General features: G+C 33.6%; 1 protein-coding gene across 1 annotated transcript; it reads left to right on the top strand.

The window, feature by feature from the left end:
• Window positions 1-13,083: 13,083 nt before the first annotated feature.
• On the top strand, window positions 13,084-30,854 carry LOC133187954 (uncharacterized). Its single transcript, XM_061323350.1, has 4 exons — window positions 13,084-13,420; window positions 29,503-29,582; window positions 30,592-30,688; window positions 30,798-30,854. Exons 1-4 carry the CDS (start codon window positions 13,084-13,086, stop codon window positions 30,812-30,814), a joined length of 531 nt encoding a protein of 176 aa, XP_061179334.1. The 3' UTR covers window positions 30,815-30,854.
• The last annotated feature ends 41,235 nt before the right edge of the window (window positions 30,855-72,089 follow it).

Below are 72,089 nucleotides of genomic sequence, written 5' to 3' on the forward strand. Positions count from 1 at the left end.
GCTGCATCTACCTTTTTTTTTTTTTTTTTTACGTTTTCATAAACTATTATTTTGTTATTTATACTTGTAGAGGAAAAAGTATTACGCAAGTACCATGAACATGTGCTGGTTTAATGTACAATGTATTGTTTTTCTCTTAATCACAATATAAGTCTTCCATCATCGATTTCTACTTCCACACTAACGCGCTCCAACGATTATTGACATTGTTTATTGATAATCTCACTGACTACTAAGCTCCGCCCATAAATTATTTTAACCCCGCCTACTGGGACTGCTGGGACCGCTGGGACTGCTTTCTGGGACCGCTGGGACTGCTTTTCAGTCTGTTTTCTGGGACTGCTGTGGGACTGCTCTGGAACTGCTGTGGGACTGCTCTGGGACCCCTGTGGGACTGCTCTGGGACTGCTTTAGCAGTCCCAGAAAGCAGTCCCCGGGGCTGCTCTGGGACTGCTTTGTGTCAGGTTGGGTCTGGTTGGTACTGTAATAACATATAAATAGAGGTGAAAAAAAATTAAATAGCATTTCTTGTTTAAAAAAAACTTGTAAAATATCACAGACTTTCCGATTTTACAGACAGAAAAATAAGCAAATTTTTTTGACAATTTATTAAATTCTGATACGAATATTGGACCATTATATTTTATCATTTTGTAACATGTGCCACCTGAATCTCCAGTCAGGTGCTCTACCAGCTACGAGGTTTCTGGCCACAATCAATCGAATCCGTCTGACCGCAACAATTTAATTTTTTAATCTATCTTTTTGCATCAATTAGAAATTTTAAAATAATTTTGGATTTTTATGAGTCCACATTTGATATTGAACATGTCTTGACATATCGCAGATGTTATTAGAAATAATTCTTGTGTACTTTACGAGATTTATTTAAAATTTGGCGTATCTGGTCGCGGTGACATAATTTATGACAAATTTGGGAGCGGCCGTCGGATCGTCTCCCCAACAATGAACAACACAAGCGGCGACCCCAAGTGGGCTAAATTGTGCACTGGGTAAAGTTCACAAATGCACAACGCCACGCATTATGGGTAAAATGGGCCAATATCCCATTAACAATGTTGTCAATGTCAAAGGAATGGGCCAATACCTATCAACAATGTTATCAATATCAAATCAATACAATATGGTTCAATGAACCAATATTCCATTAACAATGTTAGCAATGTCAAATACGAAATTGTTCAATGGGCCAATATCCCATTAACAATAACTTCAATGTTAAATCAATACAATATTGTTAAATCGGCCAATATCCCATTAACATATCCCGGGAATTTCAATGTTGAAATTCGATTTATGAGTGTTTAAAATAAAAGGTAATGCACCACAAGAATTATACAAGTTACATGTACTACGCCATCACTTTTGGGTACAACCCCGATTGGGGATATATGAAGGTCAGGAGTTGGTTGGTCTAAAAAGAGGGATCCATGCGACTCTCGTCTACCACTCGTCTGGGTAGTCTTGAAGATACTGTGAAATTGTGAAGCAACCTGATAATTGGTGTGCTTCCCATGGACCAAAGGTGTTTATTAGGAAATTGTTGTGGTTATGCAAGTGTTAAATGGATTTCGTGCACCTAGAGCATATGGGCAATTTATCCTGTGACATGAGCTTTTGTAATTAAAAGTAAAACTGTTACCTTTGGCTTTGTGCCCGATGTTTGCATGCTCATGTCACAAATTGTAAATCAAAATTAATTATAGATACAGGGAGATTTGATCCCTTTACATCTTAGTTGTAGTTCCCTCTTAAAAGTGCACTGGCGGTGCAAGCGCTATGCTTAAAGTGCGTCTAATAACAAAATCGCAGACATACAGACAACTCTGATTCAGACCTTTCCTATCATGTCAACACCTGGAATGTTAACACCTGTAGTAAGTTTCATAATGTTATTAAAGACATTTCAAGCACAACTAACACACATTTGTTACAGTAAGCATAATTGGAGATAAGAGGCACGTAATTTTTTGTGGGGGACTGGGGGTACCTACAAATGTATCAAATTAACTATGGGCACATAAGGGGACCGAGTGTAAGCCCAAGTGCCCGATCCGAACGGTCACCACGTTCTGAACCAGTGTATGTAGGACTGTCCTGTCTCCAGCGCCACTTGGTTTACACATTTAATTTACCAGACTGTGGCCTCCCCCCGCTTATTTGAGGTGGAGATGGAACCAGCCATGACAGGCCATGAACCACGGATATTACCATATCATGTTACTTTGGACAACTCATGTGCTACATGTAGTTATGTAGTTATGTATTACATACCAAAACACTCCCCTGCTTTGAGGCAGGGTGGGGAGACAACCAGGTTATGGGGCTTTTTGATCCCAACATACACAAAGTATCCCCCAGCCCCCCCCCCCCCCACCCAATCCGGAACTGAGACAATTAAAAAAGGGGTGTTAGGTTAGGTCCTAGTCTCCCCATTATAATTAACCAGGTTTCCCCTGTTGCGAAAGAGGTGATGATAGATAAATTACACTACATGCACAGGAAAGTCCATTGAATTAGTTTTAATATGCAATTTGACATTAATAGTCAAGGCTCTGTGCTGTTCACAATTTCCTCCAACGATAAGTGCATGGTATCTCTGAGTCCACATTCCAGCTGTTTCCTGCAAAATAAAATATAAAACAACAGAAAGTAAAGCTTTTAATTTATTTATTATTATCAATTATCCTATTAATTTCAGTATGGGGGTGGGTGGGCTGGAAAAAAGCGTCTGGTTTCAAAATCTGCTGATTTGAAAGGGGGGTAATTTTCGGTGCGTAGTATTAGTTAATTCGTACCCCCTTTCCTCGTAATACACCTTACTATATTGCTATGATGATTAATTAAATTGTTTAAGATTTATACCGACTGACAAAACATAAAAAATAATGTCCTAAATTAATAATTCACTATTTGATATAAGATCAAATATTCTTGATTATGATACAATTAATTTGTCGCCAAAACAAGCTGTTTAAATATGCTAAGAAATGTTAACAATATAACAATATTTTATAAGAACGCCTTATGCATCCAGTTTAACATCACGAAGCAATCAATGTAAATATGGCTAACGGCGTAAATTGAAAATTATACAAGTAAACATTCACTCCGATGAGAATATGTGCAATCGAAGTAAATATTTAACTAAAAATGGCCAATCATGCTACTTGAAATTTTGACTTTCTCTGCTTTATGTAACATTAATTTGTACTTAATGTTCTACAAATTACTGGAGAAACAAATGCAATTCCAATAATAACTTACGTAAATTATCAAAGATTTTGTTTGTGTGCTGAGAGACCATAACGGTCTTCTTATAAATCGTCAAAAATTCTTACTAAAAAAAATTTACTAAAGAATTATTTGATTCTAAAGAACTGTTTTAAAGAACATTTAGTAAATGATTGTCGAACAAATTTGGTTAGTATTGGATGAATGTTTACAAAGTTATAAACATTGTCTACGACTTTTTGTACAATCCTCGTAATTGCATAAGAAATTTAAAATTCTGCTTAGCATTATTTAGTTGGATATTTAGGATAGTTAAGCTATCACATGCATACAGTCATTTTCCTCCAGAAACAACAAAGCACAGTTTGTCCCTATTGTCATAAAGTATTTTATACATTAGCTTAATCTTATTTACTCGCCCTTTCATAGCTCACTTGTTGAATGCTAAAAGGGACGATCCGTCTTTTTTAATGTTCGTATCCATCGATGAATGACGTCGCATCATATTAATCGTTGGAGGGTGCAATTAAATTATGATTTTTTCTTTAACTTAGGTAACAATTAGATGCAGTATTTAAAGAAGGAATACTGCAAGTATTTAAAAAAAATAGGGAATTTATTTTGATTTCATTCTTTAGAATTACGTCTCCAACCAGCACAAATCACAGGACTCTGTTTTCCTTTTAAACGCACAATTATATAATCTGATTTTCTTATCCTGGATACCAGAGCTTCAATCAGCATACATTATAAGACAATATTTATTGGACATTATTGGACAATGCTTTTGTATTGTGTACACAATTATGGGCTGTCGCTATTGATTTAATTGGCAATTGAGGTTAAGGTCGTGGGAACTTAATTGTTATATGTTCATACGTTTTATAGGGTTACCCGTATATACAGAAGATAAGATGAACATTGAGAAAGCTTTCAGATATATGTAAAGATACCCCGGTATGGCATGAACAATTATGATGATTCAACAGTTTTCCTTATGAAATAACTAGACTGAAGCAAGCAGCCAATAACAGCAGCCACTAAGCCCGTAGAAGCTAGGGGAAAGGCAGCGAAAGTCGGACGGTTTTTCGGACCCCCTCGTCTGCACCTTTGGTAAACGCTCCAAACTCTTCACATATAACCGGAAACTTTTACATCACATAAAATGATGTTTTTACCCTCTTTCTATTCTTAATTTTCATTGGTTAAAAGCTTTGTAATGTTATAAATCAAAACCAAACACGGGAAGGCAAGGGCTGCTAAAGTCGGACATCGACAGTGAAAGTCGGACATGTAGAATTTTAAGTCGGACACATACTGGTTTCGACATTTAAAGTCCAATTTTCTTCATTTTTTTAAGGCTAAATCATAGTTAGGGAGTAGGACAGGTTGTGTGTGGGGTGGGGTGGGGGGGGGGACCCCTCACTTTTTTCCGAAGCATTACTTTTCACTAATGAATATTTTCAATGAAAGGCTGGTTGCCCCACCACCACCTTTTTTGTTGCAGTATAGTGAAATCAGGGTAATCTGGTAATGTATGAATAATATTTGGTTTTGAAAGAAGTTGGAACCCTCCCAATAACCCCCGAAATAGGATTTTCGAATTTGGACAATTAACCCCCCCCCCACCCCTTTTTTTTGCTCGTCGTTTTTTTTTCTTCAGGTACGTTGATGTTTTTTTATTTGGCTCCCCCCCCCCCCCACTTTCAAATACGATACTACGTGCCTGGGCAAACTTCGTGAACATTTAAGTGATTATTACGTAATAAACTTAGTAGTCATTGTATGGATTATTTACATAAATTTTCCATTTTAGACCAAGAAATTTAAATGAACATATAGTATCTTGCGATCTATAAACCAATGCGTTATCGTGTACATGTAAATAAATTTTTAGTTTTAAATTGTTTCCAAAATTAAACCCATTTATATAATGATTATAAGACAGATAGCCGGAAAGGAGAAAACTATATATCCCTCAATCTTTAAAGTCGAATAAGTAAACTATGGAACTAATTTTATTTTTCAACAAGGAAACTTCTTTTTTTCAAAATAAACAATGAAATTAAGTGCCGAGTTATAAACATGAAACTCAAATAAAGCCGTGAAAAAAATTATTTGTGTTGATTTTTTTTTTTTAGACTTTCTCACGGCTTTTTCTTCTTTTATAATATTCCTCAGTTCCAATATTTCTTATTTCTCCGTTAAAATTCTTTGAGATGTTTTTTTTTTTTTTTTTGGTTTTATAGGTGTTTTTCATTGTTTTTCTAAAATGAAACAATTTCTATAGGTAGATGTATCTTTTTTATTTCTTCCTTCCTAAAAGTTGCAGGGAATCAGAATGCAGAATTTGATTTGCAAAAGCGAAAATATTCTTAAATTACCGGTAAATTATATTACATAATAAGGTTCCGGGTTCAAATCCCATAACATACCGTATTTTTTAATTTTTTTTCGAAATGTAAATACACATGTAAATTGTTCTAGTTTTTAAGAAAATTGACAATTAAAAACAATGTATTGTGCGTTGTCCGACTTTAAATTCTCCTCTGTCCGACTTTAAATGACCCAGAATGTAAAGTCGGACAGTTTTATTTAATTTTAATGGTTTTTATAAATAAATATCCACCAAATTAATTATTAAGGGAATAGTTAATATTTATCATGTAAAAGTATGCTTTAATTACAAAATATATTAGCAATCACAGAATACAAACAGCAAAATGAAGATATCGCCAAGGATCACTATGTCTTGCGCATGCGAGTTTTTATCCGGATCCGTGAGATGCCTATGTATCCGACGAATTTTAGAGGTTATTTCAAACATTTTCATGACTTACATTTGTATGAAACAACCAATAACACCCTGTAAACAGAGATACTTAAGAAAAATACAAACGACACTGAATATAGTAATGATTTTATTCTGAATAAGAAGAGCGTCCGACATTCGATGTTGTCCGACTTTAGCTGTTTCGCCCCTGGCAGCCAATAAGGAAAATCATCAAAGGACTGACAGTACTCTGACGCAATACTGTTTAATACTTTATTTTCGACAATTAATAATTATATAATTAATGCAATATTTAATTGCTTAATAAGTCAAACACTCGGAGGCAGTTAAGTTCACCTGCATAAGGAAAATCATGCGGTTTCAAAACAAACAAACAAACCAAAAAAGTCACCATCTTTGACCGCTTAATAACAAACCAACATTGGAAATAAGTACTTCGGGGAGAATCCATTTTAAGCCCTTTGACGGTCTCAGGAACATGACGGGGCCAATAAGCTAACCTGAAATTTGCTTACTCCTAATATTATAGATTGATATAGGGTTTGAAAGTATTTTAATCTATTTTAAGCTATTATCCTTGAAATGTGCTTTGAACAATTACTGGTACAAGAGTACAAGGTAAAGGGTCCATAGGGCTATTATATACGGCCATAAAAATTAGGCTGAAGTGGTAACACCAAGTGGTGCCAAGGGCGGGTTACACATTTCAAACAGCTATTATACCTCTTATTTTAGAAGTGTGTTTTAAATCATTACTGTGGCAAGAAGGAAGATTTCTACGACTATCATTTCCCGCAATCGGAATGGGGCTGTAATGGCACCACTAAGTGGTGCTAAGGGTGGGGAACATATTTCAAGCATTCATTTTTCAACCATCATTGACCACTAGAAAAAACTAACACTGGTAAAAGGATAAGGACCTTAGTGGTACCCTTTGTCAACTTTTTGACAGGTTCCAATGACTGGAAGGGGCCAGTTAGGTAACCTGAACTTTGTTGTTTTTCACATTGTGTATTGATACAGTATTGGTTAAAGATCAGCTATTATACCCCTTATCTTTGAAGTGTGCTTCAAATCATTACTGGAGCAAGGTAGTGGGCCCAAAAGACTATCATTCCCCATTATCAGAATGGGGCTGTATTGGTACCACCAAGTGGGCGGAAGACGTATTTTAAGCATTCATTTTGAAACCATCTTTTGCTACTAGAACAAACTAACACTAGTGAAAGATTAAGAACCTAAGGGAGAATCACTTGCAAGCCTTATAAAGGGTCCCGAGGAAAGGAAGAGGCAAGTTAGCTAACCTGAACTTTGTTGTTTTTCACATTGTCTATTGAAGGTCAGCTACTATACCTCTGATCTTTGAAGTGTGTCTCAAATCATTCCTGGGGCAAGGTAAAGGGCCCCTAGGACTATCATTTCCCGCTATCAGAATGGGGTTGTAGTACCATCAAGTGGTACCAAGGGTGGGGACGTATTTCAAGCATTCATTTTGAAACCATCTTTGGCTACTAGAACAAAGTAACACTAGTGAAACGTTAAGGCCCTAGGAAGAATTCCTTGCCAGCTTTTTGAAGGGTCCCGGGGCCAGTAAGGTAACCTGAACTTTGTTGTTTTTCACTTTGTCTATTGATATGCCTCATCAGGAAAAACAACACAAAATTAATTATTGAATTAGATATTACTTCAAATTATTATTTGAATTAATCGTATTTAAACTAGTATACAATCTTCATTGCGGGCTTCAAGGCTAGCACATAAACCCAAAGATGTCGACATTTTTCAAGTCCAGTACAGAACTAACATTTATCACACAATCACAGGGATGAACTCAAAGGAAAAAATATTGAGGAATAGATATTTTGACTCGGCTTATATACTAATTTTAAAAATAAACCGATATTAGTCCTCTTTCTTGTCACTCTTTCCTCAAACATGTACTCCATGACTCTCGATAGGGGCCAGCATTTTTTTCTGTAGATCTGTAGTACGAGGTGGAGGGGTTCCCTAGACTTTTTCTGAGAATAGTCTTCTGCTGTAGTTATAACATGTGAGTTTTGATTTGGATGCTGCTTGCCTCTCTCCACTTTCTGTTGTTGTACAGTCATACATAGGCAAATTCCAGCAAAAATGTACTGAAATGTTAGAGAAAGACCTACCCTCAACCTCCCACCCCCAAACACACACACACACATTTTTCAAGATGTGTATAGAGATATGAATTAAAATTCTAAAACATATTTCTGTTCATCGAAAAATATAACTAATTTATATTATTAATTTTTTTCCTATCTCCGTGCGAAATCAGCATAGAAAATTATATACTGAATGAAATATTTCTTTATATCGTTGTAACGCAGACAGTATGGCCTGCCTTAAGGAACATGATGTGACTGCGTATCGTAATGCACCTTCTACTCCTTTGTTTAATAGGATTTACAGATTTTAGGCCAGTAGAGAAACATAAAGATGCCGCCATTTTTCAGTGTCCTTATTGAACATAAAACATTTACATTGAACCTTTAAACCAGTGAATTAAACCTTATTTATACATGTAAAATACAACTTTAGACGATATTTTGATTCGATATACGGTCTAAAAATACTTGTCTAGTTGGAAACACAAAAAATGGTATTGCTGATAACATGCAGAGTGTGTTGTGGCTTTGATTGAAGTTCAAGGTCACTAAGGATTAGATCTTTTTTAACTGATGTATGGTCTGAAAGAACATGTGTGAATTTATCAAGTCGGTAACACTAGATAGGGTTTGCCTATAACCAGAGTGTATTGTGGCTTGATGCAAGGTCATTTGGACAAGTTCAAGGTCACCACTGTACTCTTCTCTACTATCTATGTACTGGCAAAACATTGCAGGTTGATACCCCTTGCAAGACTGCTTGTAACGTTAGAATGTGGCATAGCCTTGACTCAAGGTCCCTACTTCCTGTCCACAGCTCCAACGAAAGACCTACTCGTTTTGCATCGAGCTATGCTCTAGTTATAATATTTTTGTATCTTATTTTCATTCCCGTTATTTATGGCATGAAAAGTTAACTTATCTTTTGACATTGTCTCAAGTAATCGTTTATGTCTCTGAACAAATACTAGTGAATAATTATTGATTTCAATTTATTCGCAAATGTGTATTTAAATTTACTTTTTTACAACTCTAATGATTTTAATTGCTTTACTCCATTTCCTATATATCACTGTAGGCATAGTTGTTATGAATTTACAGATCTCGTATCAATTTACATATCTTACTCTGATTGACTTAAATTACAAAATGATATCATAATGATGGAAAAGAATTCTTTTGAAATCTTTCCTTGGAAAATTGTTTTGTTTCATTCCATCCTTTGAAAATTTAGGATCATTTTTTTTCATACCGGAATTATGAAATTTTTTATTGAAACATTTGTTTTATACAAATAGGGACATGCTTTAAACAGCTTGATTGTCTTAGAAGCCGTAAAGTTAGAAGTGGGGGAAGATAGTAATCAGGAGGTAATGAGAACAACGTAAGCCCAAGTGCGTGCATTTTCATAAGCGTAGGAAGTGAGACGTGTGGCAGTCTTGCGACCTACGAAAGATAGATGCGCGCATAAACGAATCTTGAGTTGTCACGCTGAAAGTGCGAAACCCGTTCATCGCACTTTTATCGCTATTGTTGGAATTTTTCGTTTAAATGCATTCTCGTACACATAAAGAGGCCCGTTGACTTTTAATTTTATAATTTCCGTGCAATGACGTAGTAACATGCAAATGGCAGGTCATCTTCAAAGTTATCGCTTAATGCAACTCCAGTTGATGATGATGCCGTTGTGGCTGTTGTTATGTTTTTAGAGTTGGGTGAATAGCACACTTGCTGGAGCATGATACACTTGCGACTTCTGCGTTTCCTTGGAAATTGTAGAGTTTGTTGCACATGTTCAACATCCACCGTACGTGCTTACGGGCTGTCTGCGTGCTCAAAATTTTGTAGGAAGACCGTGCGAGAATTGGTATATCTTTTCTTTCGTTTTTTTTTTTTTTTTCGTGCCGTATACCTTACAGTGTAACTCTTGGGTCACAGCGCCGTTGAACAGCAAGGGTTATTTAGTGTGCCAACGCCTGCCTTAGCACAGGGCCTCTTGTTTAAGGTCTCATCCTTAAGACCCATACCTTTCACTCCAAACGGCCAAATGCTCGGCAAAGGAACAGTTGATACCTATCTTTTTATTGACCTAGGTCAGTCGCAGCCGGGGCTTGAACCTACAAAGATGGAAGCGATCCTGAAAGGTATGACAGCAAATACGAATATGTGAAAATAATCAGAATTACATTATGTTTTCGCAAATGAACTTTTTTAAACTGGCTATTTGATAACAACAGTGTGTCGATCACTGTTGATTCCATATGAGGCATCCGGTAGCTTTAACTATCTGCGAAGACATTACGCCATGCACTACTTTGTTTACTATGCACTGAGGACTTCATGTAAATCTTTCATAACATATTGAGTACTTACGAGCATTATTTTGATGCATTTACCTTCAGATGAAAACCTTTTCTAGAGTTACCTAGTGAATAATCTTACATTTTCTTTACCTGCGTCAGAAATTTATTCTAATATTCGGAAGTACATTTTCCATTAGGGTGAAGTTTATTCGTTCATTGGTGTTTCGGAAAGCAACAAAAAATCGAATTTAGAAAGCGCCACTCCTATTCTGTCTGTTTACAGCATTGTGGACTTTCAGCATATTATCGTTTTTAAAGAAGTTTCAAATCTCATAGATTTCAGTTTAGATGTATTTTGGATTTACCGTAATGATGATTTTAAAAGAAAAGGTGCTTGACACATCAAATAGCCATAACATACCATGAAATCACACTGTCATCATCTATCTACGATGAAACTATCTCTAATTATGGAATGTATCGATTGTTTTTGCACACGGCTCATAAATCTTTTGGTGTTTAGCGGGAAAATAACGTACAAGGTCGTTTAAACTATTTTAGCCCTAACTTTGCCAGAGATATTCCTGAACATTTTCATTTTACTATTGTAAACGTTTATTGAAGGCTGGTTCCCAACCGTTTTATTGTATTATAGTTTGGTAATGTTTTAGAAAAAAAGGGTTTAAAAAAAGTCCCCCCCCCACACACACACAATAGGATCGTCTGGTTTTCTTTTGTCTTGCTTGTCATGAGTTTTTTCAGGTATTTTTTCTAGTTACCCCTTCCCACCACCACCACAACTTTTAAAAACGATATTACGTCCCTGCATGATTACTAGTCCTGTTAATAAGAAAAAGTCGGTTACAAAATTGACCGGTGTAGAACAGAGCAGAATACATCCATGGGTATTGGAGTTTTATTTCCTTGCAACTTTAATTAAATACTAAGAAATTTGACAGTTTATTTAGCTACAGAGTTATTTTTCTTTACAAAGATTCAACCCATTTGATTTCATGTCTCTCATCCCATTTTATATATACATATCAACTTTATATCTTTCAAGTTACAAAATATTATTTTACAGGCAGCATGATGAGATCACAGAACAACATTGGGCGGCTAAAATTTGATCTTCAATTGTAATTTGATGTGTTTAGAAAAGCATTTTATAGGGTTATTCTTTTTACTCTATGCTCAGTTTAGAAAAAAAGTGAAATTATAATATATTTACATTTATATATATACCCTTAGAAAAAACATTAAATTGAATCAAGTAAAATAAAATGTTTACAAAGCTAACTTTATGATCCCATGTCGATCGTTCCTTTAAAAGGAGTACTTCTCAAAGTTTGAATTCGTCTTGAAATTCTTACACAAAATCCAAAAAAAAAACACGATTTTTTTCGACATAAAATGGATTAAGGCCCTGAATCCATTTTATGTCGAAAAAAAAATCGTTTTTAATTTAAGGGTGACATTTTTCCCCTCACATTCTGTCAAGTTCATTTAATCTTCGTTTAATATCGGTCAAGTAGAACTTCCTGTGAATATGTTTTTATAATTTTGTCAGTTATGGTGTAACCAATGAACAGCATACAAATAGTAAACATGAAAAATGCCATTAAAGGTCTAACTCTTTAAATGCACCTTATTATCTAAACATGCTGGTAATTCAATTCTGAATACTTCATGTGCTATCAATATTCAATACTAATTTTTAAGCTATCGATTACCTACAAACCATAAGGGTTCAATACATATTTCAATGTTAGCACCTCGCAATGGAATTTTAATGACAAACAATGCAATTGAGGAGAGGATGCAAAATAATTAATATTAATTAGATTTTAAATTTTTAATGTGACAAAACATTTACTCTGAATGGTTCATGTAAATATAATTGTGTAATATCTTTTAATCAATATTCCCAAGAGATCAAATTTTAGAAGCAAAAACAATCTTTATTTGCATCTTATACAGTCTGATTAAAACCAGCCCCCTTCTCTTTTCACTCGTCCTGACAAGTGAAAGGAGAAGGGGGCTGGTTTTTAATCAGACTGCATCTTATATTTTGATTTCATATTTTAGCACCCTGCAGGGGATTTTAGTGACAAACAATGCAATTGAAGAGATGATGCAAAATAATTAATATTAATTAAATTTTTAATGTGACAAAACGTCCATTTACTCTGAATGGGTTCATGTTAATATAATTGTGTAATATCTTTTAATCAATGTTCCTCAGAGATCAAAGAATCAAAAACAATCTTTATTTAGCATCTCATATTTTGATTTCATATTTTAGCAATGGGCCTTAACAGTACATTTTTCAAACAAGAAAAGGATCGAAAAATATTAGCTCAGCATTGGGAGTGTCATCTTTATATGAATAATAAAAGAAGAAATACATTTTTAATAATGGATGAATTATGTTCATACATCTCTTAATTCATTAATTTAAATACATCAAAAAATTGTAGCTAGCCTAATTATTTCTGAAATCAATATGTGATCGTAAGCCAATTGTTAATGATTGCGTTATCCCACACACTATAAGTTCTCTCTGTATTGACTTGTGGGCCTGCAAGAAAGGATGTTGTATTTCAAAGAGATGTTAAGTTTACTAACTTTGCTTGCAATCAGCACCATAGCTGTCCAGTGTATGTCAAAAATTCCTGAACTTACTTTGACCAGAGACCCAAATTACAGCGAATTATTACCAACACATACTCGTTACCAAATTACTTCTATACATAATATTAGCCCTGTGAGGAGTGCTTTGGAGTGTTTACTTCGTAAACCACTGTGTGTTGGACTTCTTTACAACGTCAATGTCCGCTTGTCTCTGCTGCTGATGTGTTATCTTAATGAAAGATCGGTTAACAGGACATTGATTGAGTCCGGATGGAACTTTCTCGCCGACTTCAATGGTAATAGTTTTTAATTTTTTCGTTTTACTACTATTTTATTGCATTATTACATTAAGGAAATGCTGTGAGCAAGTAATTAATCAATTTTCATTATATCAATAACATGACACAATATAATATTTAACGCGTGATAACATTTGAGAAGGCTGTAGAAGATTGTTATACAAGAGGTATGGGTGTCTGTACCAAATTAAAGCAAAACGCCAAACACGTAGACGTAGATCTTTCCATGTATTAAAAACTACGTGGGAAATCAAAAATACTGGGAGTTTGAGAGACTACGATAAGAATATCGCAAAGTGACTTCTCAAGATTTTTTGTTTGTTCGATTTTTATCCTCTTGAAAAAAATTTAATTATCTTGATCGATATCATTTACAATTGCCAATGGAAGGTGCCAAATGAAAACCAAAATTGACACTCAGCCACTGAGAAGTGATGGATCTTTTTCATGTCAACATCTACTGCGACATTGGACCTTGGGTTATACGGTATCATCTTAAAGACCGGTCTATAAGCCCCGCAGTGGGAATCTGCAACCTCACTCTGCGACTCTATTTAAAGCGCAATGATCTATCCTTTGTGCAAAGAAAAATTTAGAAATCAGTTCAGTGTATCTTTTTTCACAAAGCTACGATTCATAACTTATCAGTTATATTTATCATTTATAGAAAAAAAATTGTATCTTTTCATTTCCACTTTAATTTTACAAACACGTTCTTCAGCTTTTTGCAAATTTCTTTTAAAGCAAATTAAACTCATTTGTAATTGATTTATAATTTGAATACCATTGATTAATGTTTAGTTGACCTAAGTTACAACTTTTGGATAAGAGTACATGATTTTCTTTAATGAAATCAAATTTTAAAACTTCACTAATTTCAGAATACTTACTTATATGGATCAGGTCAATAAGATTTTTCAGTATGTTTAACGTATATGAATTTTACCATATACATGTATTAAGATTCAAATTGTAAGATTTTGTAGTTGTAATATTAATTGAAATCTATGGCAAGCCTTTTTACTATTTATTCAGATGAAATGAGAAGAATACGAACAGTAACTGTATGTTCCTTGTCAGGATAGAGTAAAAACAACAATCAGTAGACATTCAATGTGAAATTAATGACATAATTTTCACAGCCTTGTAGTTTTTTTTTTTATTTTTATTTTTTATATATTTTATTTTACTTTTTTGTAATTTATATGAAATAAGTCAGTCAACTTTCGAGCTAACGATGAATTGTGTTTGCAAATGAAGTCATTGTATCGACCATAGAATTTCAGAAATACTTATTTTGAATAAGAATATTGGTATCCTTCTACCATCAACTGATTTTCCAGTAGGCTGTGTCGTTTTAGAAATTGTTCATAGGTAGAATATGCTCGATTGGGAGATAAAAAACTCCATATCCAGGTGATAATGGTATGTTGGAAGATAAATAAGGAAAATTGACAATAGAAAGTCTTCACATGCATTGTAAAGTTTAGTTGTTAGTTTGCCATAAAATTTTTATAGTACAACATCCAAATATGTAACAGATGTGCCAGATTCTGTGGTGTCTTTTATAATGAGTTCGATTGGACATATCAAATCAACGTCGGAATGAAAATGAACATTATTAATCATTCTATTCTGTCTATGAGGATCAGAATTTTGGAAAACATATACTAATCCCACAAATAGCCTCACTATAAATACCCCTTTCGTAAACAACCACAAGAATACCGGATTAGGAAATTATGCATTGCATTTCCATGTTGTTGTAATTACCACATTAATAATGTAGTAAATCTTTCAAGTCTACGTTGTGCCAATGTGACTATGATACGACTTTTTTAACAGTACAAGATATATGTACAAGATATATAACAAGATATACCAGGGTATTCCAATTTTTTGACTCAAATTATTTGAATCTATTGTTAAAATATTTGTACTAAATTTGGTTATAATATGACGTTAAATAAAAAAGTTTTGACAAAAGTCTACGAAATTTTTGAATGACCCTCATATATCGCAGGGTCCAGTAAATGTTCAATGTTCAACTTAGCCAACACATCACCAAAATATTAACTGCAGTGAAAGAGAGACTTCAAACGTTTTGTGCTACAACATATTCAAGAAGTACTGTAAATCACATGTGGACTCTAAAAAAAACTCCAAAGACCTTTTGGAAAAATGTTTTCTCAAAACCTTTTAAGCATCAATAGCATCAAAACATTTGACTTTTCTACGCTTTATGTGACCATTCCTCATGATTAATAAAAAAGCAGGCTTTTCCTCATCATAGACAATTACTTCCTCAATAAAAAAAGGACTCATAATTTATTTTTAGATTGTGATCAATTTACAAAATTACTTTGTTAAAATTATTCTTATTCTGCATACAAGTACTTTGAAGTTGATATTTAAAAATTGCGGGAGATCTTCATTGACTATATCTATGTAGTCTTTGAAGACCAGGTCTTCCAACAATCTGTTAGAATTCCGATAGGCAATTATTGTTCTATTTTATTAGCCAACGAGTTTTTATGTTCATATAAAGCAGAATTTATTCAAAAACGTCTACAGGAGACGAAGAAAACTCTTGTTGTGGCCTTCAACTCAATATTTGATATATCGACGACGTTTTATCAATTCACAATAGTTACTTTCATTCATATGACGACTCGATATATTCTAGTGAACTCGAAATTACTGATACTACAGAGTCTACCATGTCTGTTTCATATATGAATGTTTTACTTAGACAACAATTACCAACTAATAACTAAACTGTATGACAAACGGGATGATTATCTTTTCAATTTTCCCGTATTTACAATGTATAAAGTAATAATCCATCATCACCTAATATGGAATTTATGTCTTCCAATACATTCGATACGCAAGACCATGCTCTGAGTATGATCAATTTTTAAACCAAGACAAGCTACCGACAAATAACTTGATGGAACAAAAATTTCCCAAAACCCGTTTAAAATCAGCTTTTTCCAGATTCTACGCTGATTTAATGACCTTGTTTGTAAAAACAACCTACCTATCGTTGGACCATATTTTGTCTGATATGTTTCATACCATTTGTAAGGTCATTGCTTTTAAACTACATCTGTCGAAGAACTCCCTCTACCTGATCAATACATTGGGTTCACGAGGGATGTAACCGGTCGACAGGGGATGCTTTCTCCTCTTAGGTACCTGATCCCACCTCTGGTATTTCCAGGGGTCCGTGTTGTTGCCCTGTTTATGATTTTTTTTTTTTTTTTGTGTACTGTGTTCATGAGATTGATTACTCCTCGTTATCTTCACTTTTTACGTATTAATAGCGATTCTCTGTAACCACTTAAACTTCTTTGCTACTCATGGTCACCACCGATTTTGATGAAACTTTGCCCATTATTACAACTTGACACCAGAAACATACATCAAATAGAATTTCGTTGCTATGTGTCTTGGTTGCCATGGCAACAGCCAGAAAATTGAGATTTTCAGCTACTTTGAATCTTTATTTAGCCTTAATAAAGACTAAGAAAAACAAACAAACCATTCTCACAAAAACATGTCACCTTGTTACCACTTATGCTATAAAGAAACTATTTAGAATTTATCTCTAATTAAGTGGTAACCATGGGTACATTTGGAATACAATTTAGATGCTGAAAAATGCTGAAAACGCTCAATATTCACTAATGATAGAAGTTACATGATCAAACTCAATCAACAACCAAAGAAAAACAATAAAAATATTTGACCTTAAGTAATTAGGTATTGGCAATATTATTCTAAAAATAACTTTCATGGTTGCCATGGTAACCCTTTGTAACCATGCAAAATCTGTTGATAAGATTGGGTTAATGCTACTATCTTGAGGAAAAACAACAAGAGGCCCAAGGGCCTTAACGGTCACCTGAGTACAATACAACAATTTAGAGGATCCATAAACTGGTAACTGGAGCCTTGTTGCCCAAAAGCAAGAAAAATAGTATGCTAAACATCAACAAATTAATTGGTATAGAATCTATCTGTCCCCCATTTATCACTATTACCATGCAGACTATTAACAAAATGTCTATTTCTAACCCCATATTTCTACTTCTCACACTGGTCTCTCTTGGCCTTTGAAGAACATTAAAAAAGATAAGTTATTTTTGCTTCACTTTTATTCATCTATTATTTCCAAGTCTACCTGATCATTAAAACTATGAAAGTACTTTTTGTATTATACAATAAATATTCTTGCATAATTCTCTTATTCTATTGACCTTTCAAATATATTATTAATAGTGATTAATTATCAAAGGTGAATGGCAAAGGGGAATAACTTTGCTCAGCAGAATACAAGCTCATATAGCCCTGGCCAGGACCAGAACACTTGACTAAATAATCCAGGTGTTCGAATTCCGGTAAAAATACCCTTGCATATTAAAACTTTTACTCTGTTTGCCTCGAATATGCCCAGAAGCATAGATTTTCAAAGAAATGCATGTTCACTATATTATTAAAGGAATAAACCCCCCCCCCCCTTACACCAGAACATCTTTCCCAGGGGCCATGACCTCACAATTCTGCAATTCTGGAAGAAGCATTTTGTTCATCATAACTATACACTTGTTTCTTTGCTTTATTACCAGTAGTAGAAAAATTATTTTGAAAGAAATCATGCATTTTCACTATAAAATCAATAGAGAGCCCCCCTCCTTCACCAGAACCACTGACCGAGGGGCCATGAATTTCACAATTTTGAAAGAGGCATTCTTCCTTATCATAACCATGCACTTCCTTTGTTTGAATAATACCAAGGAGCAGAGAAGAAGATTTTGAAAGAATTTATGCATTTCCCTATATAATCAATAGAGCCTCGCCCTAACACCAGAACCCTTCACCCAGGGGCCACGAAATTCAAAATTTCTGAGGAGGCAGCCATGCTCATCATAACTATGTACTTAGTTTATTTAATATCCAGGAGAGAGAAGATTTTCACAGAAATAATGCATTTTCACTATATATATATCAATTGAGCCCCACCCTGACACCAGAACCCCTGACCCAGGGGCCATGAAATTCACAATTTCGGAAGAGGCAACCATGCTCATCATAACTATGCAGTGAGTTAGTTTATTTGAAACCAAGGAGCAGAGAAGGAGATTTTCAATGAATTAATGCAAATAATCAATAGAGCCCGCCCTAACACCTGAACCCCTGACTCTGGGGCCATGAAATTCACATTTTCTGAAAAGGCAGCCATCCTCATCATATCTATGTTCTTAGTTAGTTTATTTAATATCTAGGAGCAGAGAAGAAGATTTTCAAAGAATTAATGCATTTTCACTATATAGTCAATGGAGCCCTGCCCTAACACCAGAACCCCTGACCCTGGGGCCATGAAATTGACAATTTTGGAAGAGGCACTCTTGCTCATTATAACTATGTACTTGCTTGGTTTATTTAATACCCAGGAACAGAGAAGAAGATTTTCAAAGAATTAATGCATTTTCACTATATAATCAATAGAGTCCCGCCCTAACACCAGAACCCCTGACCCTGGGGCCATGAATTTCACAATTTGGTAGAGGACTCAATGCTTATTACAATCATGCCAACAGTTTGACTGTTTGATGTCCAGGCGTAAAGAAGAAGATTTTTAACGATTGCATTAATTTTGGTGGTTTTAGCCCCACCCCTCAGGCCCCAGGAGGGCAGGTACCATGAAATTCACAATTTTTGTTTCCCTACACCCATAGATGCTATATACCAAATTTGGTTGAAATTGGTTGAGCGGTTTCAGAGAAGAAGCTTAAAATGTTCAAATGTTAACGAACGTCGCACGACGCACGACGACGGATGAAAACGGATAGCAAAAGGTCACCTTAGTGACTCAGGTGACCTAATAAAATTCATGACTGACACATATACATCCTTAAGACCTTGCAAGACTGACAACATAAGAAAAAATGGGATTAATTGTTACTTTGCAGTGTAACCATGGAAACAACGTACCAGTTGTTTAAAGTGATATTTTTGGCTGCTGTAGGAATTTACTTACCTTTTAATCAAGAAACATGTTATTTGACTCACCTTGAATAGTATTTATCTGGTAGAACTAAAGTTGAATTCATATATTGATAAAGTTTGTTGAAAAATAGAACACTGTTGCTATGGTTACCAAGAAGGGAAAATGTTCGATTTTGTTAATTTTATATCAATATCAAATCCTATGTGCCAGCTTTATGCATCCAGGTAGAGATTGGGTAAGTCAAAATTGAAAGTCAGGTTAGTTGTTCATATATATCAATCATAAAAGTTTTGGGAATCTACATACAAGGGTACGTATCCAAGGAAACAGAATATTTTTCAGATTTTTATGCATATTTTTTTTAGCTTATTTCCATTGCAACGCTCTATTTAAAGAATTGAATTTGAATTTTTTGAAATGTAAAAATTAGGGTCAAACCAACGCTTATAGAAATTGATCATCAGTTTTATAGAAATATGCTTTTTAAAAAGATAGGATAATATTAAAACATTAAGAGAGTAGATTTAAAATCCCTTTGTGGTATTAAAACCATGGCAATCATTGTCAACCTATAAGAAATATATTTCGTCCTTGGTATATGTTACAAGAATCTCTTGTCTATTATTTGCTTGCATTTCAACCTATGATTGTTTTTATTCTTAAGTGTATGACTTTATAAAATTAAATGAACAAAATTATTACTTTTGAATACATTGTTTCCATAGTAACGTACGTAGTAGTTGATTTACCAAACATGTTTATCATGCATTTAAGACATCAGATCTTCAACTTTCAGAAACAGTCATTGTCAGTTGTTTGCTTTGCTGCAGACTCTGAACATGTTGAAAAATGCCATTTTTACAAACTTTAGGACATATTGCTATGGTAATCATGACACGTAGCAACCAATTTTTGCCTGATTTAAGTTTACAGTATCAAAGACTTTTATTATAGAGAGTGGAGAAATTCTGAGACTAAGCGTGCCACAGCTCCTATATAAAAGTTAAAGTCATTACAGAGAATGGCTCTGAAATGATGATGGAAAAATGAAAGCCACAGCAAGATACTTCTGTTCATGCAGAAGTTTTTAAAGAGTTTTTTTTAAAATAAATTCTTCGTCAATAGAATCAAAATAGGTCTGCTAATAATGGGGCACAAAGAGACTCGTGGAAATTCCAAAAGATCTCCAAATCTATCATGAAGATAATTTGAATTAGAAAATCAAGCATCTTTTAATATCAACCTCGGAGCACTTGTGTGTAAGATCAGGATGGTTTTTAACGAAATACGTGTGCAGATGACCAATCAGAAAGTATGGAAATCTACGTATCATGTTTGTTGAAAAAGAAGTTTGCTTAAATGTCAAAAAGCCTGGTCTTTAATCTATCTTGGGCAATGATTGTATAACATGTTAAAGAGTCATACGCTTAGAATAAGATAATTCTCTTAGCTTACAAATGGTTCTAATTTTAAAGTGATAAAGGCAACTCTTTAAATAAGACATATATCTCAATTTATAGAGATATATATCTAAGAAAGAGCATATTTTTACTGTGCGAGATATCTCTTTTACTAAGAAAAGTATCTTTTAAAATTAGAGAGATATCTCTTAAAGTTATAGATATCCTTTTCGCTTATCTGTTAGATATTTGTTAGAATTTAAGCTCTCTCTCTCTCTCTCTCTCTCTCTCTCTCTCTCTCTCTCTCTCTCTCAGATATCTCTTTGAGTGAAAAAGATTTCTCTTAATTTTAAAGATGTATCCCTCTTGGTTAAAGAGATACCCCTTTTTTAAATAAATAGTGTTTGCCAAAGAAGTCGGACATAAATTAAATATTTTCGCCGTGCGTTGATCTGTTAACACATGTTCCCCCGCGAAAAAAAAAAACTAGAGTTTTGGTATGAATTTGGTGATCAAAAATTCAAATACATGGTTCTTTCAAAAGAAATTTTGTTTCACAGTGGAAGTGAATAATCTTTAAAAAAAATTCGTTTTCCATTGAATTCTAGAGTAAAATATGAGTTTCACCAAAAGCATAGTTATTTTTCTTTTTAAAATAGCTTAAAATTCAGGTAAATATTTATATAATTTCAAAAAATCATGGAGATATGAAAACTTTTGAAAATTTATTTGGAGAAAGGCTGCAAAACAATAGTAATACCAGTTAAAGTTTTATTTTGATGGTTGCTGTCCTTCGTCCTTCCTTATGCTTGCTGAATGATTCAATATTGGGGTTATGCAATCTTCTCAAACTTGTAAAAATATTTTTTAAAGAGGCATGTTAAGTCCAAATCATTTATATATCTTTTATAATATTATATAATAATAAATCGAACAAAATTATTCACAAAATTATAATCAGAGCGAAATTTTAACAAGTCAAATGCACTATAAAGCAAAGACTTTCGTCCTGGGCCACAAAATAGGTTTTTTAAAGCTAACTTTTAGGTTCTCGAGCCTGCGCCTTTACGAAATCTAATGCATGTACTTTCAAAAAATGATCAAAGTTTGTATGATTCATTCAATTTTTTTTCCCCAGTTTTCCTGTTTTTGTGTCACTCTGTCTCTTCAATTAAATAAAAATGTTATTCAATTCTTGAAATTTGTAAGCTCTTGATGTCACATTTAAAAAAATAACAACATTTGGAGGAGTATGGATGTGTATGCACAAGTCATGCATTAAGCGTGTTGAATTTTTTTTTCCCACAAGAGAAGATTTATTTGGTTCTGGAACCTAAACTCGCATGAAACTTAAAACTTTCAAATAAATTACATGGATCATGCAAAAACTCTTACTTAGTTTTCCTGTTTTGCTCCACTGCGTCTCTTTAATTAAAAAAAATCATTATTCAGATTTCGCGACGTGTAAGTTCCTGATGCCATTTAACGTTTCGCATATACGTTGACACATGTCGGCAGTCCGCCAGCAATTTGTGTAGGTTATGCATAACTATTGGTAATGTAATTCCAACTTATTTGCAACCTTTATTTATCGTGTATGAAAGTTATTCAACGTTTGTCCTACGACCTTAGAGCTTGTTTGATTGAAAATTGTGAAGAACGCACTAAAAATGTTATTTAGTTACAGGTAGCATACTCACCAGCGTTATGCAGCATTGTGCATGTTTTTGCAATGAAATATAGAGATAGTCAAACTCGTCAGATCTATGTTTTATACAAGCTGGTCTAAGTTTAAAGATGTTATAGCATATGCTTGAGGAAAGTTATTCATGCTTTGACAATAGGGTATGTTTTCGATTTGTGCGTTAGCCTAACTACCTATTAGTCGTTAAGGCGCCTTCCTTTTGATATTTTAATTTAATCTTCAGTGTATGTTAGCTTGTTTAATAATTTTTTTTCGTATGTTGGTTTAGTTTGTCTAAACCTTTATAGTTTGACAGGCCCAATCATTTTCAGATAATGTAGGCATTTGTTTTGTAGAAATCCAAATACATTTATTTAAATTTCAGTAATGTTAGGTATCATTGAAACTATGTGCATTCATCTCATAAAGCTTTCCCCACTATCATATTAGTACCAATATGTCATTATGACTCCTGATTCAGTGAAAACAGCCTTATATCCCATTCAGATATTGACTTAATTTAATAATAAATAAATGAGCAGAAATACAGTTTTTTTCAGTGGAAATTTATTGTAATATCTTTGATTAAAACGCAAATGTTGCAAAATCCGTATCCACATTTTTTTTCAAATAGGAAGATATTTACATGCATTTCTTAAAGACGTTCTAAAAGTTTCTATCATTTTTTTTATAGAGGGACATGCATTACATGCCTGATTATACAATGTACGAATTATACAATTTTTTTTTTTTTTTTCAAATAGGAAGATATTTACATGCATTTCTTAAAGACGTTCTAAAAGTTTCTATCATTTTTTTTATAGAGGGACATGCATTACATGCCTGATTATACAATGTACGAATTATACAATTTTTTTTTTTTTTTTTTTTTTTTTTTTTTTTTTTTGATATACGACAAATTAATTAACAGGTTTTTATGTTGTATATACAGCTCATTATTAAAGCATTTGGAATAAAAATACATGTTTCACATATTTTTGGATGTTAAATAGAAAAACATCTTTAAATTTTTATTTCAAGTCCATTGGCTTGCACCTAAATGAAACAAAGACTAAAAAACAATAGAGGACTAAAAAGGAAGCTTTTAAGAAAGAGAAAAATGGAAATTACTTATTCGTGATTTGTATTTTGAAACATCAAACACATCTGTCTCAATGTTTAATTCCATCTTACGCTATTTTCAAATGGGATATTTTCCCTCTAATAACAACATTTGAAAACCCTTAATCCAGTTAAAAAGATTTAGCTTTAGGTTTAATGATTAACATAGGTAGATATACAGATTAGTCAACTCTGCGTTAAATTAATTAGAAAAATATAGACCACAACATCTGTACTTGTGAAAACAAAACAAAACTTTTTTTTACTGAAATCAATTTAAGTTTATTGGATATGAAGGTTTTCCCTTCGAAGAGATGTTGAGCTATAATTAACTTCGATTGCAATTGCAATCACCAAGAAAGCTTTATTCACTAAAATATTTATTATTTTCTAAAGTATTTTTATCAAGGAATCAGACTATTTTCTTTATTTGGAAGAATTTAAGAACATGTAATTATAACACCTAAAAATATCATCTTCATTAATATCTATACCATATACATCAATATGTTTCATTAAAACGTGATTTAATCTTATCAGTCGACTACACGTACCACTGTTGCAAGGCACGAGATTGCGTGAAGACATATTTGTACATAATTTTAATCTTAATATTTGTACACAATCTTACATCTTAATGTAATTCGGGTCTTCTGTAAAGTAAAATGAATAATTAATGACAGTATGTCTAGTATAGATTTATTTAAACCAAAAGAACATAGATATCATTTCATAACAAAATTCTAAGATGAACAACAAGAGGCCCATGGGGCACATCGCTTACCTGAGCACATTGGCAAAAAAGAAGCAGAAATCAGTTCAGTTTTGAGCTGTTGGGGAAGGGGTAATCTTTAATTTACACTGCCTCGGAATGCTTCCATGTCAATATTACTAATCATGACTTTGCTGTTCTTAAAGAGAAGAATTTTAAAGATTTTTTCCCTATTTTTTCCAATGTAAACTCTGATCTGTCATTGTGGCCCAACCTTACCCACCCTTAATTTGAACGAATTTGAATCTAAACTACCTGAGGATGTTCTAGAACAATATGACTTATCATGGCTTTGCTGTTCTTGAGCTAGCAGAGTATTTTTTCAAGATGTTTGATATATATTCTTATGCAAAAATCTGACCCACTGTTTTGGTCCCGCCCTACTCCCGGGGTCATGATTTGAACAAACATGAATCTACTCTACCTGAGGATACTTCTATATTAATATGACTAATAATGGCTTAGCTGTTCTTGAGAAGATTTTTATATTCCTTTGATAAATTTTGACCATCTCTTGTGGCCCTGCCCAAGTCACAGGGGTCATGATTGGAATAAAATTTAATCTACACAACCTGAGGACACTTTTATTATAATATGACTTATCATGGCTTTGTTGTTCTTGAGAAGAAGATTTTATAAGACATTTCCTATATATTTCTTTGTAAAACTTCCACCCCCTTTTGTGGCCCCGCCCTACCCCCGGCAGTGGTGATATGAACAAATTTGAATCTAGAATATGTAATGAAGCATAAGTTTCATCTTTTCTTGCCAAGAGGTTCTTGAGAAGGTTTTTAAAAGATGCCACCAGATTTTCATAAATTCTTAGTTATCTGCCCTTGAAAGAGGGTGTGGCACTTCTTGTGAACAAACTTAAATCCCCATCACCTAAGGATGTTTTGTGGCAAGTTTGGTTGTAATTGGCTAGTGGCCCAGAGGTCGAAAATGTGAAAAGTTTATAGTGGACAGCGACAGACGGACGCCGGACACTCTTTGATCAGAAAAGTTCACATGAGCCTTCGGCTCACGTGAGCTAAAAAGGAGGACATGCAGAAATTGATAGAAAACGTGATCAGTAGAAAATGCTGTTCGGAATATCTCAACTGCTTTCCTTATTGTCAGATAGTAACGGAGAGAATAAAAGACAGAAAAAAGTTATTGAAATTATTTATATACAATTTCTAGAATCGTTGATTGTAGAAGTTATTAAATAATTTATTAATTTACGATTTAATTTTTTTGTACAATTTAGTTTATGATCACATGTAAATCGGTTGAATGCAATAAGTTTTATTTACAGTGTCTGTTAAAGTCTTGTGTCATGGTCATTTGCATAGTCACTCCTTCAGCACCAATCTGCACGCGACATTACGTCACAGGCCTTGGTCCATCGTAAGTGTACATGGTGTTCAAACAAAGCAGAAAGTACGAAGGAGATGGTTGCAATGAAAATTCAAGCGATATTAAACGAGTGTGCAATTGTATTTGATGGATTAATTTAAGCAGTATGAATATTTCAAAAACCATAATATACACAGGCACAAAACTGGAAACTTTGATCCGCCCGCACTATGATCCGCTACATTACTATTACTAGGAATACGCTTGCATGTCTTGAGGAAATCTGAGTCAAGTACTGTAGCCACAAGTGTCAACATTATGGAATGTAGTGTGGAAGAGTCCAAATACATTCATATACGAACATGTATCCGTTTGCATGTAACTCAAGGAACCCAGAAAACAGGTGCTAATAAGGGAATTATCGAACTGCGCGTGTTTTCAATATTGTCACATTTCAATTATCTGTTTTAATTCATATGGAGAAATTGTACATGTGTGTAATTTATTCATGAGGATGCTTCCACGTGATTTATTTCTCATTAATATTCATAAGATACTGAATAAACTCGAAATTCCATTTCTTTCAATTCTTATGTTAAACCCTGCAAGCCTGTTTCGTTTTGTTTTTTCTTCAAGGCTCCATCACAGTTATATGGGTAGAAATTTGTGTGAATAAAAGCTGACGACTCAGGACACCGTTTTCCCGATATAAAGTAGGTCACACGGATGCAAAAAAATGCCGTTTTTAAATTAAAAAGGCGATTGTAACTCCTCATGGAATGGTAAAACATGTGTATTTTATAAAAATAGGCTCTCTCCTGCACCTCTTAATCGGCGGAAGAACTTTGTCAACTTGTAATAAACACTTACATTTCCTCATAAAAAATGATAAAAACACCAATTCTGTGCTCTTTCCTTCATTAAAACAATATACTCTCGCTTCGAATTTTCAAATCAAAAAGGCGGTCGCAACTTTCAGTTTGGTATCAACAATCTTGTCATTTCCGGTAGAAGATATTAAGAAGAATCAAACCATCGGCGGAAGAACTTTATCCGAAATAGTTAGGATATAAAAATTCGCGATTTTTTTGTATTTTCTCTATATAAACCTTTATAAATACGGCCGCCATTACAGTTCCAAAATGGCGATATGCAAATCAGCAGAATGAACACCATTTCTCAATATGTCGAATACATGAAATTCTTATTTTAAAAACTTTTGTTTAAAGCGGTTAACTGAGTTTCTTTGTATTCCTCTTGAAAATGATTCTCACGTATGCATTTTCAGATTGAAGGGAGGGGGTTGAATTTTGTGAGGTTTCTCTTGTTTCCTCTGCATAGGTTGTATATACTTACAGAAAAAAATATTTAAAAAGTATTGACTTCATTTTGAAGTTATTGTACAGTACATTGGAAGTTATTGTACGACTAAGCTCCGCCCCCTAGAAGTTATAGCACGTTGGAATTCAGAAAACGCTTTTCTATTTGATTTAAAGTATGGCTAACATAAAAAAAAGTACCTCACCATGACACAAAAAAAAATTCAGACCCTTTGCAGACCGAACATTGTGACATTATCTAATATTACCATCTGTCGTCTTTAACTAATTGCAGTAATTAAAAGATGTGCATCTTCCAATTTAAAAAAAAAAAAACGTTTACAGCAATAATGACTCACGGCGGGTGTGACCGGCCGACAAGAAATGCTTTCTCCTCCGAAAAACCTGATTACACCTCTGGAATTTCCAGGGGTCCGAGTGTTACCCCCTGCTCACCGATTTGTATTGTTCGTAGTTTTTTTTTAATCGATCACTATTCGTTATTGTCACCTACATATATTTCATTAGATGTAATGTATGTAGACACATGATAGACACATGATTTTATCATCGAAACATAGCATCATATGCACCTTAATTTATATTGCTATAATATTTCTTTCATGAAGTAGATATATTTTTCATTATATATAAAAATATATATATTATTTTACAATAAACAGGATGCAACCCAATCAATTTTGACATATGGCATCAATGAGTAAAGGGTTAAAAAAAAAATAGAATTTCATGGTTTCATGGTTCCTGCTCCCAAGGGATCGCGCTAAAACCAACAAAATTAATGCAGTCTTTAAAAATCTTCTTCTGTATGTAGAACATCAAGCAGTTGAGCTGTATGTCATGATTGTAATTAAATTGAGCACTCTACCAAAATTGTGAAATTCATGGCCCAAGGTCAGGGAAACTAGATTTAGGGAGGTTCTAATGATCACATTGTAAAAATGCAAAAATTCTTTGAATTTTTTTTCTCTGTTTCTTGGTATTAAGCAAATAAACCACGTGTAAGTCCTTAGTTATGTTGAGCAAGGATGCATCTTCCCAAACTGAGAATTTTCATGGCCCCTTGGGAAGGGCTTTGGTGTTAGGGAGGGGTTTTATTGATTACTGTGTATATAGTGAAAATGAATTATTTCTTTGAATTTTTTTAAATGACATCGTGAACAAGGGTGCCTCTTCAATAATTGTAAATTTAATAGACCCTGTGTCATGGGTTGGTTCTGGTGTTAGGGTTGAGCTCCATTGATTATAGTAAAAATGCATTGATGATTTGAAAATGTTTTTTCTTCTCCTGGGTATTTTTCAGATAAACTAAGTGCATTGTTATGATTATGATGACAAAGGGTGTCTTTTCCAAAATTGTGAAGTATTTGGCCCCAGGGTCAGGGGTTCAGGGGGGTGGGAGGTATCATCTTCTCTTTTCCAGGATATTAAGTGATCAAACTACATGTAATTGCAAAGTTAGATGACCAAGTGTGCCTTTTCCAAAATTTCATGGCCCCTGGGTCGGGGTTGTTGTTATGGGTAGGATTCGTTGAATATTGAAAATGCATTAATTCTTTGAAAAATCTTCTCTGTCCTTTGTTATTTACCGGATAAACCTACACATGTGTAAGTGCATAGTTATAATGAGCATATGTGCTTCTTCCAAAATTGTGTATTTGGCCCCTTGATAAGGGATTCTGATATTAGGACAAATGCATTATTTCTTTGTATATCTTTTTCTCTGCTCCAGGGCATCTAGGAGTCAAACAAAGGACTAAGGTGTAATAAGCAAGGGTATTTTTACCTGGTTTATGAAATTCTGGTCCACTTGGTCAAGTGCTTTATATAGGATTTTTAAGTTATATAATATAAAAGTACTTTCATAGTTTTTAATGGTTAGGTAGACTTGTAAATAATAGATAAATAAAATGTGATAAAAAATACCTTATTGAGTGTATATTTAATGTTCTTCAAAGACCAAGAGCGGCCAATGTGAAAGGAAATGTGAAGATTTCACTAATAGTGCGCAAGAACTATTGTTCTGTTTTGTTTACATGGTAATACTAACAAATGTGGGCAAGTTCAGGCACTTAAAGAGATCTGCTTTAAGAATTGTTACTAGACTAATTATTTTGTTGATACATGGTCATCCTATTTCTCTAGCTTTTGGTAACATAGCTTCATCTATTAGCTTACAGTGTATTTTTTTTACTTTATACTTCACTTCTGTGGATCCTTTATGGTGTTTTATTATGCTCAGGTGACCGGTAAGGCTATTGGGCTCCATGTAAAATTATAATTATGATAAAAAGAGACTTGGGTAAATGAAATTTTTACGTTTCATATTTATTTTTATTTAAGCTTAACGAATCTGTATTTATATTTTACTGTAGATAACAAATAAAATAATTTATATTATTTTCAGTTTGCAAAGAAGGATGGGTACCTTATTCTGGTCATTGTTACCTTCACATTAAAAACAAAACAGGATGGAGCAATTCAAAGGTATATATACCAGTATACCAGTGGTTAACCTTTCATAAATGAAAATGCTTATGGACAGTGATTATTCGGAATTTCCACAGATTCTTATTGTTTCTTAAGCTTTTGAAAAGATGACTTGATAATAAATATAGAAGATATTAAGCGAAAATATCGTTTAGTAACTTGGTTAACTCTTGCACGTGACAGCATTGTGATTTTCATTAACTCCAAATCCACATTTTGAACGTCCCATTCTCATCATAATCACGTTGGACATCGGAACTTTGTGCAAAGATTCCTTAATACTAAGTTTAAATCGATGACAAAAATGTTTGTTTTTTTTTTTTAAATTTTTATGTTGGTCGGAAATAAAAAATAAATGTGTTGAAATTCAGTTTATCCAAAGTGTAACGCCTACGTAAATTTAATTTACTGACAGAAAATACTCCACATTACTTTGATGCACCCGTTATATACCGTCACTTACCCTGAGGACAGTTATTGGAAAATTTTATCTTACGTCACCAAAGTTTAAAATGACGGAGATAGTGTGAGCATTCATGAAACGTCTGATAAAATATAAATGCATTTGTCTCTCTAGTATATGAATCATATGAAGAGTTAGTTAAATGATCTATTTATTTATCATTTTTTATTCTTTACATGTTTTGTGTGTTTAATTTTCAGTCGTAGATATACTTTTACAGAAAAACATACTCTAAAATCTTATTTTCTTGTAAATTTTTCGTGTTTGGGGGGAGGGGGGAATGTTGGTTCTTTTGGACTTGATTTAGTGGTTGGCGGCATAAATATGATAGTATAGTTTGAAATTTTACATTTCGTGGATGACATGAATTCGTGGGTCTCTTAATACCACGGAAACAGTGCAAATGTTAGCAAACACAATACTAACAGGTTTGCGGGCAAATTACCATATGAATTATAACAAGGAAGTCTAATGGATCAATTTCTTCTTGTCATTTAAGTTTTGTTATTATTATATTCATAGAAGGAATGTTTGTATTCCCAGAACATTTGCAATAGCCATGATGCCTACCTACTTCAGACAGAAACACATGAGGAAGCCTTATGGGTGACAGAGGCCTTTATGCAACCTGTTAATTCGGGTAATGGAATTTACAAATCAAGATTGATCAAGTCTGATATAATTATTCAAAACGTCCATTGTATAGTCCTTTAATGCTAAAAAGGTCACATAAATATCTTTTATTTCAGTGGAGTGTACTAATTGAGATGATTGCTCTTGCTGGATAGGAGCCAATGACTTCAGCCAGGAAGGTTGTATTCCTGGAGCCATGGATCTGATGAATTCAATGCTTCATTTTGGTATCCTGGCCAACCTAACAACTGGGGAGGAAATCAGGACTGCGTTGCTCTTACTCGTTATGCACAACTGAATGACATATTATGTTCATATAACTACGAAATTGTTTGTGAAAGAGACAAATTTAGTTAAGCAAAGGAACTTTCTCCATAATAATTATCAAAGATAAAATTTAACTACATGCATTTCCTTTGAAGTCGATTAACTGTATCATAAGATTTGCTGCCTTTCAATTTAGTTTTTATATTAGGAATTAAGAGTAAATTATAAATCTACAGTTGTAGACGGGTTGTATTCATTTTGCCTCAATCATGACCACTGGACAATTAGAAACTCATTACATACAGTTTAAACTAAGCATCCTCGGTTAGAAAAATAAGCAAAATTATAATCTAAAATTAATTTCAAAATAAAGTAACAGAAACATATGCAAGATATGGGTTGCAACCTGCAAACTCACAGTTGCTTTCGACCAATCGCGTATTTCTCAATATTTACATCAATTACACTTTGCAGGAATTGGGCACTTAGTCTATGGGGGAAATGTTGATATTTGGCAAAGAGAGTACCAGAAAAGTTCCCTTCCCTTATTTTTCCATATTTGTTTTCCAATTGATCTTTAAGTTGACTCGTTTTTAACAAATTTTCTGAATTAATGTATTTCTGGTTTGTGCTAAGTCGCATTTAGAGGACATTACAGTAAGGGTGAAATAGTAAGTGAAATTTGTAAACGTTTAAACGAACATCAATAAACGAAATGGTTCCGTTTAAATGGAACAGTACATATTATCTTGAATTAAAAGGGTAAAAGCTCGTTAAATTTTGATAATTAACGAAACCTAACAGTTTCCTTTGTATGTACGAGCTGCTGTTTTACTATCATTTGTATTACTTGTTGAATATTGCATTTATCCGATTAATTTTAAACAGTGATTCCCTTTAAAACATACTTCAACAACAGGGTTATACGATGTCATTGACACATCCGGTTTAATGATTAAAAGGTCAAGTTAACACTGAAACATGATACATTCTAATGTTTCAAAATTTAAAAAAAAAACAACAACAACAACAAATATCATTAATTTTGTAACCTATAGATAGAAATATTCATAAATTATTATAACTATGGGCTTTGGAATCGGAATTATTATAACTATGGGCTTTGGAATCGGAATTAAATATGTTACATCACAATGGATTTTCATTTCCAAGAAACCTATAAACGATACAAATATGTGAACAGGGCATGAAACATGACTCATGGAAATTCCAGAGGTGGTATCAGGTTCCTAGGGGGAGTTTACATCCCCTGTCGACCGATCACCTCCGCCGTGAGCCTATGTATTGATTAGTATAAAAACAAAGGTCTTAAAACGGGTATGGAGTATGTCAATATACGACCCTATGATAAGATGTATTTGCTAACAAGTTCATTATAACGACCATAGAATTTACGAAATGCTGACTTTAAACAAGGTTGCTGAATTTCTTGTAACGTCGACTTATTTGTCCATAGCCGGTCCCAGTTCAAAAATTTATCATGCCCAGAACATGCTCTTGAGTATAGAATCACTACAGAGAAGTAAACACCATATGCAGATGGAATATTACTACACAAGTCATTTCATACAGTTAAGTTGTTAGTTAGCCCTTATCGTCTATAGTCAGTAAAACATCCAAAAAATGAAATAAAAGTGACAGACTCTGTAGTGCATTTTATTTTGAGTTCACTCGGATTGAGTTGACATTTGAATGGAAGTTACTATTGTTACCTGATAAAACGTCGCTATACATGTATATCTAAATGTCGAATTGAAGGCCACAGCAAGGGTTTTCGTCTTCCCAAGTAGAGGCTTTTGAATAAATTCTTCTCCATAGGAAAAAAGGTCGGCTATTAAAGGAACATATTAGTGCCCATCGGAATTTCAACAGATACATAGATGTCTTCAATGAGAAACCAGTTTCCTTTTAATATCAACCTCAACGTAATTTGTGTAGAATCATTTTTTTACAAAGTAAATTTGTTGATGACCAATTGCAAGATATTAAAAGTTCCATATTTATTCCAGAAGCAGTTGTCTATGATATCACAAACGTTATCTTGTTATCGTGAGGAATGGTTTTGTTAAGTGTACAAAAATCACATGCTTTGATGTTACTGACTTTTGAAAAAAAAAAATGTGATTTTAATTCTTCTTAAAATTCTATCGAGTTTAAGTCTAACATTGTCTTTTAAATTTGTCAATTTCGAAAAGAAATGACATTGCTCTTTTTTGTCATTACTTTGATCAAGTACTGGCATTTACTAGTAATCTGTATAAAAAAATTACTTTATTGAAGTTAGGAAAATTCAGACATTTTTTCTGGCTACTGTTAGATTCCTTTGCCGCAACAAACCTACCTAGTCTACAGCTACCCCATTCGAATAGTAAGTCAAAGAATGACATTTGATCTAACGGAACCTTTGCCACTAATCCCTTAAGGAATGCATGTTCCTTATCATATTCCAGTGTCTCCTACGAAATAGAATGTACCCTTTGTGGGCTTATTTATGTTGGTGAAACAAAGGATTCACTTTAAACAATATCGGGGCGTAAATGTCAAACTAACAACGGGGGCCAGCAGCCTCGCTACAAGCATTTTGATTTACTTGATCATTCTACTAGTATTCTCTCAATGAAAGTTAGAATTCTAGAAAAGATTTACCGTCATACTGATAGCCGATAATTAAGTACACCTTTCCGTAGACAAGGAAAAGAGTACTGGACTAGTAAACTAAGCATTGCTTTTCCGTACGGTTGCAATGACAAGGTCGATAGTAGTGGGAATCTTTCCATAGTGTAGCAATGTGAATCTGACAGGACTTTTTAACAATACTCAAAAACATAAGCGTAGTCACGAATATCAGACTTACAATAAGCTTATTACACACGATGGCTCTTTTGATTCACTGCTTCCTATTATAACTAGAAAGTTAGGTCTCATCCGCACCAACCTTTACTTTATCGCTTTGAGAGTTTTAAACGGCCTATTTGAAAATACCAAGGAAAGTCCATATCTGGATTCTTCAACACCAGAATACAGGCTGGTTTCTATGATTATGGATTATTGCTACAGTGTAATCAGAGACTATTGAAACCACCACTTTTTACTGAAGACAATATTGCTGTAACCCGTCTGTTCCTTGGGCTTGGATTGTCCAACAAAGGAACTGACGCAGCAAATATTAGTAATATTCTTAATCACAAAAGGGTCCAGTCTTGTATTCCACCATATCTTAAGTTGAAGTTCTTACAAATATCCATCAACTATTGGATCCAAACTCCTTTACTTAAAATCACTTTTTCTGCTTAGATATCAAACTACTGAAACATAACCCATCTACATGTTCATGTTCTTCCACCTACAGCTATACGTTATTACTGGTGGCGTAAATATGATATAATTAGGAATTTAAATCACTTATTTTAATAAGGGCCAAAATTTAGAGAACCTCGATCTTTTTACTTTCAAAATTTCATAAATAGTATTATTTCTGTCGATGATTATGCCAAACGATGGGTCAAACATGAAAAAAAGACCTTGACACGTTGTCAGTGGGACTAAACGTATAAGATGAATGTTGAAATCTCGCCTTAAACGGTTGAGAGGCAATATGTAATCCATCAATCCTTCTGCTGTCAATAATTCAGAAGTGAAAAAGAGATAGCTTACACGATCAAATTGTACTGGTCCCAGCTGACAAAGCAGGTAACAACATTGTCTTTGTTTGTAAAGCCCATTATTACACTGTATTGTAAAGAAACTGAGATTTAATTCTGGAAGTATTATCCAACTTATTTTCTTAGTTCCCTTTCTAGGGAAAAAAATCTTCAAGATTACATGTCAGGTTTAAAATATTTTTTTTTTTATATTCCAAAAAATCAAATTGAATTTGAATTACCATGCCTATTTTGGATTCCTCAACTACATAATCAGTATACACTGCCAAAACAAAAGCTGAGAAAGAAAACTAAGAGGTGTCATATATATCCTATAAAAGATGTAGGATATTGAGTTTCAACAACTTCTGTTGAATAAAATACATGACTAGAAAACATAAAACATCATCAATGAAACGTCATCAATGCGCGTAGCGCATTGATGAAAACGTTTTCTGTCCAAATTTTTTCTTTGATACGTCGGTCAAAGAAAAAAATATTACATTCATTTCTTATCCTTTAATTATGATTTTAAAATAATAAAATGAAATTTTCCCTCAGTTTACTATAAAATTTACGCATCAAAAACAGTGCGTAGGAATATATCACAACAATGTTGCTGAAATTCAAAATGGCTATAGGCCTAACGAAGAAACAACGTTCTCAAATATTGTCGTGTCACTACCAACCTTTTCTAACAATAATTAACAGTTCTTTAACACAAAAAACTTACCTGTTGTGTTATTAATTTTTTGCTGTATCCCAATGGGTATATTTTCCCCGGTTCGTAAATTTAAAGGGATGCTACTCAGATATCCTAACAACTCTTTCTATAGGTCACAGAAATTTTGAATTTCATTTGCGCATCTCTTCATCTGAATTTCAAACCGAACATATAAATATGTATCACAACCTGTCCATGCTGTAAAATCTGAAAGAGTCTGTTGCCTACTGTTTAACATTGAAAGAATTCCGTCCTCATTCATGCAGCGCCCTTCATGCCGTGTCGTTTTTCTCGAACATTCGATTCCTAAGAATTAACAGATCAACGGCATTTCCCCGCTTTGGTAGCATAAAAACATTTCTTCACAGTTCTATTGTTCATACCAGTTATCTCAAAGTCAAACATTTAACATAGGTATGTTGATTTCTTTCCCTCTTTCTCATTACTGTATTGTTGTCATGCAGACGATCTGATTTGTTTAGCAAAGGGGGATAATTCAAAAAGAAACGAAAGTAGACAATAAGTTAGGAACGTAACGGACAAGTTTCGAAATTCAGGAATATATCTATTAGAGAAAAGGTATTCAATTGTTCCTTCATGAACTTCTGGAAGCGGGAAATACACATGTAAAGACAGGCAAAGTAGTTCCGGCTGCTAAGTGCAAGCGAACTCCAAATTCTATTGATGCAGTTATCAAAAGAATTTTTTATCCAATCAGAATCAATTATTTTATAGAAATTAAATGATTACAAAATAAACAACATGAATATCGGGGAAAGAATTTTAACATTTGTTCTATTCAAGTACTAAAATACTAAACTATAGCCACAATTGTTTACCTGAATCAGTCATATCATCGTAATACAGAACCAACAGAAAATGTATACCGACGAAGGGCTAACCTTTGTATCTTTCAGAAGTATCCAATGAACTCGTCCTTGCATTGACGGTCGTTGGAAACCCACCTGAGACAAATACCTTAGGTTTGCGACGCAAACAAAAAGTGCGAAATCTCTTATAGATAGTGTCGCGGCTGCGGAGTATCACTCTTTATCCCTGCATCATAAAAAAAATTCGATAATTAACACTTTAAAATATCTTTGAATATACAGATGTTTTCAAGATAAGCTGTATTTTTTACTAATGTTTTTGTATGCACAATGAAAATATTTTTGCGTTTTTAAACGAAGTAAATCGATGACCTAGCATGCATCGTTTTAGATAACTCAAACCCCTCTAGGGCTTGAATAAAATACATGTTCAAGGGTTGTCCTAAAATTCCGTAGACAAGTGTTGTTATGTAGGAAACTGGTGTCATAAATTGATGAAACTTTGTACATAGATAAAACCAACTATTACTAATAAATTTATGGACATACATTGAGTAATATCGCAAACAAACTCTGTTTAAATACAACATTTCATTACCTGGGGTAAGAAGTCGGGGCAGTACCCAAAATTTACAATTAAAAACTGGTATATGATATTTTAAATCTTACGAAAAAGTATTTACTACGTAGAATTTCGGAAATAGAAATAAAAAATTCTTAATATTGCATTGTTAACTAACTTTCCTCAAATCATGTTATATCTTCTTTGATTAATATGAATTTTATAACGTTTTTTATGCACCGCTTTGAAATATGACTTGTTGAAAAATAGCGACTGTATTAACACAATCAAATGTTCTGAACTTATCACTCCTACAGAAGCGCATGAGTTATAAATGTCTGGTGCATATACAATGTATATAAATATATTTTGGTCCTTATTAAAATGAAAGAAACGGTTTTTCGTAGTAAGAGACTGGCCGAAGAATCGGGAAGGAAATTGTTGTTTAATGACACTATGTAACTCCATTTGAGAAGACAAAAGAAAACCTTTTAGAGACAAAGGGTTTTCAAAATCATTATTATTGTATAATATTATATACTTTGTTCGTATCATATGTAAAATCATATCATAATAATTAAGATATTTCAAATATATTCTATAATCTTTATGGTGAATTAAAGAATCTGATTCTGGTAATTAGGGTATTTCAGTAAAAAAAAAAATCCAAACGAGAAACATCCAGTGTTTCTTTTTTGACGTCAAAATTGCTCCGGGTTTTAGGGAATGGTAACACTGCAACTGTAATTACTCGAATTGATTTCAAGTAATCATATTAAAAATTCGAAATTTATCAACCAACAACACATTTTGTGCACCAAGAAATTCTTATAGAGATACGTTATTTTTTGTTAAAGATATCAGCTCAGTCTACGGAATTTTGGGACAACCCTCGAATATAGTGGGTTTAAATAAATGTTCTACCAAATCTCTTTTTAATCCTCACCAGAATATTAACAGCATTAAAGGACAAACTTCAGGAGTACCGTAAAACAACATAAAAGTGGTGTTTATCAGAAGTGGATACTTAAAAACTCCAAGGAACATTCAGAAAATTTGAAATAGCAATAATTATACAAGCATTCCCGACGATAAATTAAAGGCCAGACTTTTTGACATCATAAACAATAACGTTTATATTAAGCTGAATTTTGGACAGGAACGGGGCACGGAGACCCCTCCCCCTCTCCTTTCCGTTTTTCTTTTTGTTTTTAATTCTGAGATTTAATACAGTGCCAATAATACCTTCATTCCGAAAGACCCATGACTTTTACTTCTCATTCCCAGGTGCTTGACTAAGTAAAGATAAAGAGCAAAAGTAGTTCTAACATTTTTGCGAATTTATACGTAAGAACAAGGAAATATACAATAATATATTATTTATGTCATATTTATATAATGGCAAATCAGTATTTGCTTAAATTATATAAATATAAATTAACAATTTATATAATTGATATATTACGATAATTTGTATTTACATAATAGGAAAATAAATGAACATCCAGATGTTTTAAATGAAAGAGCAATATGCGATAAGGGTAGCAAATGGCCCCTTCAAATGAATATCTTAATTTTACTTTATATATAGCTTTATCTTGCACAGCTGTATTCTTGACCTTTATTCGTAATTTTCAATTTGATCAAAATGCCATTAATTTAGAAATTTGACATCATAAAGTTCACCTTTTCCCACCATTTTAGCATAGTTTCTATAAAACTGCTTATTCTCAAGCAGTTTTTTTTCAGTAAATATTGAGCGCAGGCTTGAACAAACTTTATATTTTTACCAAGCTTGTATCTATCCAAGACTAATTACTGGCAGAAAAATGTTTCATGTTCAAAGCTGCGCTCTATGTTTCCCCCATAACAAAAACGTCACGAAAAGGGCACATTTTTTGTCTTATTTTGATTGGATTGCAAAAATAGCATCATTTCTGGCCTGTGAGTGCATATAAATTTGAAAAAAATTATTGGAAATGACTCTAATATAATCTCTTCTACAAAATAAAAACAAAATTACATACCTGAATCACATGCTAAAATGTTGTTGGGGGGGACTCATCATATACAGTCCTTTAAATGAAAGAATGCGAAAAAGTTTACACGAGGGTGGACGTGTCGACATGTAGACATGTGGACGGATTGACAAGTTAGACAGGTCGTCAAGTTAACGAGCTGATAGATCAAAAGGTAGACAAGGCGATGGGTTGACAGGTGGACTGATTAACATGTTGAACCTTTATTTGTTGAAAAGTGGGTTGAAATATCGACATGCAGTACAAAGAAGGCTTCCCTCATCCAGTAAAACCGCCTTGGAATGACGAAAAATACAGCTGATTGCAAGCATTGCATCACTGAGTTTTCCAATGTCTCAAAAACACGGGTCTAAACTCAAAAGATTTTGTCCTGCAATTTTTAGGAAGGTGATGTTTAATATTGCTCATCATTAAACGAGAAGCAGATATACACTAAATAATCATTTTATTTGGTATGAAATGTTTTCATTTGTTAATCTGTACATTTGTGTCTACCTGTCAACCTGACAAACTGTCAACTCGTGTTTCTCTGTCAACATGTCAACCAAAATTCACATAAATATGTTTCATATTTAGATGAAATTCCTTTATATCATGTATGTTAATTTAGTTCTAATATTTTGAAGAATGGCATAATTAGATAATCAATCAGAAAATGTATTAAAACCGATTCACTCATTATTGTAACAATTTTTTTTGTCTTATTCTGTACTTGACCAGGAACATTCACTACCCATAATTGACAAGGCGCCTGGAACGAAAATCGAATCCAGAACTCCCGGTCACAATGCCATCACCCTACAACTGGTCTACCTTGAACAGTATGAAATATGATGTAAATATATGGATATATAGGATGTAAAAAATCAATTGAATACAAAGGATTGTGTATTAAATTTAATGTTATTAAATGATTTTTTGCCATTCAAGAAATCTGTTTGCACTGCATTAAAATTTAATCGGTAGATCAAAGTGAATCAGTGATTCGGATGGAGAAAGCTCGATGAGTTGAAAAAAAATAGAGTACAGATTTATCTTCTAGTGTTGCAGATTTCTAATTCTGCAATCTTTGTAGACAATAAACTAATAGTAAAGAGACCTTCAAAGTCCTCCAAAATTAGCCAAGACATAAAACTCATCGAAGAATTATGAAAATGCATTTTTAATAATTTGTTCTTCAATATGTAATTGAATGTTGGATTGTCCTTCCTTTGATGGTGCATGAGTGTTCCATTAATTAATTATTATGAGATAATTTTAAGTGGGTAAGAAAACTTTACTTTATACAAGAGGCCTAAGGGCATAAAAATCGCTCTTCTGGTAAATTGAACAACTTTATCACTTCAACTCTAAGCATGATAAATATTTAGATAAAACCTTGAAATACAAAAGGTTGGTCACCATGACCTACTTTTTTATTAACACATCCTGAGAGCCTGTGGTGCATCAATTGGTAAAGATGGATGATTTCAAGCTTCTAATTATCCGAAATTTTTAGAAATAACTTTATTCTAAAAGTAGGTCATCATTACCTATGGTACTTTTGGTTGACATAATCTGAGGACCAATTGAGTCAATTTACAAAATTTAATTATTATAAGTCTCTTTGTTTCCTAAATATTGAGACAAAAGAGTGAAAATTCCAAAAATAGGTCACTGTGACCTAATCTTTTGTTGAAGAATCCTAAGGACTCAAGATACATCAACTGGCAAACTTTGATGATTCTAAGCATCTTATTATTTGAAATATTAAGGTAAAAGTGTGAAATTCCAAAAAATAGAAGGTCAAGGTGACCTACTTTTTTTTTGACACATGATGCATCAACTTACATGGTCTGATGATTCTAAGCCTCTTATTATTGGAAATATTAAGATATAGTCGTGAAATACCAAAATAGATCACCTTTACCTACTTTTTGGCTAACATATCCGAAAACCGTAATGCATCAACTGAAAATGATTCTAAGCCAATTAGTATCTAAAATATTTAAAAATAGCCATAAACTTTTAAAAGTATGTACCAGTAATCGTGAACTACCTTTTGGTTTTAAAATATACTCCGAGGCTTTAAGATGCAACAACTGACAAGTTTTGATGATTCTAGGCTTCACAGTGTCCATAATATGCCTCTAAAAATTTGAAAATGAATACCTTCAAAATTCAAAAAGTAGGTCACTATCACCTACTTTTTTATAATATGTTTCAAGGCCCTTAGATGCATCAACTACGAGGTTTGCTGATTTCAAATCTCTAAGTATCTGAATGAATGACCTTTAATATAATATTTTAATAATTATAATATTGTAGTCGGAAAATAGCTCTTCAGAGCTACCCGACTTTAAATAAATATCATCTTATCTTTATCTAACAAAACATAATTTTAGGTGAACTTTAAAAGGCCTTGAGACCACGCCCTTTGTTCCAAGGTGATGCCTTAAAGAGGAATGGGTTCAATTACTTAGGAAAGTAATTAATTAAATTACAATTACTTGCCCAAAACCTTCAATTAAATTACCATTACCATTACAAGGATTTTGAAATGTAATTAATTAAATTACAATTACTTTGGAAATGTAATTAATTAAATTACAAATTACATTTAATTTATGAACTTGTAATAAATAAATAGTCATGAACGTTCCTTTATATTTATATCATATTCAGTTACCATAACAACTTTTTATTTTTTTACATTTACATTCTTTAGATGTTTATGAAATTTCTCAAATAAAGTGTCTCCAGCTACTTTTTTTCAAATATAGTACTAGTATCCCTTTAGTTAACCTATATTTATCAGATTTGAAAGGATTTTCCTCCACAGTGAAGATACTTTCCACTGGGGCATATTTGACAGGAATACATAGATATTGACTATAGCAAGAATACCATGTTCTTACCTTAATTCAAATGTGTTACAAAATTTGATGTCATTTTTAAACTTTCTGGTATGTATTTATGGAGAACAATGATGCATTTTGCCTTGATGTTTCCTTTTAAATATTATAAGCTATCTCCAAATATTGGTACATGCATTTGACATATTGTGTGTAGAAATTACTATAAATGCAAATTAATATCTATTACAATTCACTTTCAGTATGACCTTAGGCCACTCATAAGCACCTGATAATCACTCTAACACAAGCTGTTAACAGATATGGCAAACAAAGGATTAGAAGTCATTGGACTAGGTATTTCAAATGTTATAATTAATTCATAAACAACTTCGTCAAAACTAAAGTTGATTTGTATATTAAACACAGAGAGAATATTTTGAAAGTTCCTTTTAAAAATGCATGAGATAAAACAGCAATTCAATCAAAGGAGGAAATATGACTATTCCTATCAGATATTACACATCAAAATATTTTTTTCCAAAAAGATCTTGAATAGTGTATAGTGGGTTGGGGAGAGGGAGGGTATTGATTTTTCAATCATTATACATCAGTGTAATTGAATGTAATTGAAAAGTAATTGTGAAGTACATGCATTTTCTTCAAAGTAATTTATTAAATTACAATCACTTGTAATTGAAAATTTGGCCAATTACACATTACTTTCAATTACATCAAAATTTGTAATTAATTACTGTCAATTACCATTACACATTACCATTACCCCATCCCTGGCCTTAAACAATTCCTAATCTACAACTTATTCTCATCCTCATGCGTATATTGGGGATAATCTGCCGGTTGGTTCTTCGAAAGAAGATTTTTAGCAAACCACGAGTGCTACTTTTTTTTTGCTGTGAAATCATTAATTTTCGTTTAATTTTTATTCGAGGTCTGAAGAGACCAACGAATTCATGTCCACCTCGAAATGTAAAATGTCAAATACATATCTACTCAACAATCCTTCATCCAAGAATGAAATCTCAACGAACCCATAGCTTTTCCTCAAACCTCGATTTGGCCCCACGAAAATATGTGATTAACAGTATTTCCCTAATTATCTCCCTTTTCTTAAGGGTCGCAATCCTATTTTTTAGCATAAATGAAAGTCATTGAGCGAAGGATACTCTGTGACTTTGACAAAAATTGGCCAAGGGGTTCTTCAGATATGGCCCATGCTCCGAAAAGTTTATGCACACCGCACAAATGACCATAGCATTAGCTCTTTGAGTCTTTGGCTCAGAAGAGCTAAAAAAAAATCCTTGAAACACATTAACCATATAGTATAACACAAACACTCAAGCTTGGATCGTATTAGAAATTGCAGAATTCAAAATAATAATCATAATAGAACATAAGGTATTATAGAACCGGAAATCACTAGTAAAAAAAGGCGGGTGCAAGATTATTTTCATAGCAAGAATTCGTAAGAGTTCGAAACAATGCATGTATTCTGCAATATAAAAGTAAGCATTGTTTCGACTCTTTATTAGAGTCTATCTCTGAATTGTTATAACTAAAATCAAAAAAAAAAAGAAATATCTCTCATACCAGAAATAAGATTATGCAGACAATTTTCAAGAAATTTCACTTCATGATCGGAATTATTATGCCTCATCTTAAGAATTCTTTACAAAGTTTTATCTGATTGGTCATGTGTGAGAGAAATAAACTGTCTCTGCCTTGTTCTCCCTTTTTTTTCCTTTGCTATCTGTACATGCTATTGCAGAAAAATCATCTAGTTTTATATAATTGTTTTTACAAATATTTTTCCGACGAGTAAATATTTTATGCATTTATTGCATGATATTGAGGGAGATATGAAGAACTGTTCACCCAAGAGAATTATATACAGAAACAATACAATGCTACAGTATCAACCTGTTAATTTCAACTGCAAAAACTAAATAATAACACAGTTAAAATTCATGTTTAATTTTGTACACAAAAATCGTTTTATCATCACAGATCACTAATAACAAACATTAATTACCATCCGTAATAATTATGAAAAAAAGATAAAACGATCGGTGATCGATCTCAAAAAATATATATAAACTAGAGCAGAGCTCGTTGCAGAGCAACGAATAGGTCTTCCGTTGGAGCAGTGACCTTGAGTCAAGGTCATGCCATATTCTAAGATGATAAATAATCTTTTAAGGGACTATCAACTTGCAATGCTTCGCCAGTAGAAAGACAATAAAATAATGTACACTTTCTATTTCGTGACCTTGAACTTGTCCAGATGACCTTGCGTCAAGCCATGACACACTCTGGTTATGACGCAAACCTATCTGTGTTACCGACTTGACAAGTTAACACATGTTCTTTCAGACTACACATCCAGTAAAAGCATCTTGTTCTTAGTGACGTTGAACTTGAGTCAAGGCCATGACACAGTCTGTATGATACCAACAATACCCATTCTGAGTGTTTCCAACTTGACAAGTTTACACATGTTTTTTTTTTCATTTCGTTTCCATATAGTTGTAATTATTACTTTTAACTCGCTGGCTTCAAATTTTATTGTATATATGTTTTATGTCCAATTTCGATATTGAAAAACGTCGGCATCTTTGAGTACGTGTACAAGGTGCATTACGTTACCCTATCACATCATGTTTTATAACGCAGACCATACATGTATATATAGTCAGCGTTATAAAAAAAGGTTAAAAAAAACCATTTTATTCATCAAAAATCCCTGCTTAATTATCTTTGCTGATTTCTTACAGAACTAGAGTGTTCCCAGGAACGCATGTGTCGCCTGCTTTTAGCTTCATTAAAGATGTAACTAAGTCTAAAAGTTATCAGCTATTTATTTGCTAAGGCATTGAATATAGTTCATGCCAAAAAAAAAAAAAAAAAAAAAAAAAAAAAAAAAACAATCCAGGGATAGTAAGACTGCGATAGAATCTAACAATCAAATAGAAATGCAAATCCTTAACCCCTGAAAGCTAAAATGGATATTAATGAAATTTGAATAAATTTATTATAAATAATTATATATAAATTATTTAAGTACGTGATTTCAACAATCCTTCGAAAGAGGCTTCAGTCTTTCATATCAGCAATTGTCAGTCTACACCATCCATTTTGGAATACCGATCCCGTTGTATTTTCATAGTACTTAAATTTCAGTTTTTGTGGTTTCTTTATTTCATATAGTGTCAAAATACATTGTCATGAGATCATAAACATGTATAACTGTTAATTATTAAACCCTGCCTCTGTAATTTCAAAAGACATAAGTTAAATTTAACCCTCCGCAGTATATTTTACAAAATAGGTCAAAGGTCAAGGTCAAGTGAACTGTAACGCTGGTATTTTTCAAAATGTTTTATGACAAACAGTGCACATTCTAAATAGCATAGACTTACCTCATAAATATCAAAAAGAAGTTGTATATCGGCATTATTGGTTATTTTGAAAAGTAGGTCAAAGGTCAAGTTCAAGGATATCTAGGTCGGAAGCCATGGAAAAATACAAAAGCCATAGTGTCAAGCTATATGTGCAAATTATCAAACCCATACCTCTTACATTTCTCGAGATATAAGGTGTGACAGACGGACGGACAGCAAGACAGACGCCAGGTAAATTGATTGCTAAGTGCTGCTCTGCTCTGCAGGCGACACAAAAATGTTTGTTTGATTGTCTGTTTGTTGTTTAACATCCCTTGAGCTGCCAGCATTTGCCAGTGGAGGGCTGCAAATTCAGACCTATACTCGACACTCAAGGCCATTGAGCAGTGGGGGATTTTTTTCATGCCGGCACCTACTGCTAAACGGGACCTCGGTTTATACGGCCTCATCCGAAGGACCATACCCCACGTTCTGTAGTGAAATTGTTTGTTTGTTTGTGTGTTAACGTCCCCGTCGAGATTTTTCACTCATATGGAAAAACCACCACTTGCCGGTGGAGGGCTGTAAATTCGACACTCAAGGCCATTGAGCAGAGAGATTTTTTTTCATCCCAGCACCTACTGCTACACGGGACCTCGGTTTATACGGTCTCATCCGAAGGACCAGTTTCCACGTACCGTAGTGGAATAGTTTGTTTGTTTGTGTGTTGTTTAACGTCCCTCTCGAGATTTTTCACTCATATGGAAACGCCACCACTTGCCGGTGGAGGGCTGCAAATTCAGACCTATACTCGACACTCAAGGCCATTGAGCAGTGAGGGATCTCTTTCGTCCCAGCATCTACTGCTACACGGGACCTCGGTTTATACGGTCTCATGCAAAGGACCGGTCTCCACGTCCCGCAGAGGGAGTCGAACCCACGACGTAAAGATTAACTCCTTACTCCGCGACTCTATAGCAAACACTCAAACCACTGCGCCACGCGGGTGGTATTCGAAACCACAACTACGAATCGTAGGGGTAGAAACATTTTGATAAATGTATTATCATTATGAAAATCATGTTCTGACTTAAGCCTGTAGAACGCAATTTCATTTTTTTTTTCTGGGACGGGGCACAAACAATCAAATTTTTTTGATATCTAAGCAAAAAAAAAATAAATAAATAAATAAAAATAAAAACATAATTGCGGGGGTGGGGGGAAGGGGGGGTGGGGTGGGCACGACCATATAGCTTTAAGCTATATAGTGACTAAGAAGGAATAACTTGTCATTTGTCAAAGTCTTTTACCTAAACTCTTCACTTTTAATTGTCAATGACAGATTCTTGTTACAAAGTGAAAAGTATACATTTATATGTAGTACAGCTATCCATCTCATATGCATAATCTATTTAATGAATCGTTTTATCCTAAAGGGAAAGTGAAATCTCAATCAAAATTTGTCACAAATACTGGACTCTCTGATTAATTATAATATACATGTAAGAACGGATCGTCAATTAGGACTGCAGGTTTGATAAATTCACAGCATGCATCTCCAGCCTTAATTAAAACGTTGTTTCGAAATATTACACTGTATCTATAAAAGCGTAAAATTAAAATTGACCTAAAGAATATTTTACACCACAGGGGAAATGCTTCCGTGGCACCAGAAGTTTACAATTTTGATTGACAGGTGTAGCGCCGTGCATGGATTTCATGTAACTATGTACAAATAAGAAATGAAGGGATCTAAAGAAAAAAGTTATTGTGATTGACATTGTAATTAAAACAGAGACAATTAACAGTAGTTTGGCTGTGCTGGCCTTTCTGACATTTGAAGTAAAGTTTAAGAATAACTTATCATTGAAATGAAGTTGTAAAAGTGTATTATCAATTATTTTCATTTTCATCATTAGATGTGCTAATAAGTTTGTTATATTCAAGTCCATGTATATGTACTCCTTGTACATTTTCTTTTGAACCGCGCGTGCAAGTGTAATTAAATTATAAAAAGTTAACATACTTCTTAAATGCATGACATTTACGTTACACAGTTCTGGACATTAGAAATAATTAAGCTTATAGTGTTGGCGATATTTTATCGTATGCAAAAAAATATGTATTACATAAAACATGTATTTTAAAAAAATTCAGCACAATATAGCCTTTCAGATACTTTACACACAAAATCAGATTACATATAATATGAAATATTTTATTGAATATTATGATCTCTTCTCTGTAAACAGGTGTGTTTTGAAGAGGACATTGAAGGCGAAAAGGGGCTCGAATAGCCGCCAGTTTTTTTTTCTTCGGAAAGCTGTACAGTTATCTTGGACGACATATCGCGTACAAGTACAGTGTACAAAACAGCAGTGAAAGTTTAATTCTCTTCTCTCAATTATTTTGTGAAACATAATTACCAACAAAGATATAAGTTTTTACCAGAGTGTATACAAAGCGACTTTTTTAAGCGGTGACCAGGTACGTGTAATTGCTTTCAAAACATGCAAACTCAGACTACAGTATCAGGTAGCGCAGGTTGCTGGCCTGTCAATCAAATCAGCAGCTATTGTTTTATTTTTGTATGATTGTCGGGCGGTATGTTGTCGATCTTAAGCTAGGTAGATTTTGTGGGCGTTAATGGAAAATTGGGTGTTTAATAAAAAGCACATGTACTTGTCATATGCTGGAGTTACAAAACTATAGTCGACAGAGTTTTTCACATAACATGTTAAAAGTTGGTGTAATCATAAAGATAGCCATTTTAAAAAGAAAATAATGTAAAAGTGTTTAGCAATGCGTCTTATTGTTTTCAAAATATATCTCTTTTGAATTCTTGGTCTACAAACCTTGTGTATCAAGTTAGAATTATCTGCAGAATTAACCACACGCAATGAATCTCCGAAATTAAACACATAATAACACATAATTGAGAAATAAATCGTTTATTAAATACATGTATGCAGTTTCAAGATTAGGATTTATGAAATCGGGGACCTTTATACGTCCTTAATAAAATGTTTTGGATTTAAATTAAATCAAATTAAGATAAGAATAAATTATCTAATTGAATGATCCGGTATGATTTAAAAAATAGTTTTCCGTAAATCATTGTGTCAGCAAAATGAATATAGAACGACAATGTTTTGTGTATGAGCACTAAAAGCTGCTTCCTCGGCTACATAATTAGTTACATAATTGTAAACAAACACAAAACCCGGGTATATGTGAAACGAAGTTAAATGCAGTTAAAGACTGATTTATTTTTTGCTAACTTTTTTTTTTAAATTTAATATAGTGTATGTTTCAACATTAAACGACGAAAAGATGTTTTGTTTACGAAGGCAGGTCGCTGGTTCACACGCAATGGATCTCTTGTAATTTCGGCCACAATAATTTAATAAGTATATCACCAATATGACCAACATAGATAAGATGAAATAATTTGAAAGATCCGATTTGACTAAAAAACAATTATCCGTACATAGTTGAGTTTGCAAAATAGATTAAGAACGGCAATGCCTGTTTAGTGTATGGCCACTAATCACTGGATCTAGGTCACGCGTGATCGGGGGATGGCCGGTTACGTAATTATAAACAAAAACAAACCCCGAGACGTATTGAAAATGTTTGACTCAGTAATTTGGAATGAAACCACAGAACACGTAAAAACTTATTTTAAAGTAGTATTAGTATTTATTTTGGATACGTTTATCATTTATAGCAAGTTTATTTCAGTTATGCGCATAAAGATTTCACCTTCACTTGTCTAATGAAACTAGTTACCTGTATATGGGTCAAGCTTCTAGCTCATTTATTAAAAAAGACTCGAACAAAATAACAAGTTCACGAGATCAATAATATGTTAAAGAACAACTTTTTTAGCAACAGCTCTATCGAAATATTTCCCGTTTTTGAGTTATAAAACGAAAATTTTCAAGGACCCTAGATCCCTAATTTAAGGGACCAGCCCCTTTTTGGAGGTGCCAAATGAAAAACCTTAAAATTGTGCACAACTTTTATTCAACATGTTTTAACAAAATAGTTTTAGTTTAAAAGATACATAGGAAAATATGTGTAAATTTTCGCGCTTTTAGGCGTTCTAATTTTTGACCCGTATCTAGCGCCATTTTGAACACAGAAATCAAAAAATAAAAATAGATGTGCATAACTTCAATGCTTCTATTATTTAAATTCGGTAGAATTTCTACTCCAGCTTTTGTAGTCTCGGAGCCTTTATCCGGAAATGAAGAGTCCTAAATTTTCATTTAAAGGGAGATAACTCAAAAGCGGAAGTGGATTTTTGACATGTTTGACAGCATTCTGATAGAGTTTTGTAACGTCTATAAACCCTGCAAATTTGAGCAAAATCCGTTGAGAAATGAGCGAGATATGAGGCCTCAAAGTTGGCGTCTAGAAAGGAGAAGAAAACTAGAGCAGAGCTCGTTGCAAAGCAACGAGTAGGTCTTCCGTTGGAGCTGCGAACAGGAAGAAGTGACCTTGAGTCAAGGTCATGCCACATTCTAAGGTTATAAGCAATCTTGTAAGGGGTATCAACTTGCAATGTCTCACCAGTAGAAAGACAGTTAAGGAATGTTGTTTCTCCGTTGATGACCTTGAACTCGTTCAAATGACCTTGCATCAAACCATGACACACTCTGGTTATAAGCAAACCCCATCTATGTGTTACCGACTCGACAAGTTAACACATGTTCTTTCAGACCATTCATACAATCAAAACATTCTTTCCTTAGTGACCCTAAATTTAATCAACATGGCCGTAGGAACTGGGGGAGGGGGGCACGGGGGGTGGGGGCGTACCCCCCAATAATTTTGCCGATATATAGATTACTTTAGTAGACATAGACATAGATACTATAGCTTGTGCCACCTCAATAAAAACGTTGATAACCTTCTTTTTTTTTTTTTTTGCTTGTCAAGGAATTTTTGGTAGTTGGTGACCTTTTTTTTTTTGCTTGTCAGGAAATTTATGGTAGTAGTGCCCCCTCAACTGTCAACTGAAAATGTATGGCTGCCCCCCCCCCCAAAAAAAAAACAAAACAAAACTGAATTTGCTTCCTCGTTTCATTAAAAAAAATCCTACGTGACAAGTTTGTGTGATCACACCAGTAACATTCAAACACCACTATTTCACTTTTACACATTTAAATCGACACAATCAATCAACGATAATATGTTGACGGTGCGACCGTTGGGGGGAGTGCATTGTTCACTTAATTTTAAGATCCGCCTCTTCAAACAGCACGAGACATTTGGAACGTCTAGACTGTAACGTCTCATGACGTATGTTAGCTGTATTTCCATAAACGAATTTTGAAAAGTGCAAACATTTTAACAAAGAACGTTTAATCTACTATCTGTATGCAATTCCATTAATTAAGGTGATTTTTTGGGGTGAATTTTTAGTTGTTGTTACCGCGCGAACGAAGTTAGCAGCATCGCTATAAACAATCTAATTCTTACTCGTTTAATTGTGACGTCACAATCGTGAAACACGACGTTTTGTTGCAGGGCAAACATGATGGACACGTGACTTTCTCGGCCAATCAAATTCTATTTTACTAGTGATTTTTCACTTGTAAGCTAGTTTTCACAGAGGTATAATAAACGTTTTTTAGACCATACATCGAAATAAATTATCATAATTTCTATAGTTGTAATTTATTAGGTTCAACTCACTGCTTTAAAGGATCATTGTAAATGTTTTATGCCCGATTTGGATACTGAACAACGTGTGATTTTTGAAACACTGATGCCCCCATATGGCATCTTATGGCGCAAGTTAAAGTTTCTTAAATGCAAGTCAAACTCCATGGTCAAGATCAAAAGATAAAAAAAATGTTATTACCCAAATAAAGGTCTTGAACAAAGAATATACTGTGAAATATATACTAGTATGAAAGCCACAGCAGCAACAGTTTAAAAGTTATGGCCAAGGTTAATTTCTTTAAAAGGTCAAACTCCAAGGTCAAGGGATCATAATTGTTTGTACTTGAGGGAAGGTCTTAATTGTTACAAGGAATACACATGTGGTATTAAAAAAGGCTTAGCACCAACTGTTCAAAAGTTAAAACCAAGGTTAAAGTTTTTCAAAAGTAGGACATACTCAAAGGTCAAGGTAAAATGGTCAAAATTATAGGTATACAATGACAGGCCTTGTCACAAGAAAATTACCTATGTAATATAAAACCCCTAGTACTAGTCATTCAAAAGTTATTGTCAAGGCTAAAGTTGTTTAAAAGTTGGTCAAACTCCAAGGTCAAGGTCAAATGGTCAAACATATTTATACCCAAGGAGGAGACTTATCACAAGGGATACAGATGTGAAGTATAAAAGCCATAGCACCAACTGTTCAAAAGTTTTGGCCAAGGTTATAGTTTGGTAAAATTTTGCGAAAGAGGGTCAAACTCCAAGTTCAAGGTCAACAGGTCAAATATGTTGGTACCTGAAGGAAGTCCTTGTTACTAGGAATACACATAAGAAATATGAAAGCAGTAGTTCCAACCAATCAAATTTTATGGGCATAGTTAAAGTTTTTGCGGACAAAGAGGCTAACACAGTCTAACAGACAAATAGACAGGTCGACAGGACAAAAACTGTATGCCCCCGGATCTTCGATTACAGTAGCATAAAAAAATGTCGGCGTCTTTGGGTTTTCGCATTGGCCTTAAATCTGAAAATCCAAAGGATTACAAGGTGCATTACGATACGCTTTCACATCATGTTCTATAACCCAGAGCATATTGTCTGCAAAGATAAATATTTAATTCAGTATTTAATTAGCTATGCATAATTATCTATGTTGTTTTAAAAAGGAAATATAAAAAAAAATATTTGTTTTATATTTTTCGATGTAGAGATATACAGAAAATGTTTTCCAATTTTAAGTCCTATCGCAATACACATTTAAAAAAAAAGTGTGTGTTGGAAGGGGGGGGGGGGGGGGCATTGCATTTTTGCTGGCATTCGCCTATGTATGACCGTAGAGAAACAAAGAGTGGGGAGGGGGCAAGCAGCAACTAAATCAAAATTTACATATTAAAACTACAGCAAAAGACTATTTTCAGAGGGTCTGCCCCCCCCCCCCCGTACAATCCGCACAACGGACCTGTGAAAAAAAAAATACTGATCCTACATTCAGAGTCCCAGGGCACCAGGAAAGAGTGGCAAAAAGAGAATATCGGTTTATTTCAGTCTATAAGTCGAATCAAAATATCTTTTCCTCAAGAGTCTTCTTTCTTTGAGTCCATCCCAGTGATCGTGTGATTTATTTCATTTATTTTACGTTCTGTACTGGACTTGGAAAATGAGGACATCTTTAGGTTCCTGAGCTGGCCTTGAAGCCCGCAGAACAGATTTTCTGCTTTATGATAAATTCAAGTGATATGTAATTCGGTATTAATTTTGTGTTGATTTTATTAATGTTAATTTCATCAAGAAATATGAAAAATTAATGTTTTAACTGTACATAGTGAGGCTTTTTTTGTTTGGAACGATTATTTTGGAGTTTTCACGATTTTTTCATATGGTACACATGATGAGTAAGTGCAATAAATATAATTTGTGGAAAAAATGTCCAACAAGCCCCGGGGTTGAATATCGGGGGGGGGGGGGGTCTGTCCACAAGTACCTGTTGTCAAGCCCGTAGAAAGCAATTTCAGTTTTTTGGGAGGGGGGGGGGGCAAATAGAAATTTCCACAGGTATTTGTACTCGATTTTTTCCTATGGTACACATGATGAATAAGTATAATATATATAATTTGTGGAAAAAAATGTCCAACAAACATCGGGGTTGAATTGGGGGGGGGGGGGATCCTGTCCACAAGTACCTGTGGAAATTTCTTGATACATAACAGAATTTAAAAGCATGTATAAGACATCAATTGAAGGGGAGAGGGCACGGCCGTAATTAAAAGTTATATAGAGACTAGGAAGGATTGAACTGCCGTTAAATTTTAATTGGTTAAGAACTATTACCTAAACTCTTCACTTTCACATTTTCAATTACAGATTCTTGTTTTTAAAAAGCTATACATGTACATTTATATGTATCTATTAGATGCATAAATTATGTTATTAATCATTTTATCTTAAAGGAAAAGTAAAAATCTCAATCAAACTTGTTCCGCACATTATGCTCTCTGATTCATTATGTTGTTCAATTATAATGGCAAATTTGCTGAAACACAAAAACATTTTTCATGTCAGGGTAAAAAAGCTATGTATGGTGTAAATAGTAAAACCAGGGATTTGCATTTTAACGTAGAAACACAATTAGCAGTATTCGTTACCTATATTAACAGTGTAATGAGTTATGGAGCTGAAGTATGGGGATTTCACAAGGGTCAAGATATAGAAAATGTTCACTTAACTTATTGTAAAAGAGTTTTAAAAGTCAGACAAAGCACCAGTAATGATGTAGTTTATTGTGAGTTAGGTAGATTTCCACTTATACTAGAAAGGAAAAAGAAAATTTTGAAATATTGGGTGAAATTAAAAAACAGTGATAATTGTATTTTACAATAATGTTATCAAGATATGGTGGAATATAATGATGAATGGATTGTAAACATTAAGAAGGAATTTCAAAGGCTTGGTTTAACTGACATGTATAATAACAATTGTTTTGATAATAATTCTCTGAACATCGTATTTCAAAGAATGTATGACGGTTATAAACAAGATATTATGGCAAGAATTTGTAATTCTCCTAAATATTTTTTATATCAACATTTAGTGGATAATGTTGTACTACAGACGTATTTAAGAAAACCATTACATTCAAAGTATAGAATACCTATTAGTCGTTTTAGACTATCAGCGCATGATTTAAAGATAGAGAGGGGAAGGTAGAAAATGTGAAATATGTATATCAGATGAGATAGAGGACGACTTTCACCTTGTATTAAAATGTCCTCGATATGAAGAACTAAGAATTAAATATAATTATGAAGAGTTATTATTTTAAAAACCCATCAGTATTTAAATTAGTACAGTTACTGAGTTCCACAAATACTAAAGAACTACGTAACCTAGGTAAATTTCTGTATTTTTCTTATCAATTAAGAAATGATGTTTTAAATAGTGTACAATAAGAAGTGATAATACATTAAATGCTATAATTGTTTATGTAATTGCCATATGTAATGTATATTGTATATATATAGCATATACTACACTTATCCTGTGCAAAGCTTATGTATAAATATTTATGTACATATTTTGTATACCTATGAGATGTAATGTCTCTGGTTCAAATAAAACAACAATAAAACAACAAACAACATTACTCAACAGATGCTTCATATACATGTAAGATGGGAAGACTGCAGACTGCAGGTGTGATAAATTCACAGCACGCAGCTCCAGCCTTAATTCCAACTTTGTTCCAAAATATTATTATTCAACGCGAAAAATTAGAATAAGCCGAAAGAATATTTTGAATCACTTCGGAAATGCTGCCGTAGCACCAGACTGAGTTCACAATATCGAGTGATTTTGATTGACAGGTGTAGCGCCGTTGTGCATGGATTTCATGTAACTATACATGTACTGCAGATTGTGGTTGAAAATAATAAACAAACAGATCTAAAGAAAAGATATTGTATACTGTAGAACCTGTTCATTCATGAAACGAATTTAGTCGTATTATGTTGGCCCATGTTAGATTTGACAGGTTAATTCAATGGACCACAGTCATTTAGGGTATTCCGAATCACCCCGCATATCGCGACTCTCGGTAATTTACCTTACCGCTGTACCTCGCACGACACATGCACAGGTGTGACAACCAAACAGTCATTATAAGTAAGGTCTATACTTATTGCATACAACAAATAAAGAGGTAAACATAATGCGTTAACTAAAAGAATTAATTATTTTAATTCATTAACTTCCTATCCTTTTCGAAGAAAATGCCCGTGTAGAAACGTTGTATGGTATTTCTCATCGACGTCGTGGCGTTGTTGGTGGATGAAACATGGCATATAAGGTATCGATAGAACGGCAATTTTATAAGCTTTTGTGAGTATTATTTGTTTTTAATAACACCTCAAAAATATACTAGTTATGGCCGCATTTGTAGCCCCCTACAGTTTCGAACCACGTGTATACATGCCCCCAGCCAAATAAATTGCACACGCTACATGTATACTTGTTATATGTCAGATTAATATTTTTATGTTCCCCAAACGAAGTTTGGGAACATATTGTTTTTACTCTGTTTCTTCTTATTATTATTATTATTATTATTATTCTTTTTTTCTACTTTCTTCTCCGGTACTTTTTTGTCCGGGAGTGTTCTCATAGAACCACTCATCCGATTGACATGAAACCTTTTTAGGGTTAATAGGCATGTTGTGTAGGTGTTCGGAACGAAGGTCATTTTGCGCGCACATGCATGCACGTGCGCGCGCGTGCAATGAGTGAAATGACTGATATACTTGATGAAGCCGTAACTTTTTTTATTTCTTGATGAATTGCTTTTAAACTGAAAATATAAAGATATATTAGGAGTCTGGAAAAGATAACATAGTCAAATTAGCGTGAACTCCCGCGCATGCACGTGCGCTCTTCTCTGATTGGCTGATACAAAAATCTCAATAATTTCCTTGTTTTGTGACAAAATACTTTGAAATTTAGAATATAAGTATATATTACAAGGTGCTACAACATGTTGTATAGGAAATTTCTTGAAAACACGCGCATGCAGGTGTGCTGCAATCTGATTGGTTGAAACTTGAAATGTGTATAACTCCCTTGGTTTTCAACAAAACAGGATGAAATTTACTACATGGATAGGCACATAGAGCTCCTACATTATGATACTATCAAAATTGAATGCAAGGCCATGCATGCGCGTATGCTGAATTCTGATTGGATAATACTTAAAGGGTTACATCTCTCTTATTTTTCAATGAGATTCTTTAATATTTAACACAAATGTATGTATTGTGAGACACTATAAGAAAATTAATGTGAAAAATGTAGAAAACATGTGCAAGCATATGCGCTGAAATTTGATTGGCTAATACCCATATGGCTATATCGGAGTAGTTTTCCAATGAAATACCCTTAAAAATAAAGTGTCCATCTATATTACAAAAGTATTGTCTAATTTATTGAAGCTTGTAGGGAATGGGGCATCATAAGGGATTGGGGAGCCGTTTGGGGAACATCTGTAACGGTTCCCGTTACAATTAGCACTAGTTTTTTATAACATTGTTTTTCTTAAATGCAAGGGGTATGAAAGTAATGATTTGACAAAGCAAGAGCTATAATAAGACTATCCCGGGTCCCGGTATACACGTGATCAGTGTAGATCAATGTTGATATGTACGAGTGCACGTATGCAGTGATATACGTCATTCTTAATAATCATGAAATCTAAACATGAGTTGGTTTAATTCCTTTTCACAATGTTTTTATCATCATTATATCATTATTTGGTTGCCTACTCGTAGAATTATGACAGTTCAATGTTAATTATTTGCATTAAAAAAATCACATGGGTAAAAAAAAAAAATTACATAATTATCATGATCAGGCCCGTAGGAAGCAATTTCACTTTGAGGGGGCACAACCATACATTTTCAGTTGGGGGGGCACTATCACCTACCAAAATTCCTTGACAAGCGAAAAAAAAATGTCATCAGACGTTATTATTGAGGGGGCACAAACACATAGTAGCTATATTTTCTATAGTATTCTATAAATCGGCAAAATTATTGGGGGCACGGCCCCCCGTGCCCCCCCCCCCCCCCCCGGTTCCTACGGCCATGATGATTATATTTACAGGACAACAATTTACAATCAGGTAATTTCAGAAAGTAATATTCTGTTGGTATTTGCTTTTCTGCATGATCTGCCTCTGAGAACGTTGTTTTATATTGTGTCTACAGAGGGGGGGGGGGGGGGCTTTAATAACTTAATAAAAAAAACAACGACATTCAACAGGAAAATAATTCTTTTTATTTTTTGATACTTTTGGTAAACAATACCAACTAATTCATTAATTATAATGTTGTTATCTGACTGTTTTTAGCCATTTACCTGGTGATTCGAAATACCCGGAAGTGACCTGCAATACACTAAAAAGGTGATGTAAATATAACCCCTGTCAAGGCCTGTATCGTAGATAGACTCGCCGTGTAATGTAGATTTGATTTTTCATTGAATTGGCTTCCCTTTAATACCAACCAACCATTTATAAACTTGTTAATAAAATCGTTTACAGTCAAAATGTAAAAAGTGATTCGGAATACTCTAAACGTACCCGTTATAAAAACAACTCATTATCAACTCAGTGGACCGATAATTTACTTCAAAATAAGCTATAGATCAATAAAATTGATTTCAGACTAACCAATATTTTGTTGCAAAGATAATGTAAAACAGAGACCGGGGATTTTGTATTTCTCTGTATTTTAAACACTCGATATGCGTACATTTGGGGCGCTCTTGCATAATTATACATGTACACTTGTACATTCGAATTCATGATCGTGCTTAAAAAACGAACATGTTCTGTACTTGCATGCATGTATGTATGTATCCGTAAAACTTTTCGATTTTCCCGAGAATTCATCCTCACAATGTCAATTAAGGTTCCGAAATCACAGTACCTTGAAATTGTGAGGATGCTGAGAATTTAAAAAAGTCACCTCCACTTACAATTATCATGCATGTGTACATGCAGTTTAAAACATGAGACAGAAAAATAAATTGTTGCAAACTTAATGGTTAAGTCGGCAATTAAAATGCATAAAACTTGAAATGAATAAATGCACGGGCGGTTAGGATTGATAAAAATAAGCGTGAGATAGAGTGAAATAAAATATGTAAGGTTCGAAATGATTTCAAACCCAATTTTCCATTAATCGCTAGTACACATTGCATTTTAACACCGACATGACCGCGGCTCGCTGATCTCTGCGCCCACGTGTGAACGAGGAGTGGGTTACAAAATTTTTTAAAAGTATTATTTGATGTATATAGTTTATTTAATATTAAATATGTTAGATGAAAAATTAAATGAAGAAACAAGAGACTGATAGGAAAAAATATACTTTACTCAAGTATTAATACTTAATACTTCCATCACTAATTGCAATTATTTGTCGTAGCACCTTTTCAATTACAATTGAAATAGAATACAATAACACGGGATAGAGAAATAAATTGTTTGTTTTTTTGTTTTTTTTTTTTTTTTTAAATCGTGTTGTTGTGTCGACAGTAAACAGGCCGGTGAAAGCGATTAAAATTCGAAATGATTTTATGCACTAGTGTTTTGGAATTAAGATTAAATCAAAGATGAGATTAAGTTATCTTAAAGATTCGATAGAAATAAAAAAAAAACATAATGTTTCATTAATCGTTGTTCCTACACAATGGATTTAAAACACGATCACAGTCTTCACAGATATTTGTTTTGTTTACATGGCTTATGACCGCAGGTGGCTGGTACACTGGTGACCTCGGCAACGTGGGATCGCGGGTTGTTGTTACATAACTATAAACAGCGAGGTGAACATGGAAAACGTAAACTGGTAAAATGCGTACAGTTAATGATCATTAATTATTCGATGCTTAAAGTTTAATATTACTTATATAGTTATATAGATACATTTAATTCCTTCCTTTATTTAAAGACGTTGTTCCCTTTAAAACTAAATTAAAAAAAGAAAAGAAAGTTGTAAAAAATAATTTATGAGTGAACCACAGAACACGTTTAAAACCTTATTTAGAAGAAAATAAGCATTAAATACAGTAGGGTATATTATTTATAGCAAGTTTGTTTAAGTTATACACATGAAGAGTTCCGATTTACTTGCCGAATGAAAACGCTTACCTGTTTACGGGACCTGCGTTTTACCTACATATTACGCCATATTACGCAATACTCGAACAAAACAACATTTTTATGAGATCAATATGGTGTTAAAAAACAACTTTAATTCCGAAAGCTATATCGAAATATTTACCGTTTTTGAGTTATAAAGCGAAAACTTTCAAAGGCTCTAGATCCCTAATTTTAGGGGCCAGCCCCTTTTAAATGATGTCAAATGAAAACTCTTGCAATTATGCACAACTTTTATTCTGCATGTTTTAACAAAATATTTTTAGTTTTAAAGATATGAAGGAAAATATGTCAAAATTTTCGCTCTTTTCCGCGTTCTAACTTTTGACCCCTCTCTAGCGCCATTTTTAATGCAAAAATCAAAAAACAAAAACCGATGTGCACAACTTCAATGCTTCTTCTTTTCAATTTCAAAGGGTTTTGTGCTCCAATTATTACAGTCTCAGAGCCTTTGTCTGGAAACCAAACGCATTAAAATTTCAATCGAAGGGGAATAACTCGTGAACAGATGGAAATTTCCGTATTGTATTACAGTATTCTGAGAGTGTTTTGTAAAGTCTAAAAGCTCTGAAAATTTGAACAAAATCCGTTTAGGAATGAGGAAGATATGAAGCTTCAAAGTTGGCGTCTAGGAAAAAAAAAGAATAATAAGAACTAGAGCAAAGCTCGTTGCAAAGCAACGAGGAGGTCTTCCGTCCGATTTTCAGAAGCACTGCTTGTAAGATGGATAAATGAAAGTAAAGTATTCGTTAAAAAAAAGGCCTCCAGACCAAAAATTATGTCGATCTGTATTTAGTTTTTATAATTTTTATGCTGATTTTCGGTAAATGAAGCAAATCAAGACTACTTCCGGTTTGACCGGAAGTGACCCCAATCGACAGAAAAATTGGGTCAAAAGTCTTGGTTGAATTCAATCATTTGATTTTATGTTGATATCTGCAGAAATACGTCATTTAAAGTTACTTCCGGTTTAGCCGGAAGTTGACAAAAGAGACGATACTCGACAGGAAATACAATCAGACGTCCTCTGTGACATGCATAATTCAATTCAATACATGTACCAATATCTGTGAAAATAAGCAATTTTCTACTACTTCCTGTTTGGCAGGAAGTGACGTCATTCGACGCATTTTGATGATCTCGCAAGCTGCTACTTGTCATGTTGAACAACTTTGCCTCTTTGAAGTATTACAAATTCTAAATACTTTTTGAGATATCAGGAAAAATATTTTGGCCCCTTTAGATTCTTTATTTTAGGGACCAGCCCTTTTTCCGAGATATCATTTAAAAGAACTTGTAATTCTGCACAAATTTTGTTATATATGTTTTAACAAAATATTTCCAAGTAAAAAGATATCGTACAGAAATTGTTCGAAAGTTTGAGAATCTCGATATGTCTTTTTTCAGGCCATAGCGAGCGTCGACGTGTGGCACTTCCGGTGAAAGTTAACTACGTATTACAGATCTACATATGTTGCTCTGTCTTCGCTAAAAGTTTCACGTTCCTGTGATGAGTGCTTTCTTAGAAAACCTGCGGACAAACTGACCCTCCAAAAATCACTAAATCGTAAAAATCTTCGGACCGGAAGTGACGTCATCAAAATAAAAAATATATGTATCAAATTTTTTAATGTTCTATCAGACCTGAAAGTTTCATGAAAATCGAACGAACCGTTTTCGAGAAATCGCGTGCACAAAATCGGTAAGAAAAAAAATAACTAGAGCAAAGCTCGTTGCAAAGCAACGAGTGGGTCTTCCTTCTTAGCTTGTAAGTTGACGTCGTAATAAAAGGATAAATATTTGTTTAATTTCCACCTAAAGGTTACATGTTTCTGTTTAGATTGTCAACTTTGCTAACATTCTCTTTCTTCTTTGACCCAAATATCAAGAGACCTCATCTCCGGAACTCTGAATCTGGAGTGAGCATGAGGATATATAATTCAACTGTACTCTCTCCAACAGTACTCCTGAAATTGTATCCAAAACACTAATACCCCCAGACCCTCATTTCTTGAACTTTGACTTTTGATTTTTTATTTCTAGACTTTTCTATTCATCTAACATCTTTGATGCAATCATGTTAGTAACACGTGTCATACTACAGAATCATCAGTGTTTTGCTACATCACTGACATAATAATTGCTTGACAAAACATTTACACAGCATAACTACATAGTAAGTAATCCAAATGTGTTACTGATTGAGGATATCCATTCTTTGACAATCAGTAAGTAGAAAAATACTCTTACAAGAAATGCACAGGGATGATTTCAGTAAGACACGGTGTCACTTGTGGAAAATTTTAACATAACATCTTTTTTAGCCTTTAACTTAAAAGTTAAACTTAATTATCTCAAAAACCGATATGTAAATACATGTACCATTTATATGGTGAAGTGAGTTGGTACTCCCAACCCCTTATTCTTTAAGTTTTTTACCCTGCATGGTTATTTGGAGTCATTGGATATCTTGATGTTTAATCTTGGTCCAGTTGAAATTGAGAAAAAATGGTTTTATTGTACTTCTTGGGTTCATTTATTCAAATGTTTTACAAGGGGGGAAAAAGACACATATATTTAAATTTTTGTATATTACACATATATTCAAGTAATTTTTTTTAATAAGAATTCATTAAAAATATTTGAATCCATTGAAGTTGATTGCAGTAGATATAATGTGAATTATGAGCCTAAGACACAACAAGCAAATTTAAAGAATAGTGGTCTCATTCTGTCATTTGTCCACTGAAAAAGTTTGATGATAATAGGCCTGAAACTGTTCAAAATATGCCTCTAAATCATTTTGAAATAGAATGGCTGCAAAATTTAAAAAGTAGGTAACCATGAACTACTTTTGAGTCAACATGATACGAGGTCCTTAGATGCATCAACTGACAAGATTTGATGATCCTAGTCCTTATGGTAAGCAAAATATCAACATTTTAATACCATGTAATTTTTGGTCAACTTTGAAGTGACCTTGAGACCAAGCCCTTTGTCCCAGAGCGATTCCCTGTGCAAATTTTAATCTACAATATATCCTCATCCTTTTGTGAAAGTTTGGTGATAATCTGCCAAGTGGTTCTTGAGAAGACGATTTTTTAGCAACCAGTACTTTTGGTTTTATTTACCTAATTATCTCCCCTTGTTTAAGGGTCATAACCCTAAGTTTACTATAAAAGGGAGCCCTTGGGCCATGGATACACTGTGACAAATTTGACAATAATTGGCCAAGGGGTTCTTGAGTTATGGCCCATATTCTAACAAGAGGCCCAAGGGCCACAATGCTCACCTGAGTTACTTTGGCCCTGCTGTTCTTCACCAGACCCTCCCTCCCTTGTAATACTTATTGCGGCTCCATCCTACCCCTGGGGGCCTAGATTTGAAAAATTAGAATCTACACTACCCCAGGATGATTCCACATATGTTTCAGTTCTCTGGCCCAGTAGTTCTTGAGAAGAAGATTTTTGAAGATTTTGCCTATATATTTTAAACTTTGATTCCCTATTGTGGCCCCGCCCTACCCGCGGGGGCCATGATTTGAAGAATTTAGAATCTAAACTACCCCAGGATGCTTCCACATAAGTTTCAGCTTTTCTGGCCCAGTGGTTCTTGAGAAGAAGATTTTTAAAGATTTTGCCTATCTATTTCAATGTAAAACTTTGATTTCCTATTGTGGCCCCGCCCTACCCCCGGGGGCCATGATTTGAAGAATTTAGAATCTACACTACCCCAGGATGCTTCCACATAACTTTCAGCTTTTCTGGCCCTGTGGTTCTTAAGAAGATTTTTTAATGACCCCACCCTATTTTTGTCTTCTCTTGATTATCTTGTAAAGGGGGTTGGTCCTTCATTTTAACAAACTCCCCTTCACCCAAGGATGCTGTGTACCAACTTTGGTTAAATTTGGCTCAGTGGTTCTTGAGAAGAAGATGAAAATATGAAAAGTTTACAGACGGACAGACAGACAGACAGACAGACAACGGACAACTCATGATCAGAAAAGCTCACTTAAGCTTTCAGCTCAGGTGAGCTAAAAAGTTTAAGTACACCGCACAAATGGCCATAGCATTAGCTCTTTGAGCCTTTGGCTCACAAGAGCTAAAAAGATAAAAAGAATTATGTATCTTAGAGTTGTCTATTTGTAATCGAAGTTATAATGAAATCAGACCAATTTCTTGAAATAAAAAATTGCACTGTTGTAGTGTAAAAAAATTAATGATATTTTACATGTCCCTACAATATTCAAGAGAGGGCATGTTGCAAAATTTTGAATTAAATTAGAGGGGTTATGACTGTTTCATCGCTAATTATAGATGATCAAAGCGAAAACACAAAGTTGAGAATTGCAATGTCATTGAAAGTCTTGGAGATCACTGAGCTATTAAAAAATTATTTCTTCAGACAGGTCATTTTTCAAAGTGCACAGTAAATTTTCCCTAAATCAATGTGTCCGCAAACTTTTCTACAATCCTCTTCATGTACATGCCCTTAGCACTGAAGTCATTTGAAATATGCACATATGTTAACATTTGTTGTTGTATATGCCAAAATAGCAGTTCTCTCTAAAAATTTTTTGTAAAAATACATATATTACAAGTTCTTAATGTATTAAGGCTTGATGTGTCCATAATCCTAGATGGAAGGACTTCTATCTTTGTGTGACTGTTTAAATTTCACTATGCTGCTTTTTCTTCGTCATCTCCAAACAGATGCTCTTCTGGCAAATATGGTCATGCTTGGTATCTAATTTCAGTTATCAGATGGCAGTCACACCTACCCAAAAGAAATTGAAATTTCTCATTTAAAATAAAAAAAAAAAAAAACTGTACAACTTATAAATGATAAATAGCGATGTTAATTTTACTCGGACAGCTAAGTCGCACAGTCAGAGGCTTTAGTCAAATGAAAGTCGAGTACTCGTTGAAATTTAAATTAATTTTTCATGTCATTTTCCTTTTTGTCTTTAAGAGACTGCTAGCCTGTACAATATTTAAACTACGTTATAACCATTATACAACAAATTATTAAATCATTAACATTTTCGTAGTAATAAATATATGTATCAAATGTATTTGATTTCAAATATAATATTTACTGCCAGTGGGTTTTTTTCAGTACTTTGGGACTGGGGGCTGGGGCAATCAGAATTGGGAATTTCAGCATCAATTAGGCTAAATTGGGAATCTCCCAGAAAGCCCAATCACTTAAAAAGCTTTGTCAAAAAGCTTTGTTTTTGTCTTTGTATTACTTTAACAAACAACTAATCAAGACTATTCTTGGTATGGATTATCTAATACTTGCATCAAGAACAATAGTGGTATGAATTATCTAATTATGAAGAAATCCAACTTGGCTGAGGTGGCAGAGGATAGTTTTTTTTAATGCCAAACATGTGCCGAGGGGGTACACATATACATGCGATCCATAAAAACATGTACATGGGGACAGTTTTCCAGGGGCTAATTAATTACACTTCATATGCCCATGGCTCACAAATTATGTCAGCAAATTACATGTAATCTGCCTAGTAGAGTGCACATGTACCAAAAATGCACCTGGGGTCTCCCCAAATTTTGGCTTGTTTTTCCAAGATTTGGACCTCAGTCGCACCCATACAACCCACCCCCAGGCCCGAGCGAGCAGGATAAAACACCCAGTAGTCTGTAAATCAATGCATGCCCTAATGAAAATTCACCAATTGATATGGGGCCATTCACCTTCACTCTGAGATATACACCTTCTTCTAAGGCCTACTGCTTTTCAGCTGAATTTCCTCTGCAACGGACCACATGTCTTAGGTTTGCATTTACAACTCTGTATATGATAAGCATCATAGTGACACCTACAAGTTGCACATCATTTTTTTCAGCAAGCACTTTGCTACACTGCAAATGTGTCCCATAATTATTCTAATTATTTTTCTACATAAAATATCACATCAAACAGGGGATATCTCAATTCTTTAAGAAATTTGACCGGGTCTTTAGTACGAAACTATCCCCTGCCACCTTTAACTTTCAAAGTTTGCTTTTTAATTAAAATAACTTTCCATATTTAGAAAGTGCAATCAATTCTGAGTAAAAATATACTAAATATGTCTTATTTCAATGAAAAATAAAAAAGTTAGAGGCAAATAAGTGACCCCACCAATTGTCGGTCAACCACCTTAACCCCATATTCTTTGTGTTACTTCAAAAATGACCAACTCCTACAATCCAAAAGAATCTATTTCTTATCAAAACAGTGTTTAATGGTAACTTTCATCAATTTCAAATGCAGCTACATATAAAAAATTCAATAAGAATTGCATGCCTTGATGAAATGTACTCACATGAAACACATACTCTCCTATTTTGAGAAATCCCATTTTACCTCTTAATTGCTTGAATTTAAACATCTATAGCTTGTTTGCAAAAAGAAAACCTAATCTATTTTTCAGGATATTTATTGTAATATACAAAAACCCCTCTTGCATCAAAGGTTCAAGAAGAAGTGTCCTGAAAATTGCAGTTATCTACCCTACCCCTCCAACCATTACCTGATTCTATAGAAAATATATTGTGGAAATCTGATTTTACTGACTGTCCTTTTTCTGAGTATATTTCCATTCAATTTCAATGTATCTGAGTGATCAAATACATGCATTTGATTCCCCTGAATAATTAAAGTGATCATCCTGTCCTTACTTGGCATTTGTGAGTAAATTTCAGGTGTTTAGTAGAATCCAATAATTACATGAAAATGTACATATTTCTGATATTGTGTTCATTAAATATGCAAAAAGAGTTTAGACCATCTGTTTTGTTATAATTTAAAGAAAAATATATAATCTATATGAAAATAATGAAAAGTTTAAGTTCTATCACATTATATAAGACAAATGAGGGGGAAAATGAAGGGGAGGGGGGTATTTTTTTATGTAATTATCAATAGTAAGATGGGTCTAATTTGAAAAAAAAAATTAAAGCACAGCAATTCTTTGAATAAATGTGGTTCTGTGAACTAATATTTTTGCATACTGATTCATTCTTTTCTCAAAATAATGATATTTACTGAAAATACATGTAAAAAAGAATAAGTTTATAATTTGTAATTTCAGTGATATCGCAATAACTGAGCCCCTTTAATTTTAATTAATACTAAGTGATTGCATCAAAATTTGATAAAATATATGTGACAGTGCCCAAACTATTATTTTCAAACAAATAAATTTTTCTCAGACAAAAATTGCCTTACTCTGTTAAGATTTGTTATGCTGATGCTTCAAACTCTTTGAAAATGTGTACTGGGAAAGGTTTACCCCCCTTGTGTTTAGGTCTCTCTACCTAAATGAATAAGAGTCAAATAAAAGAAATATGGTGAGTTTTGAAAATGGCATACATCAATAAACTTATTTAGAGAAGAATTAGACTAAATTACATATTTCTGAAAATTGGTGTTTTCTTGAAGGTGGCAGAGGATAGTTTTTTTTAAATGCCAAACATGTGCCGAGGGGGTACACATATACATGCGATCCATAAAAACATGTACATGGGGACAGTTTTCCAGGGGCTAATTAATTACACTTCATATGCCCATGGCTCACAAATTATGTCAACAAATTACATGTAATTTGCCTAGTAGAGTGCACATGTACCAAAAATACACCTGGGGTCTCCCCAAACTTTGGCTTGTTTTTCCAAAATTTGGGTCTCAGTCGCACCCATACAACCCACCCCCAGGCCCGAGCGAGCAGGATAAAACACCCAGTAGTCTGTAAATCAATGCATGTCCTAATGAAAATTCACCAATTGATATGGGGCCATTCACCTTCCCTCTGAGATACACACCTTCTTCTAAGGCCTACTGCTTTTCAGTGAATTTCCTCTGCAACTGACCAATGTGTCTTAGATTCGCATTTAAAACTCTGTATATAAGCGTCATAGTGACAGCTACATGTTGCACATCATTTATTTCAGCAAGCACTTTGCTACACTGCAAATGTGTCCCATAATTATTCTAATCATTTTTCTACATAAAATATCACATCAAACAGGGGATATCTCAATTCTTTAAGAAATTTGACCGGGTCTTTAGTACGAAACTATCCCCTGCCACCTGAACAACAAAACCTGCTTGAAAAACATGCAATAAACAAACTAAATTTGATCACATATTTTGTAAGTTTTTCTTTGGGAAAACTTCCATTACATTTTGGGAAAATACAGGCATATTTTCAATTGGGACTGGGGCCAAATTTCAGCCCCAAGTCGGCCCTAAAAAAAATCACTGACTGCACATTTTATCTATATACAGAACATCAAATGCTCGTATTTATCCTTTCTTTTCCTGCTGCTAGTACATTGATTTCTTACCTGAAGCCATTTGAATGCGTCTTATCAGTGACCCGTGATTGTTAAACAATTAAAGTGTAACTCTTATAAAAACAAAATTTTAATTATGAGATTTTTTGCATTCAATCAATACAATTTAAAAATGATTGATATTAATATCAGAAAGAAACACCTTTGAATTATGCTCATAACCATTCCCCAATTTACATGTATTTATAAAGTTTTATTATTCTTCATTAATTGGTAGTTGCATTATATGAGATCTGAGATCTTACGAAATTGCAGGTTGAAACTTTATAATTTGGATCCGACATCTTTTTAAGTATGCCAATGCATGTTTGTCGAACAACAAAATTCCTTTGAACAATTAACAAAGACTGGTTAAGCCTTTCCCTGAGTTTGAACACTGATACGTTAATAAATGAACTGAGCAGATCCATTTTTTTTACATTGAATTTAAGAGTAGCAAATTTTAAACGAACAACCGACTTAACAAATTTTAGTCGATAGTCAATATGATTGAATGATAGTCGAGTACTCAAATATTCATTGACACCCCTAATGAAACCATCAAACAGAGTTCAAAGATACTATCACATTTTCTGTGTATTATTTGTAAAAAGTACTCTATTAAATAGATGTTTACATGCAGTCAATTTTGAGGATGTAATTACAAAATATAATATAAAAATAGGGATTAATTAGGAGTTTTTTTTTCATGATTTCACAAAGGAAATGCACATAACTTATACATGTAAAAAATTTATTAGGGATGGCAATGGTCAACTGGGTAACCATCTAATCAGTCAGAAATATAGTAACCGGTTTAGTATGGGATGACGGGTTATGATTTTCATAACCGGTTAGTCGGTATTTTTTGTATAAAATTATGTACTTTTTCAATAATATACCAGTATACATATTTTTTTAAAAAAATTACCACTTAGATCATGTAGATAGCATGTGTAAAACTAGTCTCATTCAAGCAGATGCTCGACTGTCTCCATAAACTCAATCCTGCTCGTTGGAGTTTACGGAGACAGACAAGCATCTGCTTGAACGAGATTAGTTTAAAACTGAAAAGTTGCTATCGACTTAGGCCAAATAAAAAAATATGTGTGGTTCCGGTTACATCTCCAAACAAATTAGGGTAGGTAGGTAGTTTTTTTAACGTCAAAAATATCATTGAATGTTCTTGAATTAACTATTGGTGATATTGGTGAGATAATACTATTGCTTTCTTTCAAGTGGTGACATTTGTAACTGACAAAACACTTGTACTGTGTGTTGAAACAATGTTGTCAAAGAAGGCCACCATTGCTGAAACTAAAACTAATACTGAAGCCAATGAGGGAAATTGGGGAAAATTCCGGAAATTTGAAAATTATCAAAAAAAGTTTAGGGTCGGGGGTATAAAATAGGGACAGTCGGGTAACCGGAACCACACATATTTTTTTATTTGGCCTTATTAAATTATTCACAATATACAGACACTGTGAAAACAAATCCCCATTATTTTGTCATTACAGTAAAACATGCTTATAAGTGCCAGGGACAAATAATTTTGATTCATTATAAATGTATTCATTTTTCAGTTTAGTTTTCAGTATGTTTTAAAACCACAGGGAATGAAAATCACTTCACTATACCCTTCAATTCCTTATTTAAGTCTGTTCGCAGTAAGCATGTTTTACTGTATAACGCAAATACCACTCTAAGTTTACATACCCCAATCATAAAAAATTCTATTTTCTAATTTCAAGAACTAATTTTTTACTAAACAATGTTTTACATGGTAATTAATCTAGTTCATTATCTGTAATGGTAGCCTAGTTGTAGGGCATTCATTTTGTAATCAGGAGCCCTGGGCTTGATTCTCATTTGCTGTGTCAAACCTAAGACATAAACATACAGGTAATGAAGGTTCCTTCACCAAGTGCAAAGCATTAGAATGAAAGTCAAAGGTTTTTCAGATGAGACCTTAAAAACCTCTCAGTAGATGTTGGGACAATAAAGAACCCTCACTACTCAATGGGCCTTAGTGCCAAGTATTAAGGTCTATGTCTGAAGCCCTTCACCAGTATGTGGTAATGTCTCTATACGAGAGAAAAATTCTCAAGTAAGATGTAAAACAACATACAATCAATCAAAGTGTCAGTAAGAAGCTGATCCTTACGTTGCAGGTTCGAATCCCACAGCTGGATGTGGAGATAGGTTCCTCGGATGAAACCATATGAACCGAGGTTCCGTATCACAGAAGGTGCTGGCACGAAAAAGATCCCTCACTTCCCAAAGGCCGTAAGTGTCAAGTACAGGTCTATATTTGCAGGCCTCCACCAGCAAGTGGTGGCATAATAATATGACTAAAAAAAATTTGAAGGGGCAATAAACAAAACACAAATCAATCCTGCAGTCTTATCACAGAAATAATTCAAACTTTTATGTATAAATATATTTCCAAATTTCTTTTGCAATTTAACTGAGTGACATTTTTGAGATTTTCCAATAATAATACACATTTACTAACTGGGTTCGAGGGCAACATGTGTTTTGTCGGACCCAAGAACCAAACTGTTTGCCTGAGGCCATTAGGCCGAAGGGAAACAGTTTGGATCAAGGGGTCAGCAAATTGCATTTTACCCCGAGAACACGGTCAATAAATGTTTTGTTATATCTTTTACTTTCTTTTTTTGTTTGACATACATGTATTTTGTGCTGGCTTCCATGATGTAAATTTCCTTTACCAGCACTGAGGTAAAACTCTGTCAATTCCGTAACTTTCGAACACCAACGAATGCAAATGAGATTTAACTAATCCCGCGCATACTGTAATATGTAAGCAGTCCAATGATCTCATTGACAGGTTCAATATCTCACTTTGGGGTTCAACATAGATTTTTTATGATTGCTCATAAAACCTTGGAAATGTTAGACATTTTGAGGGTACACTGGTATAGATTTATACATGTTATATAAGAACAAATTTTTAAAGGTATAACAAATTATAATATTAATTAAGGCCCTAGTTATAACAGCTATTCACACTTGTTGAAGAATATATAACAATAATTATTATTTTTATACATGTAGTATGTTAGATAGTGTATTGTTGAATTTTTGCATTTTTTTTTTTTTTCAATAAAAAAAAATAAGTCTTGGTGAAATTACATGCTCTCATGCATTTAAATATAAGGTAAAGCAATGGGGATTTGACAATGTCATGTCAGGGCTAACAGACAGACTGAACCATAAAATAGATAACATACATCAGTGTTTGTGCGTACATTTATACATTTGCTGGCATATACATGTAACATTAGTGCTGTAAGCAGCTGTTAAATTTTAGATAAGAAAAATTCTAACCTTCATTTCCATGGTCAACGCCAATCATATATTAAAATGTCACCGTGAACTCTTTCATCACTCGCTACATTTATCACAGAAAACTCCGACACAAGACTGTTCATCGCTGTTAATGTGATCGTCAGAATTTCCTCGTAAACAATTTGCGCAAGAATATATATATATATCCCTTTAAAACTAATGCTCCCTGTACGCAACAAAGGATTTTATGTGCTTCGTAGATGTGGATTAAACGTGCATGTCTACATACGGCTCGTACGTTAAGAAAATGTACAACTGTCACATATTTTCTTCTCATTTTCTCAATTTCTGTCTGTAATACCGACTTGCATGGCTACTTCCGGGGACGTACTAAAGACTTGATATACTAAAGAACCTGATATTCGACCTGATGATTTTTCAAAAAATAAAAATAATCAGATTGAGTGTTATACATGATTTATTTTTAAAAATTATTGATTATGAAGCATTATGCTATTATATACTAAACTACACTTTTTTTTTAAATATTTGCCAACAAAGCATCAGATCATATCACGTTTTTCGTATATCGGGTCTTTAGTGTCTTCTTCCCACAATGCCGCTCGTGATTGTTTACATCCAGGTTACAAACAAGAGGCCCCGATTAAGACTCTTTCTATACGGATGCATTTGTAAATGTTGATTTACCTTTACTTGTGTAAATTAATAACTTGCATTTATAAACGATTTATATAACAGAAAACAGAGAAATCGAATCAAAACAATTTATTTAAAACACAACAACTATCTAAAACCGTACAAGCATGTGTTACGATGCCCTAAAAGGCGTGGCTGGTTTGTAGACAACTTGTTCCTGTACGATTCTCGAATAATTATCATATAAAATAGAATAAAATATAGCACGGAGCTTGTTTCTCTTTATACCACATGACAAGATTTAATATGTTAGAAATTATGTCATTCAAACTTTTTCATAATATTTTCATATTTTTAGCTATCCAAAAAATACTTTTATGACCTGCTGTCCCCTGAATATAGGGGCCAGCCCCTTTTTCTTGATGTTATCTGAAAGCTCTCGTAATTACACACAACTTTTATTCTATATGTCTTACCAAATTTTTATCAGTTTAAAAGTTATGAAACAAAAAGCAGCAAAATTTCATGGAAAAATAATTCTTAAAACTTGCCGTCACATAGCTTCCGAACTTAAAAAAATTAGCCTACAATTTAAATGTTCTGCGCATCTGCAATGTATTAATTACAAGTTCTCCAGTTTTCATGCAAATATCATGTGTCGTTATTGAGAATTCTACTGGACAAGAGACCCTCCAAATATCGATTAAAGGGCAATAACTCATGAACGGGGGTATATATCAAAAATTTGAAAAAACCGTTTTTAGGCAATAACACATTGTATCTACCCTGAAAGTTTCATAGCAATCGGACAAAAGGTCTCCGAGAAATCGCCTGCTGAAAATCGGCGGGAAAAAAAATATAAAATAATAATAAGAAACAGTAGAATA

The sequence above is a fragment of the Saccostrea echinata genome, unplaced genomic scaffold (genome assembly GCF_033153115.1).
Source record: "Saccostrea echinata isolate AGI-Se365-2 ecotype Australia unplaced genomic scaffold, CSIRO_AGI_Sech_v1 ptg000015l, whole genome shotgun sequence".
Taxonomy (NCBI): domain Eukaryota; kingdom Metazoa; phylum Mollusca; class Bivalvia; order Ostreida; family Ostreidae; genus Saccostrea; species Saccostrea echinata.

Coding starts and splice junctions, on each gene's coding strand:
- LOC133187954 (XM_061323350.1), top strand. CDS start 13,084: ATGTTGTATTTCAAAGAGATGTTAAGTTTACTAACTTTGCTTGCAATC. Junction 13,421..29,502: donor CTTTCTCGCCGACTTCAATG/GTAATAGTTTTT, acceptor TATTATTTTCAG/TTTGCAAAGAAGGATGGGTA. Junction 29,583..30,591: donor CAGGATGGAGCAATTCAAAG/GTATATATACCA, acceptor TTGTATTCCCAG/AACATTTGCAATAGCCATGA.